Below are 72,089 nucleotides of genomic sequence, written 5' to 3' on the forward strand. Positions count from 1 at the left end.
TTTAGGGGCTGTCTCATGCTGGTTTCACCTGATTTTTCCCCCTGCAGAGTCCCATCCCCCAGCAGTGCCTCCTGTCGTCAAGGGCTGCACTGGACTGTGCTATCAGCAAACCTCCAACCCTTCCAAAGGAAAAAGAGAACATGAATTAGCTGAAATAAAAGACCTTGGCCAGATTGCTTTGTTGGATAAAGCACCTTTGTTGTAAGAATGTGGGAAAGGAGAGTCCAACCACAGCTCATCCAGATTCCTTAGGCACACACACCCAGTGATATGTAGTTGTGAATATTTTCCACATTTATGTCTGCTAACCAAACTAACCAGTTTTTACTTGTCTAATTACTGCCGAAGAAAGAGGAACTGTCAGTGCTTTAAGAGTTACGCCAAAGCACAGGGTGGGTTCTCTCTGATTCATATGCTGCATGTCTACAGAAACCAAGACCCAGCATCAGGAATGCCAAGCACTTAAAAAAGCAGCAGTCCAGCTCTATGGTGTATTTTTTAATCTAACTCCCTCATTAAATTAATGTTATTCCTAACTTTCCCAGCAATTTAGCAGCCTATCAGCCATTTTATCAAAACACAAGGAAACACAAAGACCTTTGGGGGGTAAAAGTATGGGACCTAACAGAGTGTGCGATGTTAATGAAGTTTTATTCCTCTTATTTGCCAAGTGAATGAACGTCATCCCATCTCTGACTCTCTCTTTAGCTTCATTGGTACACGACATTACTACAGGAAGTAGATGAAATAAACACTTTTTTTTTCTTTTACCAAAGTGGAAAAAATCTCTTGAGCTTTGCACACAGAAAGACATGGAGGTGATGCCTTTCTGAAAATCATCACCACCATTAAAAACCCAAAATCCTCATAGTCCAGAAAATTTTCAAGAAACTTGGCCAATTTTGGTCTTTCCACTCCCAGTGAAGATATAAGTTAGTGGAAGTGTAAGGTGAGGATGCCAGCTACCTCCTCTACATCCAAAAACTGGTCCTAAATCTCATAGGAAGAGAGGTACATGACACACAACAAGAAAGAAAATTTGGGGTAATCCAAGGACATTGGAGTGGATTAGAATCAGGATGGAAAATGTGCTCTAATAAAGCCCTGTAACATTATTACCATAATGCCATCTGCACATGGCTTTGTGAGGATTTATTTCAGGTTATAAGGAGATGCACAGGGAAGCAGATAATTCTGGATGCACAGGAATGCAGTGCTCAGCCTTGAGGTGAATTTGCAAGGTGAGCCCGAACCCTTCCAGAGGACTGAAATTTCTGCCCATCCATATTATTCCCAATGCTTCTTATCTCTGTCTGTTATTAAACTACAGGATTTGACCTCCCCGCTCAGTCTTTTCATCTGCAAACTGCAAAAATCAATATTCACCTTTCTTGTGGAAAAGGATTTTAGAATTAGAGAGATGAGTGTGCTGCCTCTCACCACGGAAAGACCCCAGACAAATGCACAAAAAACGCCAAGGTTTTGATCTAGGATGGCCACTATTCCATGCACTGTGGAATGAAGGAATGGTGGGCAGGAAAAGGTAGACATTCCTCCTGGGACCTACAAAAGTAGCTGTCTAAACCTGGAGATTTCACATCTAGAACCACACATGTGATGCCCCTTTATAAACCCTCCTGCAATTTACTCGTCACAGTGTCCTCGACAGGTAAATTAACTTAATTACAACCATCACACACTTGGGGAAACTGGGACACAGCAAAGAAGCAGCTCATTGTCACCACTGGCACTACAGCCCAGACCTTTCTGATGGGTAAATCACTTGTCAGAAAACACCAATTCAAGCTTTCATTTCCTAACATAGGATACAACCCAACACCCTGAGATTAGCCAAGTGTCCCTGAGGTTATTCAGAGGCAAACCAGGGTTTGTTTTATTTGTTTTGAGTGAAATTACACTGCTGAAACGGTGTTGAAGAGAGAAGGGTTTTGGTTCTACAAATCTTGCACCTTGCAAATTCAAGTAGCCTGCCCAGACAGTGCATTTTATGCTATGCTGACATGTATATAGAGGAACAGTTGAAGCAAGAAGCCTCATATCCATGATTTTAGCAGGAACAAGAAGGATACTGTTCAGGAATCTTTGTTATACCCTCAGATATGCTGCTGGTGGTGTCAATATGAGTTTCCCAGGGACAGGTTCTAAATGCCCAAATGAAAAGTGACTCCCCTGGAGTCAATTAGCCCAGGTCTTCCCTTTCAGTGTCCAATTGGAGACCAAAGGATCTTGTCACAGTTGTGTTCACAGCCAGCGAGTAGCTAAGTCCAGCACAATGTCATTCATTTCCATGGTAAATGCAGTTTTTGGGGAGAAATTTGGGGCTGTATCACCTGCTATTTAGGAGACAAGTGATAAATTCATGGTCAAGAAATATACAACAACAAGTGAAGGCACAGACAAATCAACCTAAGAGAAGTAAAACAAGTTTTCAAAGTGACTTTTGCTTAACAACAACTCCTACCCAATAGAAAAACTGCACTGTCAGTGGTAGAGAGAGATTAGGGAAAACTTGCATCACCAGAAAGTTGACCCAGAGAAAATTGCTGTCTAGAGAACTGCAAAGGAGAATCCAGTCCTTTTCCTGCCCTGAGCAGATCAGGTTTTGAGGATTTTGTGCAAGGCTTGAAACTATTTCCAATGCTAAATGTTAACAAGGCTTTCAGATAGTCCTGGGATGTTGGGATGTAAAGGCCAAATGAGATCCGTTTACACAAGCAAAATGGATATTTAAATAAAAAGCAGCCACCATGAAAAATGTTTTTAAAAATGCTGTTTTGGTTAATGCAACATGCTGTTCTTCTGCCAATAAAGGCAGTTTCTGATCAGGACATGCCGTGCTTTCCCCTGGAGATTTTGCAGGCAGGGTGGTCTTCCATGAGGGAGGGAAAGAGCTTAGTTAACATTACACATCCTTCATATATGCAGGCTGGTAAATGTAAGGCATTGCAGCTGTGCAGTTTGTCACCAAAAACCAAGCTGAAAGGAGCCCAAATGCAGGAGACTGATGGGAAAATGACCCAGTCACTCTCAACACCTTTGAGTCTCCCCCTTCAAAATAAAACAACTTCTCCTGCATTTGTGCAGTCTTGGTCTTTAGAGAGAATAGTCAGATGGGAAAGACGGGAAAAAAGGGACAGTTCAAAAATACCCAATAAGCGATTTATTATTTTCACATAGAAAGTCTGCAGTGCCTTTAATCTGCATTAAGTTTATTTTGATAGGAAAAGGCTTTGGCACTGGGAGAAGACTGCACTTTGTACCACAGAGATCTAAATCCATTCTGGAGGCATGAGCTGCTCTAAAGACCTCAGCTTCCCTTGCCTTTACAGATGCCTGTAGAAATCACCTCTGCGCAAAGGAGGGATGTAGCTGGCAAATCAAGTGCATTTCAGTGGGATAACATATTGCTTCCATTTAAGAAAGCATCCTCAACCAGTGCATGTTTAAACCCAGTGAGACCTGAGCACAGCTAAAGCTAAACATGTGCTGGAGTCTTTTTGTGAAACAGATACATGTGAGGAAACACTGATCAGTTGGAATATGGGACTCATTCTCTGGTTCATCCCCTCTTTTACCCCTAGAATTTCCAGAGTCTGAAATGTAAAGAATCCATCTAAGTTAACAGGGAGATGTTTATGTAATTATATGTGTACAGCAGGTACAAAGAAATCCTTTTAATATCATAAACATGGTGGTCACTTTCCAGGCTAAACAATTTACTAAGATCACTTGTTTTTATATTGGCAGATCTTTAAAAAAATCTGCAAGTTGGAAATTTTCTGTCTCTCTTAGAGAGGTGAAGCAAAGTAATCAAGCCATACTATCTGACAGGTACTAATTCCAAGAAAATAGATATTACACCAATTTTCCATATTATTATTATTATTATTATTATTATTATTATTATTATTATTATTATTATTATTATTGTTTTCCATCCTGTGCAAGGCAAGCATTTGAAACAGGGCTTGAATATAAGATTATTATACCATTAGAACCATTCTCCTTTACCTCTGTGATTAAAATTAGAAAGACTTGGGAAACCCGTTTATCAGATTTCTTAAATTCCAAAGGTTTTAGCTGTTAAACTTCAGCTCTGGCAAAAAAGAATAATTTAGGAAAAGATGCCATCACTTTTTCTAATCTCAGCCAAAACTTATTCTGAAAGAATTTCCACTGAAATAGATGGGATAGTTCACAAAGTCGAGCCTCTCAGCATACATATAGGAGAAGGAATGTTGCGCGCAATTTTGAGTCATTTTCCTACTCCCTTATTCCCAAGTTATAATATATTCAAGATGGCCACTTCAGCTTTCAGGCTCACAGCTTGGAGTGCTGCTCCAAACGTGTATTCCCAGCTGAGATGGGATCACCAGTGAGTGGGACCAGCATATGGCTCAGCACATGCAAGAGCCCAGTTGGACACGCAGCCCTGGCCATGGCTGATTCCAGCTGGGAGTTTGTGACCCACCACATTCCTGCAGAGATTGTGCCACCATCCCTCTTCCCTCCCACTTCCTCGGATTTGCCATCTCTTTTGGCAGAGCCTCCTGCCAGGTTTTAGGGCATGAGTGAAGTGGTTAGGGTGGATCAGCAGAACATCTGCCCATGTGCGGAACCTGGGCAGCAGTGCTGGAAATCTCCTGTGTGGGACCCAGCTGAGGGCACCTTCAAAGCTGCTTTTCCCACATGTTAGCAGCTATGAGGAGGAGGAAAACACAGCCCCATTCCAAGCTAGGATGATCCCATTTAAGGCTGATGCATCCCTGCGATGTAGTCTCAAAAATACAGCGAGAGTAAGGATTTATAGTTTTTACACAACAGCAGAATCATCAATAGGGTTATAAATCAAGTGCTCATCAGTAACACTATGATTTTGCTCATTTAATTCAACCTAATTCAGGTCCTTCATGGCAGCCTTTGAGACATGATGAAATCTTACTTTCTAGCTTCCATTCACCCAAATTCCATGAGATACCAGGCTCATGCTGCAATGACCTCCACAATCACACTTAGCTCTTTGCACCTCAGGCTGCAAATCTTTCAAATCTGTCAGGTGTATATTCTGCACACAGGACAGAAAAGCCCCAAATCTTGATACTGCACACGAGTAACCTGCTTTTAGACCTTTAACAGGCATATACTTAGACCAGATGGCCTACTTAATACCACAAACCATGAAAATCAATCTTGAATTTCTTTATAAAACACCTAAATTGCTGGGGCTTGTACCAAGATATCAATCCCATAATTCTGAAATTAAACAATTGCAAAATCAATGTTACAAAAATAACATATGGTAATACCAGTTTTGGAAGTTTAGAGAAATGGGGCACAGCTACAAGCTACTCACCTTGTGCAGTCTTGATGAAGCACTCATATAAACACAAGGACACTCGAAAGGAACATGTTAATTACAATGTCCTGGAGGAAAATTCTCAGACTGCTACAGAAAACACCAAGATTTTGGGATACTCATCCAAAACATGAGATAGAGGATATGAAGAGATGTTACAGTGCAGAAAAGTTGTGCTTAGAAATCCTTGGTATTTTACAAGTTCCAACCAGGTATCCCCAAAATCAGAGGAGGAACTTGAAGGAAGAAGAAAGTCATGCTTAACAACAGGTCCTTGGTACTTAACGAACCATTAGCTTTTGATATATATGCATCTCATGTACATATTCACACATTTCATGAGCCATAAATATTTACCATGTAGGGATTTCCTCTTTGCTTTTCCCCCCAAATAATACTATTTCAGAAAACTAAATTATAAAAATAAAAATAAAATTTTTCCCCTCTGAGTTGTATATTGAAAAGAACAAAAGAACTAAGAGGTCTGACTCTCCAACTTTCTGAGACTACTGTCATTACTAAATGAATAAAGTAACTTTGTGATGAAAATAATTCTTAGAAGAAAAATGTCCAAATATTAATATCTCCCTACCTTTTAGTAGGAATGGGTAATTTTAAATTTCTGCTGCACTAACTGTTCTGAAATACCAATGCAAATTGATAAAAGCAGCCCAAACTGATCTGATTTAGCTCCCTTTTTTTTTTTTCTAGAGAGTGGAAATTATTTTTTGCTTTTTTCCTGACTTGTGAAAGACACCAGGCAGTGATGTGAATGATGTGGTGAAAGCTCTGAAGAAAAAAATATCTACTTAAGTCAAGGAATAGCGGAAGTGGTCACTCTGCAAGGTCATTTTCCTGTGAGACTCTGTGACAGCTGGAGAAAATTAACCAAAATATCTGCATTCCAGAGAGGTATAAAAAGAAGAAAGAAAGGGAGGGGAGGGGTCAAATATCATGTGGAAACCTGTAGGAATGGCAATAGCATTTTCTATATGGGCTTGTTCAATCTGGTTTCCTGACAAAAATCTACAAAAATAGGAGGAGATTTTTAAAGTCTCAGAGGGTAGTCAGGCAGCCAGCTCCCTTAAAAGTCAGCAGGACATTCATTAAACTTGAACAGATTAGCTGCATTGGATCTTTTCTCTGATGCTGGCACAGGGGCCACACAGAAATCTTATTCCCAACACTTTATTATCACTTAAAGCCTCATAGATCAGTCACACTTCCAGAGTGGAAGAGCTTGGAAGACAGCAATAATACCAAGGTATCAGATGGGTTCTTTTGTTTCCATGTTTATATTTCAAGGAAATAGCCAGTAAATGCCAAATTTCTTCCTACACTATTTCTGAATCCCCAGCATTGCTTTTGTTTCGCGATAAAGTGAAACCAAAATTTTTTCAAACATTTTAAAAATTGATTTGTGTTCTTTTAAAAAATCCCACAGGTTTTCATGCCCTATTTCTCCCAGGCCAAAACCAAAATTGAACTTTAAAGCCCGAATCCTGTCAAAATTAGTGCATTTTTGTGAAACATTTTGACTCTGCCGAAGTTGAATATTAATCAAAACCATCCCTTCCTACCTTCAGAGCACTTCCATCCCTGGATGGATCCTCTGGTCATTTCAGATTACTCTGCAAAGAAAAAGAAAGAAAACAAAGTTTCTTTGAGATGAAGCAGCTCACTGTTGTAATTTCAAACAATGAAATCAATTCATGCAGGAGAGATTCTGAGGTAACAAAACTCTGCCCAAGTCCCTCTGCAGACCCAGGCTCAGGCACTCCCTCAATGGGAGCAAGACAGACAGAGGGACACAGGCAGGACTCAGGAGATGACATCCATGAGTAGAGGCAAATTAAAGGGACTCAAAAGCAGAATTAAGATTTTTTTTCAGACTCCCAGGCATGACTGTTGAGGTGAGGGTTTCAAAACAGCACAGCTCTCATTTGAGTAACTAAATTTTACAGACCACTGTATCTGTGACCTCCCACTGCAAGGTTTCCAAATTTCCCTCTGAAAATTCATCTACCTCTTGAGGTTTTTTCAGGAAGCTGAGCCTTTCCAAAAGCCCTGTGCTAAAATCATAAAACAACTGAAAGGAGGAAGAAAGGCAAACAAATACTACAGAGAACTTTGAGACATCTCAACCCACCCCAGATTATCTACAAGTGGAGAAGTAACCACTCCACATCTGCAGCAAGGCTGTGCTTTGTGGTGAGAACTGGACATTCCTGCTCACTGCTGGTTTCACATTCATTACACCCAGGGTATAATAGCAAGACTTTTAGTTAGCAAAAGCAGAATCTGTGGAGAAAGCTGCAGAAGGATTTCATGTGGTTTCCAAAACCTAACACAGCAACTCTGTACTCTCTCCATTGCAAAACACCACCAAGTGTCTTCTCCTCATAGCTTGACCACTTTGTTTGAAGTCCCTGTCCACAGTTATCATAATGTCACTGCTCTTCACTTAAACTGCCTGAGAAAATCAGGTTATCTATTTTGTGGAGCAAAAAGAAAACAGTGTCTGATTAGGGAAGACAGATTCGTTTGGTTTTGTTTTTTCAAAATTTATTTTGATTTGCCCATTCTCTCTTTTCCTTTATCCTTCAGATGATAAAGAGCTGTGAAGGAAATAAGAGAGCTCCAAAAGCAGAAAAAAAGAAAAGGATGTGGAAGTTTGCATTACTAACTCCACTTAATGCTAACCTCATGTTGTGTTTGGAATTTGATATAGGTATTGTCCAGGTAGATACAAAAATTTCCCCCACTATTTACAGGACAGATAATGGTTAAAATAAGCCTTAAATGGTCCAAAATCTGAACTTCACCAATTCAAAACTCAGGTAACTCTAAAACATGTTGAATTCACTTCTTCTTTAAGGAAGTATTTAATTTGTGCTCTTCTTGTTTAATTTTTAAATGGACCAGAAGCAGAAGTTCAAAATGTCACATTAAGCCTTGCTTTCATAAGATTGCTGCTTGAGCTTTACCTCAGTGAGATTCAGAAAACTCCAGATAAACTGTTCAGCTTGTTATCTGAACAAAAATGCTGATCATCTGAGGATTACTGAGCTCCCTATCTTTACCAGACACCTTTTTTTTACCCATTAGTGCCTCTAAGCCACCATAAAGCCTCTCTCCACTCACGGGTTTCCCTGACCTGGTCACGGCTGTGTTTATTCCTGCCATGGAAGCGGCAAGCTTGCCAGAGCAGCTTTCCTGGCTACTCTAACTACTTATTGCTGCTGTTCATAACGAAGGAGAAGGGAAGTAGTTCATGAGAACCTTACTGGTACCTGTCATATTTCTCTCTCAGTGCTTTTCTGTGGTTAATTTGATTAATTTTTAAGAGGTAAATATTGAAATACATTCATTGACATCCCGTTATCTGTGGTTGTTTACATATAGGGGACAAATCCTCTCCTCCACTCAAAGCCAAAATAAACAGATCTTGTACAGGCAAGTTCCAGACTGTCTGGGGGTGTTGGATTTATCACCACAGACTGCAGAGCTGTTTGATGCCTGTTCCTGCACCCCAGGTATGACTTTTTGCAAAGTTGCTCTGTTCCTAGAGGATCTTCAGGCACAGTTAGTAGCTTTCAGCCTTGAGTGAAGCAATGTCAACTAAGCAACCTTTTATTTTCACATTCTTAATTAATAAAGAGAAAAAAGACATGACAATGTTAAAAGAAGATATTTGGCCTATTTACCTACCTTGACTGTGAGCCTGAAAAGCACTGTAAAAGGCTGAGTGATCTGACTTCTTAACCTAATTTTCAAATTAGCTAATTTTAATGAGAGAATAAAGTATGCAAAAGCCCCTCACACCTTTCTACTAAGGTGTGCAGTATCTTCATACCAACAATTGCAAGGACAAAAGGATACTAAATTCTTCTTTAAAAAGTCACAGAATAATTCACTAACCAGTCTCCTAATTCTTCACTGAATTCACTGTTTGAAAATCTACCAAGCCTTCCTCAAACAAAAAGAATTTGTAGTAAATTAGCTATCGATATATATATATATACCAAATAATAGTGTCCCATTCAGGAAAAACCAACACTTTTATGCTTCAAATTATTATATTTATTACCAAATATATCAATCTGAAAACATGTATTTGATAGAAGCATGGAGAGTAATGTTGAACTCATATTGATCTGTGAATCTGTCTGCAGCAGAGCTGAAAACCAAAATAAATACACAAGTAAATGTTACCAGTACTTATCATACAGGGTGATGTTCTGGTATTTGCTTTCACGTAAGAACATTCCTCATCAAAAACTTATTTTCCCTGGATTATCATTTTTAAAAGAGATAAGAAGCTTTTGAATTATTTCCTGCTACTAGGAAGGTGAGTAGATTATAACTATTTTTGTTCCATGGATCAATCTCCATTGCTTTGCATACAGGGTAGACTTAAAATGTTGCCATTAACAATTTACACCCACTTGCTGGCCATAAATGACTTTCCAGGTCCAAGGCAGTGGATTGTAAAACTGCTGACTTCACTGCTGGAGCACTGCAGCAGAGAAGAAACTGGATGAGACAGAGCAAGTCCTAAATGCCTTCCATAATTAACAAACATGGCAAGACAAGTTATGAAAAACAAAAGCAGACTGGACAGATTTATGCTTGAAGTCTGGAACTTTTTGAAGGACTGTCCAACTACAAAAGCCTCTTTTGATCTATATTAATTGAAAGCAGTTAAAATTCAATACACATTTACAGCCACAGGTTTAAAACTGACTCCTAATCTTGCATCGATCTGTAACCCACTGGTCAGACAGGAATGCCTTCCTTCTGCAGAGGATACAAGTCTGATGGCAGCTGTCCTCAGTTCCAGCTGGAGAGTTTCACAGCTGTGGCCTCAGAATTCCCTGATCTCAATCCTGGGAACATCCACAATGAGGATCATCATCACTCGTGGAAGTGATGGGGCCTCTGCAGATGAAGCCACTTGTTCCTGGGTTGGTTTCATGAGGTAATAAGAGAAGAGGATTCAGCTGGGTCTGACAGACTGCTTCCTGAGCTGGTCTGAGATACAGAGAGCAGCATCTCCCTTTTTTTTGGGAGGCAGGAGATGGAGTTCACAGTTAGCAGTGGCACTGGTCAGCAGAGTGAAACCACCATGAGCGTGCCTGTAGGGGGATGCAGCCAGCCCCGCCTTTGACCAGGTAAAGTAAGGAATAAGGAATCCACAAACCACATTTATTCCCAAGGTTGCTTTTAGATTAAAGCCTGCAGGGCAAACCTGAACTGCCACCAGACAACAGGACTCCATCTCACACGACAGGGACAGATCAGAGAACTGCTTGCCCTGATCCAGCAATCTGCACCAACACTGACTGCAGGAGCAACACTCAAGCCCAGCTCTGAATCTTCTCACAAGCCAAGCCACTTTTGTACCGTATATTCAAGGTTCATGAACCCCTACCCTTTCAGATCCCCCTAAAACCACTGAGAGGTAAACAAATTCTGCTTGAATATTTCATTACATTATGTAGGAGGGAGGAGAGCTCTGCTAAAGAGCTTTCACTATTGTGCTGTCTTGACTAATAGTTTGTGTGACATGCATAAGGAAGACCAGATATTTGCAAATTTAAGGATTTTTTTTGCCCTAGGACAGCTTGTAAAACCCATTAACATGAATTGTGTCTGAGCTGATGAAGAAAAAAGAAAACACTGAATCCAGACCTTCAATATTTTATTGGTGTTTCTGAACTTTTATTAGCTGTACTTTCTTCCATAAAATCAATTTAATAAGGGGAGCAGTGTTTTGGTAATGTATCAAAAGCAGTTCTTCTCTTCAAAGGGCATCTTTTTCACTCAATCTCTCCTCTAAAGACAGTGACATTAGTTTTGTAAATTAATAAACAGGCCAGCATCTGAGGACTGCATGAAGCCTCCATCACCCCTTATTGTGCTTTCTCTTCTGACCCCACTTTCCAGTGCAGGGCCCTCATCTCGACAACAATACCCTGAAAGCCTGTGTGGCACTCTGGGATCACACTTGAAAAGGCCTTTGGCTGAAGCTGGCTTTCAAGGAGGGGGGACAATTGGCAAGAGGCCTGTGGCTATTCATGCAGAACAGGCAGTGAAAAATGCCTGAAGTCAGATTCAGGGGTGGGCAATGCCCAAAAAAGAAAGCCCACATAACATGAATGGCTGCTGCTAGGAGACTAAAACCAAAGGCATGCCACTAGCAGGCCTCCATGTGCCGACATCAATGGGTTCATCCTATCCCTATTAGGGGCCTAAAATGATGGAGAAACATGAGAAGTGACTACAAGCAGGAAAGGAAAATAATACCAAAGTACACAACGGTCAATGCTTATATTGTTATACTAAACACTCGGGAGAAGGAAATAATATTTTTGATATTCAGCACCTTTTCTGCTGGCAGGGGTTGCATGGGTTGCAAAATTTGATAAGCAAAGGAGCCATGGCATGTTTTCTTGGAAGAAGAAAGCCATGTGCTTCGGTAATTAGTTATTTCTCATGCCCATAATTAAGCATGATTATAAAAACATATTGGAAAATCCAGGCTGAATTAGAATGGCTCCAGACCAGGTGCTGGAGCAGCTCCAGTCCCCTGACTGTGCACACACAAGTCCAGTTTGGTTCCAGACCCAGCAGTGCTGGTCAGAGGGGAACAGAAGGTCTACATGTTTATTAAAGGAAACCACTTTAATGCACCACAAAAGCATTTCAGCAGCATACAAATGACCCAAACCTCAACTGTGCTCAGGGTTAGGGAGGCTGAGAGGTGCTGTCTGCAGTGGCAAAGGCTTCCAGTCCAAAAAAAGAAGAATTTACGTTGCTTAATTCACCTCGAATCTCTGCTTCTTTCTCTTATAAAATACTGCTAACCCCTCATATTTACATCCTTACATTTCACACTAAAAAGCACAGCCTGATGATCTCTTTTGAAAGAAAGGAGGCTGTGCACACCTTCATTAATTTCAGCATCATTCTGAAAATGACACAACAGTTTCTGTAGGAACAACCCAACCTCTCTAAAATCCTTCCCACTTCAGTACCGATGTTGGCTCTTGGCTAGCAAAAACCTTGAAAAAATGGATTACAATGTCTAGTCATGTTTGGACCAATTTCTAGGCATTATCTCAGCTCTTAAAAAATGATCATATTATTTAGTTTATGAGTAATAATGTCTGACTAAAAAAGATAGAAAATACAACGTGATACTATAATCAAGTGATTCAAGGGAGTGATGTTTATTATTTGGTTTGGAAGAAACCTCCCCATCTTGTTTTTTCAATTATCTATTCCTGCAATCTGAATTTCCAACCCTTTCTAAGTTTGTTAACAACCTTTTCTTTCCTGCACTTGTGGTACAGCTGCTGGAAAGAGAGCAAGACCCTCATTATTGCTGTACTCTGCCCTACACCAGGGGTAGGAAGGAAATAGCAGCTCTCAGCCAAAAGAGGGGAGAGCAGTGGGAGTCAGCCTGGGATTTCCCTCATCTGGTTGCTGGTTTGGGTGCATAACTGGGTGGGCAAGTGCTGAATGTGATGCTCTTCTGGAGGCAATGAAGTAATCTGCTGTCCTGCAGTGGGATTCATGCTGCAGCTGCAGAGCTGCTGTGATCTACTGGGACATCAGGGAAGGTTCTGAAGCAACAATTCAGTGTTATTTGTCTGTCCATCTGGATTAAAAATTTATACATCCATGATGGAATCAATCTTAGCCCTAAGTGTAATCTCTTGTGTGTGTTTCTCTTGTATCTAAAATTCCTTCTGTAAATTAGTACTTTTAATTCATGTAAATTTCTACTCCCAGCAGAAAATCTATGCCCATTTTGTATCTTATGTATTGATAAGCAACAACGTCTGACTGCTTTAATGTTTGAAAAAGCCTCAAGAACACCAAAAACCTTATACAGAGAGACTTTACAGATTAAATATATATATTTAGGTCTTATAGATTGAAAAAATGGATGTCAGTAAGTCTAAACGCAGCTACACTGCTACTCTGCCAGAGGAACTCCATCTCTGGGGTAGTTGTGATTCCTGTGGCCTCTCAAGGTTGAGTATTTGGGACTTGGTATTCAATCTATTCAGGGGAGGAAGTGTTTATGATATGTGGTCAAGCCCAATCCTGTAATCCAAGAAACTGAAAACTGTCATAGTTTTCCCATATTTTGAGGCCACTGCTTCTCTTCCTCTCTTCTTCATGGATGAGCAAATAATTTTCCCCCCAACAAAAAGATGAGTCATTACAAAAATTTGTAAAGCACAGAATTAAAAACATTTGTAAAGCATAGAACTGTAGAGAGATTTAAGTTTACTTTTGGATGTGAATCATCACGCAAAATAAAAGAAGAGTCAAGACCTGTAATATCCAGTCTTGCCTCCTTTAGTGAACAGTTTATCTTCATTTCTAAGCCTGGAAATTAAAAAAAACCCTGTTCATATCTCATGATGGGCAATTACAGGGGTTTTCTGTGAATTTAATGTAGACATATCTATATATACATATATATTCATATATCTATATATTATCTATATATCCATATATATATATCTAATCTATATCTTTATATCTATCTGTCTATCTATATATCTATATCTCTCCTCATCAATCCTATGGCAGGACAAACTAACTCTCTAGATATGTCTCTCTCTCTCCCGGAATTAAAGTTGTATTAGGTACCATAGGTGAGTTCCTAACATTCTCTAGACAAAAAAGTTAGACAGAACCTCTCCAAACAACAGGAATTTTACTATCTTGGATTTCAGTTTAACTTGCATAGCCCTTTGAATATCCTTACCAGTTGCAAAGGGCATTTTTATAGTTTCCTTTGTCTAGTTATATTGGCACACACAAAGTAATATATTCAGCACACATCAGATTTGACAAGAAAAAATACTTGAATGTTTCAGGTTTTTCAGGATTCTTCAATGGATTTTGGATATAATTTGTGTCAATTGAAGGAGGACTTTCCTAGCTTTGGGAGTTGAGAAAACAACCTTCCAAAGCCTGAAGAAATATATCTTAAAATTTGTGAGATCTGAAAGGAGAAGGGTGGGTGGTCTGAGCCCTTCAGAAGGTCTCTGATCCTTTGACCCATTAGACCATTAGTTCACCTAACCCAACCAATAGCTATTTGAGTCTAAGGGTTTAAAGAAAGGTGGCAATAAAAATAAATTACTAAAGAAAAGGAATAAAAATAAGCAGTTCAAGGGTTCTTTTTCTCCTCTGAAATCTGAAAAGTTTATAGGTTGTTCCATTCTATCTATTCAGTCAAGATAGCTGCTTGATCTTGCCAAGGAAAATTAAGATTAAACTACCATGGGTGCCCAACTACAGAAACAGGTTACTGACATTAAGTCTGTGCTGTGTGTTCTGCTCCTCAGTTTGATGTTTAGCCACTGCTTCCTGCCCAGACCAAGGGGTTTTGCATACAGAAGCAAAACCCTACTTAATAATCATTGAACTGCACACACTAAGACTGTTGGGACAGAGCAGAAGTCACACATGGATGCCCACACATGGATGCCCTGGGTGGAGCTGCCCATTACACATCTCCCAGCTCCAGCCCCTCACAGAACAAATTGTAGCTCTCAGACTTTTGGCCAAGAGGCTCTAAAAAGTCAGGATCTCACGTAACTTGTTGCTTCTTTATGACTGAAAGCATTGAGGAAAAGCCATACATCACTCTGGGTCTTACTTATCATCAGGTTTGGCCCCCTGTGATGTTTTTTCTTCATTTTTTTCATTTCAAAGAGCACTCCCTTAACATCTCATAACAGCAAGCAGGACCAGACAGCATGTGGAAAACAAGAATATCCTCCTAATACAAAAACCATTAGGCAGCACTTGCTCTCTATTTGAAAACCAGAAATCAGATGATTTTTCAGTGAAATAGCAAACATCCACAGTGGAGTCTTCCCTGGGGTTTGAGGCTGGGGGAAGACTCCCAAGTCTGATTATAAATAAAGCATAGACACTAAGAAAAAAATATAATGGCTGAAGCATTGGCCTGGAGATTCTGCCCATGATTTCAGATGTTCCTCATGCTTTGGGGTAGCTCTCTTAATCTCTCTGCTAAACCCTTAATTCCTCTGTGCAGAATGAATATCATAATTGTCTTTGTTTGTCTTCCAAGCACCCAGTGAGGGAATATGTCTTAATATGTGTTTGTAAAGCACTGTGCATAAGAAACTACTAAAAAACACAGCCTGAGTATTGCACATTCTCACCAACACTGATTTCCCCCACTTTCAATTCCTCATTTTCAGTCATTTGTGGCATTTTCCCGGTTGCTAGATAAGAGGCTGATCTCTGGGATGATTGGTGTGAGCAACTGAATTAATGCCAATGCTGGCCATGAACAGGGAGCCTTCTGCAGTGACTCCACAGGGATGGCACAAACACAGAGCCCTGTGCCTGCCACCAGCTCAGCCATAGAAAAGCTGCAGTAGAAACACCCAAGGATAATGTTGGCTCTGGTGATGCTAGCAATGGGCTGCATTTCACCTACCCTGGCACTAAGAACATTTCCAAATTGCCTTCATCTCTGATTTATAGCCACAGCCACACAGCAGCTTTGTTTAGAAGATGAAGACCTGAAATATGAACCTCCAGCTGTTCTCTGCTCCCCTTTGGATCCAGCATGGATGCAAGCACCACAGCACATTTCCCTGAGTGTAGCCATAGGACTCCCCACATTTCTTAGGTTGTCTGGTCATTTTTTGGAGAGTCTCATAGCTATAATTCTTTTTTACAGCTGGATACAGGCCTGGAAAAAAACCTCTGAGCTTCATGCCAAGATAAAATAATACAAAAAATAAACTAAGTGTTGTCTGCCCACTGAATCTATTCCAGTGGTCCTTAATAAAATGTGCTTAATTGGTGTCAGTGGGTGTTACCTCAGCAATGAAGGCAGGACTGGGCTTACATAGTCAATAATTGCTTAAAACCTCATTCTTGATGAATAATAATCAGTGCTATGAGGACTGAGACTCCAAAGGCATGGAAAAAAATGTTATCACCTGAGTAAGAGATTGCAATAAAAGTGTGAACAAAACTGGATTATAGGATTTACTTGGAGAAGATTTGATAAACAGCCATAATAGAAACATTCTGGATAGAGTGGAAGCACACTTAGATAGGGGTAAACCTTGAGATGCAGTATTGCTAATTATTGCTAAGCACAAGTACCACTGTTTCCCAAAGCAGACATTCTTAACAGTTGTCTTATCCAGTGATTCCTTTAGTGAAGTCTGAAGGTACCCAAGCACATCTAAGCATTTAATTCAACTGCACTGTCCACAAGCTTGAAAAAAATATTCTGAAGTAACATTGGGAACCCTGAGTGCAGGACAGGAGAAGTAGTGGATCCTAAGCCTGAAGATGAGGTAAGTCCTTCCTCTTTTCCTCTCCAGATACAGCAGGGGGTTCCCTGCCCATCCTTTCCCTGGATAAGTGGCAGTCTCTGCACTGACAAGGAGAGGAATGATCCATCCAATCCCTTCCCAGTTTGATTTCATGGCAAACTTGTGGAAAACATAAGGGATTCCATAACAACAGAAATACTGAAAAATAAAATCTTCTCACAACTAGTCTCATTGCAGTTGTTCATTTTTTCCTTTGTGTAATTTTGAGGGCTGGTAAAATTCTGCTTTTGTGTCTACAGTAAGTGGCTGTGATACTGCAGCAATGACAAGTTTTTATTAGCTGAGCTGACATCTGAAGTCAGGAGGAATTCACATTCCCTCTCTCTAAAGAGGAAGCTCTCATTCACCTACTTTTAAAAGATTCTTATTTCGTCTTACAATAAATCTACTGAATATCTACACTGGGTTTATCTGCTTCTCATAACATGAAAAACTTACCTAATGCATTCAAAACCTGAAATCTGACATTTTAAAATTGTCTGTATGGAACACAGTCCCCCTTATTTTTCCAGACTCAAGCCATCTAAAGCTGATCATGAGACCTTGCTGGAGATCAGTCCAGTGAAGGCTGCAGATTTCCACTGCTATTTTTAATTTTAGCATTTTAATATATTAAAATCTTCCAAACAATAGATAATGTATGTATTATAACCCCTTTCATTTATGAGCTTTTTTAAATTTTATTTTTATCCATGAAGATTAAACACATCAGAGGCCAAAATCAACTAAATCCAAATGTTAAAGTCACAACAAAATAATTTGCCTTCCCAGCATTGTTATTTTCTTCAAATAAAACTGATCACACCTATCTTCCTGTATTATAGACAAAAAAATAGTGTGTTGAGGCAGGCTTTGACTAATCCATCCCCTGGTCATTAGGAAGGACATTGTTTCTAAACACCCACAGAGATGGCACATTCTCTGTACCTGGAGGCTTGCTTGTCTTCAGCCTCAGTGATTACAAAAGTATTGCCCCTGGTTAACTCTGAAGCCTCTGTCAGTAACTCTGACTACACCATAATTCACTTTATTCAGTCTGACCCTCTCCCTAGTTTAAGTTGTTCTCTGGGTTATTTCTAGTTCTGCTGTTTCTGGGTAAATAGCTGCAGTGAAGGGGGGGAAAAAATGGGGTTTGCATATTTAATTTCATGGCTTTGCTTCAAACTTGTGTACATATTCCATTTATGATGGGGCAGGAGGAATAGCTCAAGTGTTCAGCACCAGCTCAACAGTTGTGACAGCGCAAGAGATGAAATGTGCAGGCAGAGACTGATGTTCTCCACATCACAGGAGGTGGAGAACATTCCCTTCAGACATGGAATTTGAATTCAATACATCTGAATATTTATTTGAACTATTTATTCAATTGATCAGAATATATTTGAATATTTAAATTCAATATTTGAGATATTCAAATTCAATATTTGAGATATTCATTGCTCAGTCATGGAAGACCAAAATGAGGGAGATGGGAGACTGAAGGGTGGTTCTGGTACTTTGCCCCCCAGGTATCTGCAGCCAAATTGGTACCCAACCTTTCCTTTTTAAAATGGTGTTGTGTTTAGTTTTTGGAAAAAGCAAATAACACACTAGAAATTATTGCTTTACATGAGCCCATACCTTGGGAAAATCATATAAGTTTATAACTAATAAACCAACAAAATGCTTGAAATGATTGTAGCAGAGTTCTTTGAGCTGCAAGAGATCAGTTCACACTGGGTAAAAAGCAAACAACACCTCTTTTTTCAGGGGGGAGTAAGAAATTGTCTTTAACTACCCAAAGGTGTTCCAGACAGCACTCTCAAAGGACACCTGTGTGTCAAATGCTCATCTCCAGATGTGGAAATGTGGTCACTGGAGAACAGACCAGTCAAGATTCAGAAAAATAGATTTAGGAAAAAAACCAAACCAAACAATAAAACTGGAAATCAAGAGAAGCATTTGCGTTTCTCGTTAACATCATTCTCAAAAAGTAAGCGTTACAGGATGCGGTTATTTAGTTCTCCTTTCTATTTTAATTAAAATTATCACAAGCTGAGCATGTCCGTGTTTGGCTGTTTGGGAATTTGGTGGCCCTCCTTCTCTGGCCCCACATAAAATTGAATTGCCTGTAGCAGATCTGGGACAAATTTTGCTCTGATGTAACACTCCATGCCAGGCAACTCAGTTTATGTCAGATCCTTCCTTACTGCAAACTGGGAGTCTCCATAAGCAAGGAGGCACAGGGCAAGGCAAGGTGGGTGGGGGCCAAGGTATCCCAGGACAGCTCTGAGGCCAAGCAGGGGACAGACAGACACACTCTGGGCAGTGGCAGGCTGCGCACAGCCACATTCCCAGGCTCTGGAAAGCAAAACAAACACAGCCCAAATGCTGTGGAACAATCCTGGGCCCGTAAGTCCAGGCTGAATGAAACAGAGCTCAGTGCAAACACAGTCCAAAAGCAGTGGAAAGCAAACTTAGGCAAATAAACTCCAGGCTCTGTGAAACAGAGCACAGATAGATACACTCCAAGCACAAGTAGGAAAGCAAACAGAGACAAATATAGTCTAAACTTAATGAAGCAGATACATGAAACAGTAGCTGTCTCACTCTCCAAGCAAAATGCAAGTAACTTAGTCCAAAATCACTAAGCTGAAACATTTGTGGCTCTCTTACAGACAAGTTAGTGTTAACCTTCCCTTCTCATATCCTTCGTGCCTTCCACTCACATTCAGCGTGGGAGGCTTATTCTCCATCCCTCAATGGCTCAAAGTAACTGCTGTGGATCAAAAACTTTCCAATTTTTGCATGTCTTCAGAAAAATGTGAAGACTTGCAGTGTTTCAATGCAACATTCAAATGGGGCAAGGACACCTTACTCAAATACATAAACACACACGCACACACACATATGTATATATATGTATATATATACATACATATGTGTATATATATACACATATATATGTGTATATGTATATATATATGCATATATATGTGTATGTATATATATATACATGTATATGTATATGTATATGTACATGTACATGTATATGTATATGTATGTGTGTGTACAGTTTCTTTTGGATATTTATAATGTAGCTTCCAAGGGAATGAAATAAAGAAATAAAGGAAACAGTGATTAGATAGCAATCAACACATATCTTTTAACAAATGAAAACCAGAGAAAAAGGGAAGGTAAGAGCATCAGAGACATTTCTTTACCTGAGAGAAATGGGACTAACATGAGAAAAAAATAAATTCTGAAGTATTTCAGAAACTGAGAAAGCTTCCAATGGTTAATATTTTTTTTAAGAAGATAACATGGTTAGTGATGGAGAGGAGGTAAACACTTAGTAAATACTGGAATAAAAAAGGCTAAAGTACTTTTCTCACTTGAGGACAGCAAAGTACTTCCCAGTCTGATAGTAACTGCAAAGGAGGATAAAATCATCAATTACTAATAAGGACTTTAAACCTGGCAGGCCATAGATTTTGTCCCAAACCGTCCAAAAGACCTGTCTGAAGAAAATCTCTTGCACATTTTTAATGTCTCTTGGAAGACTAGGGAGATTCCCATGAAACAGAAGAGCACTATGTTTAAAAAGGGCAGGCAAGATGACACAGGCAGCACCAGGTCAGTGAGGCTGACCTAGGTCTTGGAGGAAAGAATGATTCACTTGCTGCAGGAGTCAGCTAATAAAGAGAGGAAAGAGAATTCTTATCGTTCAGTGTGTTTAACAGGAAACAGGTTGTGTCAGACAAACCTGATTTCATTCTCAGTGTAGATTGCTATAATTCTGCAGATGTGATGTACAGTACAACACTGTGGTTAAAAATAGTGCAACATGATGACAATAAAGTATATGGTAAAAGCACGAAGAATGAGATGAGTCAGTTTTTAAAAAATCCATCAGTGGGGAATCACAAGTGGCTTCAGGACATTTTAGGGACTCCCCCAAATCAAAGTTTTTCAGTGTTTTTATCAATGGTTTTAAATAATTTTAACGTATGTTAAAATGAAAACGAAGCAAATGCAGTCACCTTATACCACCAATAAAGGCTAACAGAGTAAAATAAAGGTCATTTGCACTGAAAAACTCCAGGGAAAGAGTTAATTGTGTTCTTTTGACCCATTAAAATATTACATCTATATGATTCTATAGTAGGCAAAACAGTGACCTGTAATAAGGAAAGCAGGGAAGGAAAAGAGAATAAATGGCCGGGACATGAACCCCACTCATGTTCCTCTCCGGGCCAGCCCTCTCAGGAATCAGAGATGTTGGCAGAACCCCTAGAGAGGTCCTGCCTTAAGGCTCAGTAGCCCTTGCACGGTGGCACAAGTACTGTGCCACTAAAAACACCTATTGTTTTACATGCAAATCAGCTTCATCTGTTTTCAGGAGTCTCCTCCCATCCTCACTTTGCTAGTTTCCACTGGATTCAGAATGCTTTAGATGCTCTGAAGTAGCAGAGTAAATGCAATCTATCCTAAGGGACCTAGTCTGCCTTTCACCTATGAGAGCAAAAGAAATGCAAAGCCAAAGCAACTAAAAACCATCAATGTTCCCAAATAATGATGACAATGATGATAATAACAACAGCAACATTTCAGTGATTTCTAATATTTTCTAAGTTAGCTAGATACCATTTTCCTTATTCCAGAAGGTGTTTGTGCAGAAAGTTTGATGGAAATTTATTTTCTATTTCAACTTCTATTACCTGCAGTCTCTTTGCATGCAGTTCCTGGCCACTCTTTTTTTCTTTGTAAGTGCTCTGTTCATATTTTACATTCAAGTTATGTAGCAAACTGGAAATAAAAAGTTTTGTTCAGCTAAAGTTGTGATTATAATGCAAGTCATATGTTACTTGATAATGTGTGATAAGTCAGGTCCTCAGCTGATTGAAACTGGGACAGCTTCACTCTTGAGCTGTGTCATTTATATGCATTGAAAGATGGACTTATCAATGAAAATTAAAAGGCAGCGCTGCTTGTTTTATATGAATAATCAGCTTGCTTTGGTTTTCTCTTAAAATAATCATTAGCTAGCACACAATTTTGTTTCCTCTACATAAGAAAATACAATAGAAAAGAAATCTGGTAGCTGGTAGCAGAGCTACTAACACAGATATAAAACTCAAGGTTTGTTGACTAAGTATCTTTACATTCATTGATTAATCTTCCCTTTTCATCTCCCTGCATAAATACAGGATGGCTGAATGATCTAGATAATGGGAAATACATTTCATAATCTCTCATAAAAAGTGTAGAAAACATATTCCCTTTTGTATAATCCAAAAGCCTGGGTTTTATTGAAAACAGAGAAAAAGAATTGCTAACTTCCTCCTTATGGCAAAAGGCATCTTAGACATTAATCTTCAAGTTAGGGAAAAATCAGTGCAATGGATGCCCCAGTGGATTTTCCAGGTGAGTTCCTGCCTATGCAGTCAATTGTCACATACAAACAATAATAAACTGAGGCACCTATTGCTCCCAGCCTTGTATTCTCAAAAAACAACAATGAAGGAAAAAATTTCACAACTTCACCATGCTCACTTGTCTCACACATTTTGTATTTGATCTTTACTTCATATTTATGAACTATAATGATAAATAATCCTTTTATGGACACGTTGGAGTTTCATTAGAAAGGGGAGAACAACTGTAAGAATTACCTCTTATATGTTACAAACAGACCTCAGGGCTCAAACTTGTTAAGCACAAATGCAAAATTTCACAAAGGTAAGAGGTAAAAGATGGTAAGGATGAGGTAAAAGGTAAAAGATGAGATAAAAGGTAAAATATGAGCTCTTTCATGGCCTTTCTTGTCATGGGGGCCATCTACCAAGTTTCGTGTGTCAAAACTCTAGAGCTTTCTATTGAGATTATTGCATGAGGCCAAAATATTGAGACAGAGTCTCCTGTCCAGGATTAGGACACTGCCTAAGAGAAAAGTGGCCTATAATTCAATGAATTCCCATCCAACAAGTCTTCATTATGAGCTGTGGGAACCAGTGCAGGAGCAGGAACCCGTGTTGCCGTTGACCACTGACACTTTCACCATTGCTATGCCTTCTCTTGGCTTATCTAGCCCAGAAAATTCATCAGGCTTTTCTGCAAATGGCTTCAACAGAAGGGATAAAAACTGCTCCAAGTGTGGTTTAGTGGTTAGGGGATCCTCAGGGCTCTTTGGCCATATGGGCCCGAAATCCAGCAAAGAGAGCAGGGAATGGCCTGTTCATATTCTCGGGTTGTGAACATGGCCTGAAAGGGTTTGGCAGCACTTTCTTGGCTATACTTTAAAAGAAAGGAATGATCTTCGTGGTAGTTTCCAAGAAAATGACATAAGTACCTTATTCCCGGAAAGGTTTCAGGGAAATACCTCGCTGCAGCTCCCAGGCAAGCACTTAAATGCAGGAGAAGGAGCTGCAGAGTTGAAGTCATTTCCTGCTGACCAGCAAAGGAGTCTCTCTGCTCAGGAATCTCACCACCATGAGGCCCAGGCTGAGGCAGCTCGCTTTCCTCACTCGTTTTACAAGCAGCAGGGATGCCTAATTCAAAGGCCTGGATCACAGACTCAAAATTAAATGTGTAAAATCTGCCTAAAAATAGAATCAAATAAACCAGCAAGTTCCAAAATCTGAAAGACCTGGCTCTGAGGAGGAAGACACACAGATACAAATGAGGGAAATCTACCAGCAAAGGTGTGACTGAGTGCACAATTTGAGATGAACAAAGGGTGCTGGATTTTGGAGAGCTCAGACATGCAAAGAACACAGGCAGAAGTGTCAGAGCAAGTCTACACTCCATTCCCATGGGGCATATTATCACCATCTGGGGGATGATTGATATTTATTTGTCTAGCTTATGCACACACACAGGCACTGCATTTTAGATGGAGTCTCTCAAGTTAAATAGCAAAACGAACAATAAGACAACCTGCTGACAACTCCAGCTCAGACTAAAAGAATCAGTCAGGAGTCTCACAGCTTAGGAGTAACTCAAAACAGTTATTCCCCCATACATTTTCACTTCAGTGATAAAATGGTGTGTTTCTCTGTTTATAAACTACTTAACTTGGTAGGGATGTGGTGCACTTTCATTCTGAAGACTCCGAGTGCATCAGGCAAAGAGAAAGGCTCCATACATTATCTGGGAAAAGGAAGGGTCAGACTGAGCCCCTGTTTTGACCTTCATGTTTTTGGTCCCACTTAAACCAAAGGAGTTTGTCCCACAAAATTTTGCAGCAGCTGTGAGGTTCTGTAGTTAGTTTATATAAGCTTTGCTGAGTTTATGCTTGGAGAGTGCTGAGTGGTTAGGGGGATACTACATACTAAACCCTTGCCTCTTTAGGGAAAAAATGTATTAAGCTGTCATTTTTATGTGCATAAATAGGAAATGTTGAATCAATTTCTGGCTTTCTAGACATCTAATTTGTTTTTCAGCTGTCCATGCTTTTTTCCTTTTTTTTTCTTTTTTTTTTTTCTTTTTTTTTTTTCTTGAGGTTCAAGAATTTTCTTGGGAACTTTGGACATTTGCAGGAAGCCGCTGAAATGCCATTTTGCCCATTTACTTGGGAGCAAATACAGATGGCACCCACATGTAAAGAAACTGGGAGACACAAAGTTTTGTGGGAACCTACTCCTCTTCTGCTTGCCAAAAGCAAGTAAAATGTTACTCATCAGTACTTGAACTGGAATTATTATACAAAATTATGTCTCTTGCCTGGTAACTTCTGTTTCCAAAAGTCACAAAACAAGAAAATATATTATCATGTTTTCTAATGCCTTGTTCATGTTTATTTCCACAGCTGCCTTTAGACCCGTCTCAATCCTGAATTCCAGATGCTGACCAGGAGAGACATATTGGAAAATACCTGGACTTCTCTGAGAAATCCTAGTCCGTCTCCATCAGCAAATACCACTTTTAGGCAACAGATTATCCTCCAGCAGCTCCAGTATCTGACAGAGATGGTGGGATGAGTTTTCTGCTGCCAACCACACTGAGGAGCCTTTTAAAGTACCACAAACCTCTACCCAAATCCCACAATCCAAACCAGACACAGAGCTCTGTGCAGCTCCCTGGTGTGCTGCAAATGATGAGCAGGGCACGAGGCAATGCAGAGCTGTCTCAGTGGGCAAAATATTCCATTTTATGCGGGTGTAACTGCAGCTTTTTTCATCTGAGTTGCACTTGAATAAAGTCAGGCTAATGCAGTGGTGAGGCAGATCTGATACTTCTACTGTGCTTCGTATCTATGATTACAGCCTAAAAGGTCTGCTTCAAGTAAAAAAGATGTTTTGATTACATATGCCAGCACAGGAAACCACCTTTTTTTTTCACATGGGTGGCAATTATTTCATTCTTGGAGGTTGCTGCTATGCACCTATCCAAATGAACATATAGCATTTAAATATCAGCAGTGACTCACAGACCACTAACAACTACAGAACCCCAGATGATGAAAAGTTGGAAACATGTATTTTTACAGATCCTTTTTGTGGTTGGTATCTTTAATAATGCCAAATGATTTACCACTGTCTCTTAAGAGTAAAACAGTAAAGACTCCCATCTGTTAGAGGGTTGATCCAGCTTGTTCTCAACTTTTTTCAGTCAGTTTATTATCATCTAGGAGTAGTTCTGCACCTAGTTGTTCTTCTTGTCTTCTTTCTTTCTTGTTTTGGGAAGATAGCACAAAAAAAATTGTCTTGAATAGAATGGGGCCTAAGTGCTTGTTGATTTTTTTTTTTTCATGTAGGAATAGTTCTTTCAAGAATGGTTAGGTCATAAGCAAAGGCTTCAGACACTTCCTTCTTTTTCTATCTTAATTTTTTTTCTCTAAAATTTTAACAGCTTGGGAAAACTGGGAAAATTGGAAACCTGTATGTAGAAGATTTAAACTAAATCAGAATCTAGCCTTCCTTGCCCAATCATTCACCTTCCACTTTTGTTTTCACGAGGCCATACAATTTTGGCTTTCCAAATGTACAAAACAAGCAACTTTGTCAAATTGCACCAGGTAGCATGACTGATCCCCAAGAGGGCTTCATTTTAGCCTTGGAAAATGGGAATCCACTTTCTCCACCACCAGCAGCCTCTGCCAGGCAGGATTTTGGCCTGGACATGCTTCCCACCACCATCAGCAGGTTGTTTTTTCCTGAGACAAACTGCTCCAGCATCTTAACCCAATGTCACCAATGTCTGCAGAGTTGGGATTATTTTCACAGGAGCAGATCTGGGATAGAAAGTAGGTAAAGGAGAATGAAGAGATGAAAGAGTTGGGTAGGGAAGACAAATAGGAGGATGTGAAAGAATTTTATGAGGTTGATAGAGGGCTCCCAGCAATGCGAAGAAATGGGAGATGAGTCTGCTCAGATTTTTGCACAAAAACAAAGTAATTTGCATAGAATTTTTTGAATTCTTCAATAATAGTTTGGAACAGCACTTGTGAGGAATTTCTGAATAAACATGTGTTTCTTTAAAAATATCAACCTGTTCATTCCTCTATTCTTTATCTCTGAATTCTCATCAGCTGCATCCTTCCTTCACATTTGTCATTGCAAAGTTACAATGGGTTCAAATGAATGTCCTGCCCTGTTAGACTGCTAAATATCCAACTGTAGAGAGCAAAGCCTTCTCTGCCTGAGCCTGAGAGCCAAGGCAGGTACATGGATGTCTCAGCCACAGCTCTGGGTGAGGGCCAGCCAGCTGCTTCAACTGACAGAGAATCAAGCTATCATTTCCCAAACCACAAACATACCACTTCTTATTCAGAGTGAAATAAGAGACGTGTTTCCTTTTGACAGTTCGGGCAACAGGTGGAGAAAATTACAGTGTCACACTAAGCATTTTCCTTTGGGCTGTTACACACTGTCTGTGCTCTTGCAGATTTTGTGAACACTATCAGCATGGAATTTCTCTTATTAACCATGAAGAACACAAGCTTTACATGCAAAACCAGAAGTCTTGACTCTCCTTGTGCGGAGCAATTGCACGTGCTATCTTAGTACCAATTCCAGATTTTACCTATTTTCCATTTTCCAGTTCCTGGGTGCTTTAGAGATGAAAGACTGAAAAACACTTCAGAGTTTAGATGATGGAGAATATCATAGCCTGGCCTTAAAACAGGTAGGCAGCAAACAAAATAAAAATATCATAGCTTGGCCTTAAAGGTAGGCAGTAAACTGCATCCTGCTGAGAGAAGAATATCCGTGTGCAACTGGCAAGAATCTCTGTCTAGCTCCAAAGTTTACTTGCTTTCTGAAAAAAAAAATAAAAATCTACAGCTTGAAGAAAACACCAGAAACCACAAAACTTCATTGATATGGGCCAGGCAATAATACAGGGTAAGAATCTAGCCAACAAAATTATTAACTTAATCAAGTATTTGCTCATTATTAAAATGATGCTGTCTCACTGCTACTGCTCCAGTTCCTTCTGTTCTCATCAAAATCTCACAACGTATTTCCACAAGAAAATGTAAAGCATGAAAGTACAGTGTAAAACATCACAGCTGCACCCAGAACAACCCTTAATTTCAAGATTTGAATCTTTCTTCTTACGGCATGGATTTTGCTCATCTTCCCAGTGCTCAGCCTGTGCCCTTTTTCCCCTGTCTGCTCCAAGCCTCAATCCTCACCCCTAATTGCTTGGTGCTAAAAAGCCCACTTGGTGCCTTGCAGAAGGTGTGTTTGGTAGGCTGCCAGGTCAGCTCTTTACACTGCAAAGACCTTGGGGTTGGGGCCATATCTCCATTTATGTTTGTGAATAATCCAACACATGTACAGCACTGCGGGTCTGATCCCTTATATCATAACATCACTGATGTGGGACCAGATGCTGTATGAACAAATGGGAATCTGTTGCATTCATGTAGTGCCTTTTTTTATTTTTTCTTTCCAAGGAACTCAAAGCACTTTACAATCTTTAAGCCTCACCACATGCCCGTGGGGTACAGCGGGGTAAGTAGGCCCTGTAGCATTCTTTACAGAGCCAAGTACATTTATTCAAATGTAGCTGAATAATAATAATGCAACCATGACCTCCCATGACACTTACGTTCCTCGGGAACAATGAAACTGTCAGGCACAAGGGTGAGACTCATGAGTCTGGGTGACAAAACTTTTTCGGCAGCTGGCCCACGGCTGCAGGTCTCACTTCCGTAATAGATTAGGATGACCACCAGCTCCCCCATGCAAAATGCAAAACTCTGCTTCTTCACACTCCTTTTCCCACCCCATCAACAAATACCAAAACAACCTCGCTGGAAAAAAGAAGCAGTCTGTGGGGTTTTGTGAGCCGTGCTACAGATTCTAATGGACAATTGCTGCTCTGCTAATAGGTCTGTGTGCTTTGGGAATGACCCTCTTCTCAATAATTTAATCCTTTAATAGCTTCTGGAGATCATCGATGGATTTAAATGAAGCATGGTTATATCCTTAGATTTGCTTTTTACAGAATTACTTTTGCAGGGGTGAAGAGGTGACGAAGAAAGAAATTAACCTTAATTTCATCAAAATAGGGTTTCTACACTGTTATGAACCTGTGTATACTGAAAAGTATTGCACTTTTTTTCCAATTCCATTCCAATCCAATAAGGACAGTAGAAGGGATATTTAACAAAGGCCATTCTCTTCAGAAAAATGAAAACAAATTAAAACCAATCTGCAGGAAATCTTTGGAAGTTAAGACCCCAGATTCCTCCTCTGAGAGTAGAATGAACTTTGGAAATCTGTGAGTCAGAGGCACAATTATCTATGTAAAAAAAAAAGATCTATGCACTATTGATTAACCTTGGCACTTCAGACCACAGTGTCACCTCATGCATTGGAATGACATGCCACCACAGGACAAACTTCATACTGGTGATTTCTCAGAGATGGATGCTAAAATAAAAACTGCATTTAATGTAACAATGCCTGTGTCATGTGCAGCACTTTGCTTTCTAACTGGTTTGCTGTCTTCCAGAAACACCCCAGAGTGTTAAACCGGGCAGAAAGAGTTACTTTTAATCACACAAACCTCTTTGTCACCCACTCTGGTTTTGCTGAGATGCCATTTCCCCCCCTTGTTTCTCAGCCTCCTTCCTCTTTAGCGGGAGCTCCTCCATCCCCTTATGTTCCCCCTGTGCTCCGAGTGAGGCTGGAGTTGCCACAGTCTCCTTAATGTCTAATCCTTTAACACTGGGAGAGCATTGTATTGCAGCCCTAATGCAAGGATGAATTCTGGAATGTGCAGCCTGGAGAGAGGCTTATAGAATAAGAAAGAAAGAAAAAGGGAAGAGGAAAAAGGAATTGAAAAGAGAAAGAAGTCAAAACCACACATGGGACAGAAGGAAAAAAAGGGGATTAGGTGACAATATCCGACTGCACTGAAGGGTCAGGAGAATTAAGCTTCAGAGCAGCTTGCTCAATGTGTGCTGGGATAAAAAGACTCTGATATGAATGGAGGTGGTTCAAGTGCAGGCACATTGTGGAATGCAATAGGAGTCTGCTAGGGAACATTTAAGAGAGTTGTGCACCACTTTCGTGTAGCAAATAATATATATTGTTTGCTGGGCAAAGATCTGAGCTTCCCTGTCACATTTACAAGGTTGTTACAGAGGAATGAGAAACAGAAGAATGGAATGAAATGGAATGAAATGAAATAGCTTTACACTAAATGAAATTATAAATCAAATAATCTGAGCATGTGCTCCTAAGATTTATTATTGCATATGATGTTTATATTGAATATAAACTTAAAGCAATAGATCGTTGTCCAAAGAAAATCAGTGCATTTGACATCAATGGGGTTAGATCTGCTTTTAACAAATATTTCAGAGTCTGATTTTTAATACCTAGTTGTACTGCATGTGCAACTGAGTGCATAACCTTTTCATCAGGCCAGCTTTGTGATCTTTCTAATCAATGTAGGTGCTGCATCTTGAAGGACACTGACCCATTATGATTTTCATATATGCTGGGAGTACTTCTACACAGCTCAACAGTTTAACTGAAAATATTACAGATACTTTAAATTCTCATGCAGTTTATTTTCAATTTCCTATTCACTTCTTGCAGACAAAAAAAAAAAATCACTTCTCACAGACAGCCTCAAAGCGACAGTATCGTTACTTTATGAAAACCAGCTCTCTACATTTTCTTACAAGACAGGCACTGGGAGTTAAACATAGCTGGAATCTGAGAAAATGCCCTATGTCATTCTGACACGCTTTTTTGCCCAACATGGGGCAAAAAATATAAGATGAATTAACAGCCTGATCTCAATTTGGCATGACTGCCCATCTATGAAGCAGAGAGAAAACTGAGAAACATGAGAGATGGAAGAAACAAGTCATGAATAATAAAAGAAAGTGATTTTTAACGACGTAAAGAGAATTCATTCAAGTCAACCATCTGGCACAGGGCACATCCTGCAGAGAGAGCAGCCATGGAAAAATTACAAAGTCAGTTCAGTTAATATTCCCCAAGATGACACCACAGGAGACAAAGCTGGAGTAGAGTGCAACATCCAAGTGACTGATACTAAAACTATTTTGATATTGGTTATGAAACACACCAATCCCTAGAGTCTGGTTCAGGAAGATCCAAAGAACTCAGGTATTTATAAAATATCCCAAAATACCATTTGCTCATTTGTAATATTGTTGCCTTTCCTCTGCTGCAGAGAGCTTCAGTAAAGCTGAAGGTGGCTGTGTATGTGACTCACATGCACTTTGCTTTGCTTTTAAAATAGAACAGAAAACACAACTCATTGCGAAAAACCCCACCAAATGAAGAAAGAAAAGAAAAGAAAAGAAAAGAAAAGAAAAGAAAAGAAAAGAAAAGAAAAGAAAAGAAAAGAAAAGAAAAGAAAAGAAAAGAAAAGAAAAGAAAAGAAGCCCAAAACACTTCACTCCTACACAAAAATTGCTTGGATTGGAGTGAGAAGGACACGTTTCCTTCCTCCTCCCCAGTGGTAACACCTATGACCTGACCCAGAACTTGACCTGGAAGCTGAAAAAAGACAGGGCTTTCAGGGTTCACAACAGCATCTTTAGAAAGCTGTGTGCCTGCACATGGGCATTTTGGAAGTACAGTGCCATTTATTCCCTGGGAACACAGATGTGAAAGCACAGCTGATGTAAATTTTGTATATTTTCAACTAATACTTTCCTGGGACAGAGGACAGAAGAATTGTTTCCAGTGAATTCAGCAGCAATATCTTTACTGATTTCAGTGAACTGGAGCTTTACTCCAAGGTTCTAAATATATCACAAGAGTTCACAGCCATATCAGCAACTCCTCCCCCATCATCCATATCCTTAAAAATACATATATGTCCTCTATTTCCTGCATCTTCTGAGTTATCTGGGTTTGTTGTTTGTCCTGTTCAGTCCAAGGCAGCTGAGAGCCAGGCCCCAAAGCCTTGAAACCAAAACAACAGCAACACATGAGGCAGTCTGCTGTCTGCAGAGTATGTCTGACTAAGCTGGGAGTGATGTAGGAGCTGAAGAATCCACTCTCTCGTGCAAGCAGGCACCATGGCTGGGCAAGGTCTCTGTGCTGCTACGTAATGTGCTCCCCTGATCTGTGTGCGCACACAGACACAGACTATCCTGCCCAAACAGAGCCAAAACATTCATCTCAAATCCTACAAAAAGCCCCAAGAGAAACAAAGGCAGTGTTTTGCATGTTTTTTTTTTTAAAGTTTTTTCTCACAAGCCCCTCCAAAAAAGATAGCTATCTTAGAGTTGGATTTTTGCATTACACATTCTTCTATCCACATCCTTTCTCCTGCATCTTTTTCCTTAATAGCAAGAAGTGAGAAGAGAGGGAAGGAAAGAAAAAGCCTCTTTTTAAAGAAAAAAAAAACCAAAACAAAACAATAGAAATCAAGGGCAGTATTACTCACACTCATTCAGAATCATGCCATAGGTAGAGGTTGGGAGGAAAGAACAGAAATCACTTTCTTTTCTACCTTTGGGCTTCCTAGACTGGCCTAGCACAAAATGTTAGGCTTTACAGCTGGGGTGGAAGAGGAACTGTTCCTCCAAACATTCCAGAAGCTTATTCCTCAGAGAGGCTGGGCTGGTCTGCATAGCTGCACCAAGGACTGTGAAGGGATGCAAGAGGTGTAAATCAGTCTCTACAAGGGCAGGACCTCAGAAAGGAAATGTCTCTCCTCAGCAGCCATGTGCTAGCAGGGTGCAGCTCCTTTCCACCCCGTGTTTCTGGTCCATGTCTGGAACAAACAATTGAGCCTTAAATAGCTTGACTTGCCATTGAACTTGACCCAAATGAAACCTGGAAGAGTCCAAATAAAGTTCATCTAGGATTTTGCTCTTGTTTTTGGTATATCACAATGCCAGATGGAGCCAAAGGTTGTGGCTTCATGAGAAGACTAATCTTAATCTCTCTCTTATCAGGAGGAAGACACTATTGGAATCTCAAGACACAGCTCATCAATAGCTACCTGAGGCCATTCCACTGGTGACAGGCTGCTTGGGCAGTGCAAATCAGTTCTGACAATATTCCGACTGTTGTGTTCAAGTCTGAGCCAGAGAAAAATCACATATAGATCTTGTAAAATCATTTTCACCACAAACGCTTTTCCCTCACCAATGTAAATTGCAATCACTTCAAATTATTTTGAGATGTTACAAAACAAAACCTGGTTTTGCATGATCGTTCCCCAAGTGAATCACAACCCACCTCTCAGAACCAAGCTTGTTTATCTGAGAAATGAAAGCATTGGTAAATGGAAGAGAAGAGCTGATCAAAACCTTGCCTGCTGTCAGGCAGAAGTGGGCAGAGATGATTTTTGGGGCAGAACCATTGGGTGCTGTTACCTGCAGTGCTGAGCAGATGCTTGCCCCTGTGTTTTTCCGAAGCAGTTATCTGCAATTCAGGCCTCTTAATCACAGCTGAAAGCAGGCAGCCTGGTGCTCAGGTGGTTTGTGGTGCAACTACCAGCAGGCTGATTACATGTGTTTCCTCTGCAGTGGAACCTGTCTCTTCCTGTGACAATACTCAGGGTTTGGGGCTTTTTTTGAGTGCATGAAAGTGAGTGAAATGTGCACTTCCAGTACTTCAAATGAAATAAAGGCTGTCATTTGAGAAGAGAACATGTCATCCTGACAGCTGAATGTTGAGCCTTATCTTGAAAATTATTCAGAGGTAGAAAAATCTATTTCCCTGCAAACTCGGAGGATGAAATTTAGGACAGAGCTCTGTCTGCATATCACTTTCCTATTGGTTCCCAATTCCAATTTCCTATCGGTTCCCAATTCACAGGTATTCCAGCCAGTGGCAGCAGTACCTGTGAGAATCACAGGTCTGCATTCACTCCCCAGGCAGCCCCTGCCCAGGGGAATGCCTGGATTCAGACCAACTATTGTTTCCCTCACATTCAGCACCACTGCTGAAGCATGAAGGAAACTCCCACCCTTGTCCTGCTCTCCTCACCCTCCTTGCCCTCCCCCTTGCCCCACACACGGAGATGTGAGAAAGGAAGCAGATCAAATGAAAGCAGCGAGAAATGGGGTTTCTTCCTCCCACTTTGCACTGCCATCCATCTCCCAGCACAGAGAGCCAGGCCAGGGCTTCTCTCCTGAGAGCTGCCACAGCCTCTTATCTCTGCATGTGTTTCCATCTTTGAGCATCCAAGAGTCAGAGAAACGAAAGAAGAAAGCGGTGGTTGATAAATAATCTTGTATCAGCACCTCCTTCAGAGAACAGCACATTTTCCAAAGGTGTTATAGGACTCAGCCCCTGACCACAAATGAATCTGAAGATCAAGAGCTACTATCACAGGGCAGGAAAAAAGGAGTAAAAGGAGTAATATTTGCTATCAATATTTGCTATCAATTTGACCTGACCTATATGTTGAAGCCTTAACAAAAGATGTCCCATACAGGTAAAAGTCCAAGTAGAAATACAGACAGAAAAAGCCTGAAATTCCCAAAGATACTTCCTGGTATCTTAAGGATATCAAGTATCCTTAGGAAAAAAAAATACAGTTCCTGGTATTTTAAGGATCTTAAAAACATCACTGGTTTTTGGAAAGAGCTGGCCCAATCAGTAGTTTGATAGAATAACATTGTTTGTGAGGCATCCATCACTTAACTGGAGTCCATCACCATATGACAACTGCACTCACATTAGAACAATTCAAATAAAAGTGATTTAGAGGGAGAATCCTCATCTATGTGCTACAGACCATCATGCAGACAGCCTTGAAAGGTGGCACATATCAGTCATTTCCAGAGCCTGGCTTTCCTATAGGCTTCATAATTCCTTCACCAAGTGCTCTGTGGGAGAGCTATAAAGAAGCGAAGGTAGAAAGTTGTGTTAGACTGGCAAAAACTGGAAAAGTCAGTGTCTTTTAAACAAAAAAAACCCAATCAATGGGACATTTAGACATGATAAAAGCACTTTGTACCATAGGGGTGGTCATATATCAGAGACCAGAAAGGCTGGCAGCTCTCCATCCTTGGGGAGGTTAAAAACTGCACAAGTCCTTGGGTACCTTGCTGTGACTGGACCTGCTCTGAGAAGGAGGTGGGATGAGACAACAAGAGGGGTTTTCTCACAGCATCCTCTGTCCCTCTCAGACTCTGTCCCTGAAGGTTTTCATTGGCTCTGGTGCACTGACTGCACTGAAATGTTGTTCTAGCCTCAAATGAATTAGTAATAAATGAATTAATGAATAATAATATGGGCAATTAATAACTAATCTAGTTTATCATACAAAATAAATAATAATTAATGTGCAATAAACTATTGGAGAGTTTGCAAATTACTAGTTTGCTTTCAACTCTTGCACATAATCATACTACTCATGTGCTTGGAACCCTGCTACTCAGGTTTTGCATGTTCCTAGAATCTACTGAGCTGCCTGTTCATAAATTCAATGTGAATGCTTTAGTCATATCTTTGTAACAGAACAAGGTTTGTTTGGGGCTTGCTGGGGTTTTTTTTCCACAGCATAACCCAAAATGAACCTCAGATCAAAGCCATTCTATTCCACTCTGAATGCTGTGCCCTTTGCTGCAGTGTCTCAGAGCCTCCCAGTGATATATTACAGAATGTGATTAGCAATTGTCACGTGTTGTTTGTTTCTCACCATCTCCCCAGGGATAAGCTCAGCCTAAGTGTTTCACTGGCAGGAGTTTATGCTCGGTTTTGTTTTGAAATACGTAAGAATGATCTGGCAAAGGAGCATTGCCAGGTCATTTTCATGAAGCACAAGGTTGATCCTGAACACTCTTCCACCTTTCTGTTTCACAGGGAGATAAGGAGATGAGATACACACTATTTAATATAAAATTTGAGGAAAAAATGCCATGGTGAGGTTTCACTGGCAGCTCACAAAGGAATCAAACCTGTGATCCAATATGCCCAGAGGCATTGATACTGCAGTGTGCTGAGGATCTTTTGACTGGTGTTGCTTATCCTCACCTCTTGCTGGCCCAAGAGGTGTCAGGGCCACTGCAGAGCAAATCAGGATCTCCTAGGATCTGACTGACTGGGAGAGAACAGGTCAGAGTCAACAGGTGGGCTTGGCTAGAAGATTTCCCCATGAATAAAAGACTCTCCCCAAAAAGGTAACCCCCCACCAGAAAATATAACGAGCAAAACCTGCTAAATGCCCTCACTTTGTTTATCAGCACCATGCCAAAACAACAAGCAGCTCTCTCAGGACAAGAGATGTGGTGAAAATAACTCCATGGCTTCAGCTCACAGACAGTCCAAGTAAGCACGGGTTATGTGAGCTCATCGAATCCCAGAGGAATCTTGGCAGAACAAATGAAAACATCAATTCAGACATTTTCAGCACAACTTTAATGTATATTTTTCTTAGTCTTGGCATATACCCCCTGTCACCTCCCCACCATCCTCTCTATGTAGCCCCAAGGGCCATTAATCCAGTTTTGAAGACAGCAATTTCTTTCACAACCCAAACAACTGCCTCAACATGTCTAAATAAATAGAGCTTTTATTTTTTTTTTAAGAGGAATATTATATTCCACACTAGTTTAAATCTTTCATTCACATTATTTACATGAAATTTATCACTTATAAACCCCCCAAATCCAGAATTACAAAAGACTGGGAGCTCTCCTTGTTTCACATATGGGAAAAACAGGAGCTGATGTTAAAGGATAGTCCTTCGATGTTAATGCAACAAGTCCTGACAGAAAATAACCAGGGCATGCATACCTGAATGCCTCAGGTGTTTCTGTACAGTGTGACTGAAAGGAAAACTCTCCCGGCTCAGTTAGCTCCTTTAAAATGTAGGACAAAATCTAGGCACAATAATCTGGAAGTTGCTCTGCTCTACTGAGGTAAATCTGACCCATAAAATCCATGGAGTTTTTATCAGCTTGTCCAGAGCAACTGGGCTTTGAGACTCCAGCCTGGCACTGCAAGGCAAAAAAGATAATTCAGGGCAAGCTCAGTGTCAGGCCCAAGGTCTCCTGAACTATTTGAGTCATTGCCTAATGCAAATCTGTGAAATAAGATCAACAGGACTGGGTGAAGCTTTACATGAAACCCAGTTTCAAATGTAGAAATTCCGTTTTCAAGCTCATATTTAATCAAACTGTGTAGTCACCTTCCCTGCAGCTTTTACAGCAGATATCACTGATGAGAAAATCTGGGTTATGCTCTGGGAGAGCAAATGTACATAATTTTTTGCCTGATATTCTCATCTCAGATATACATCCTCCTCACTTCACCTCATCCAACTCCCAGACTGCTTGGAAATTATGGGAAAAGATCCTGATGTAGAAAAACTGACTCTCTGATGTGCAGCTTGGGATGAGAACCAAATTATTCAAACTACTAATAGTAGGATGAAAAGCCTGCTGTCACAACACAAATATTAAAGCCTTCATCCTGTCATGACACAAAGATAAATTTAGGAGTCCATGAGGGACCCATTTGTCATGAGGTGGCAACAATTTGAAACAAACTCAGGTTTTCTTTTTTCAATTGTATCAGAATTGTTTTTTACCAGATGAGTGAGAAACCAGTGTAACAATTTCATTCAATATTTTGTGCTCCAAACTACAAACTTACCTTCAACTTGAGTAGATCTGGCTCCAAGCAATTTTTCTGACTTTTTTAACAAATGCTTTTTATATAATTTAATTTTTAATTTTTCTACAGTTCTCTGCATGGCTAACAAACTGTGTTTATACCCTAACAGGAATATTTGATGCTCTGTCAAAGCAAATCAATCTTCCCTCTCTCTTTCGATTCTAATGATGCCATCAATAAAAGCCCTCATCAGAAATGAATGTTCTGCACAAAATGCTATGCATAATGGCATGACCCCTCAGGATGCAGGGCATGTCATTTTGAATTTATTCAATCTCTGGGAGCCCTGCACAGAGCTAACTTTTGAGTCTTTGGAGTCTCCAGCAAAACAAGATCATAGTGCCCCACACAGAGTCAGGAACAGAAGAGCTTGCACCTGCAGGAGCCTCTTCTTCACCCTGCTGTTGGAGGGGCTGCTTGTTTCAGTGTTTGCTCCCCACAGCCCTGCAGATCTCAGTTTGGGAGGAGAGCTGGGGATCGGCTCCATCCCTCTCTCCTTGCACTGCCAAAACACGCAGAGCTGTGCTCCTCATGCTCCCAAGACTAAGACAACGTGTTCCATACACACCACAGGGCTTGTATTTCATAAATCACTCAAATCCCACTAGGCTCCTTGCATTTTCCAATGCTGACCACCAGGGAACAGGAAAGGTTGGATTTCCATGGATGCTTTTACACTTGGGGGAACCCAAAGTGCTTTGGCATGGATTAATTCACATCCTGGCACACACAGTGACCAAGAAGTTAAACAGAATTATCTGCAGAAATGCAGATTATTCAGTGACCCTCTTTTGACCTGAACTACATGTTGAAAAAGTCTACTTAGACTTTTACCTGTCCCATACAGATAAAAGTCTAAGCAGAAATACAGACAGAAAAAACATTTCCATGAAAGCAAAGAAATGTCAGTTTGGAGAAGAAACAAACCCTCCAAACCTCAAGGATTTGTTTGTTGGTTTGTTTAGGTTTTTTTCTCCTTCTGGCCCAGAAGAATTTCATTCTTTGGTTTCTTAGTTTTTCCTGTAAAAGATGAAGCCATGCAGATTTCACATTTTCTACAGAAAATGTCAGTAGCCAAAAACTTCATTATCCACTGAAAACCAATGTGAGATACTGGGGAATTCAAAGGAAGGTTTGGGCTCCTGGTACATATTTGCATTCCAGATGAAGGAGCAAGAAAATACAAGAGAATGAGTGGGAAGAATCACTTTTATGATAAGCCAAGAGGGAAGAGTATCTCCAAGTCATGCAGGGTCTCCAAAGTAAAAGACTAGGTTGAAGGTAGAGCCTCTGAAGGGCTCAAAGGCAGTAACTGTGGGCAGACTGGGGAGTTAGGCTTGTGCATACTATTGAGGGAACCAAGAAATTCAGCACTCAAAGATTAAAGAGAGAGCACAGGCAGAAAATAGTTTTCGTTTCAAGAGACCTCTGTCTTGAAACAGAGAGCAGGGGGGAAAATCAGTGTTTTAGGTGCATTGTTTAATATCATCCTTCAATTCATTTTTTCCACAGTCAGAAGCAGGAAAAAAGGAAGCACAGGAACCACTTGAAAATGCCAGAGCTGAATGGTACTGAATGTACCCATGAGAGTATAACAGAGCATTTTTCCTGCAATTAATTTCTGATGAGAGACCAGTGTATGAAAAATATATGTGGTAGGTACCCCCCAAAGAGAAGAACAGAATGACTCCTCAATGCCTTTTCAGTTCCAAAGAGACCTGTCACAGACATCTTTTCATGAAAATCCTTTCCTTAGGATTTTTTCCTCCTGAGAAGCTGAGAGGCCTCAGGAGCAAAATGTAAACAATCGTTATCTGCTGCTGTGGAATGCAACAGGTGGGTCTGTGATTGGCCCATCTTGGATGTTTGTAATTAATGACCAATCACAGCCCAGCTGGCTCGGACAGAGAGTCTGAGACAGCTGCCTTTGTTATCATTCTTTTTCTTTCTGTTCTTAGCTTAGCTAGCCTTCTGAGATGAAACCTTTTCTTCTATTCTTTTAGTAGAGTTTTAATGTGATATATATCATAACATAATAAATCTAGCCTTCTGAAACATGGAGTCAACATTCTCATCTCTTCCTTCAACATAAGACTCCGGTGACCACCGTCACAGAGACACAGTGTAATATTATGAGAAATGTGCATTTAAGAGAGATTTCCCACCATTTCAGAATCCTGGTGGTAAACTGAGGTCCACAAGTGCAGTGAGTCCCTCTAACTCCCAGCCAGCCCAGCAGCAGGATCAGACCACAGGCATTCTGACTCCCAGCCATTGCAGTGGGTATCAGCAATTAACAGACCAAAACTTTTCAGGCTGATGAGGCCTTTCTGCATCATGGGCTCTGTTTTCCAGGACCTGGCTCCCAGAGCACAGCTGGTGAGGGTTTAATTGCACAGGCATTTGCAAACACTGCTATTACACAGTGAAACATGGGGACAGTTATAAATAGCACAGAGGGAAATTCAGCTCACAGAAAACTGGTGTCCCACAGGCTTCCACAGACCTTCTCCTGGATGCAGAATTTGGCAACTGAACTAGTTCAGGGTCAAATGTTTCAGGTTGACCCCTGTAGCAATGCCCCTTTTGAACACTTTTCCTCCTGCCTGCTACAAAGGTTACAGAGTAGGAAATGCCCATTATTGTTTGACCTTGTGTCACGGAGACATTTTAAGGCCCAAATGTGAGGTTATTTTTAGTTGTGCTGTTATTTCAAATCCAGGCTGGGGAGAGCAAAATCAGCAAAACTTCACAAAGAGAAACAATACAAAATGGCAACCAGCATTATCTTCCCTTTCAGCTTGACAGGGATATTTGTCTTGATACTGAGCTGTGCTGGTGCTGTGCTTCCTCCAGGAATGTTGAATAACTTCCACTCACGTTACACAAGCGCCTGCCCCTGGATCACTTTCCTGTGTTGCCACTTGGCTGCAATGCCTGCAAAGGCTTTGTAATCCCCAGTTCTATTATTGTTTCCTAAGGATGCATCCTGCCTGGAAAACAGCAAAGGAAGGGAAACTGTATTTAACATTACTTCCTAATTAAACTGTTTGCATCATTCAAAGCCTATGATGAATTCCTTCCTTTTCTCTCCTTCCCCTCTTGTTTACTAAAATCAGGAGATACAAAAAGACAGCAGGAGAGAGACACAGTAAACCAGATCCTAATCTCCAGCACAAAAGGTATTGGAGCTTTTCCAGGTTTCTACCAGCATCCTGAGGATCAAATTCTCTGACAACTTGCCATTGTAACCTTGCAGAGGACAATGTTCTGGGCTGATGTGTAAGCTTTGCCAGAAAAGTTTAATTTCTGGAGTTATGAAACTAGAGATACTGGAAAGCTATTTGTAGTGGGTTTGGAATGTGGTTCAGCTCTGGATTCAATCTTTACATATACACACACACATATATATATATATATATATATATATATTCATGATTTTCCCTAAAATCATTTGTTTGTGTTCCTGTCTCTGGTGTTTACAGAGATGGGAATGAGCTCACACCCAGATCTGAATTCAGAACTGAGCTTCCCCAGGGTTCAGGTATGTTTGATCCAGTGTCTAGATTTGGGCTCATCTCCAATTAAATGGGTCACAGTCCTGATGAGCAACCATCCCTCTTGGCTTTATAATCCGTGCCTCTCAGAATATGGGATTTCATATATTCCAAACACTCAAACAACATTAACTGCTGAACACTGACATGAACTCTGAATGATCAGCCCAGAATGTAAAGATTACCACTCCCCAAATCAACAACAGCAATACTGAGAGGAAGAGGCATGAGACAAAATTCTGAGGTTGCAGAGCAGGGAAAAGCCTGGGACTCCTGACCTTCACAACAGCATGGAAAAAATATATCTGTTTTTCCATATTCCAAGGATTTCCTGACAGCTTGGGAGTCTATAGCTGTTGTTTGCATTTTAAAAGAAGGTCAAGTTTCTCTGCTGCAATACATGCAAGCATAGGCATTGTCCCTGCATTCACCCATGTGGGCATTTCAAAAGATCACCTATAAACCATTCCTTCTGCTCCAGTGAAGGTTGTTGAAAAAACACACACAGAGGTTTTGTCCATAAAAGATGGAATGAATATAGAATGAATGCTAAAATGAATGTAAGAAGAAAGAAATCAGAAATAGAAAGAAGCCATTTAGCGCCCTAAAGGAAAGGCAGAGTTGAACTAATAGAAATTATTAACTACAAACTGTCTTCCATAATGAAAAATACATTATTATTGTCATTCTCTTTACTATACTTAGTAGCAGTAACTTTCCACAGGCTTGACCAAAAGGTAGTGGCATGGGAGATCTGTGTCATCCAGGTGCAATGTACCAACAAGATGCAAAACAAAGATCCTTATAGTAGGAGTCTTAGTAAAATATCTGTATTGTATATTGAATATCTGTATATAGGCCTTGCCCTGATAAGCCCTGGTTGTTCTTGATGGGCTGCAGCTGCGATGTCCTTAATTGGGCTGCAGCTGTAGCTAGTGAAGATAACTGTGATAAAAGGCGGGGGGGCTTGGCCAGTCAAGGAGAGCCTGGAAGGAGCCCTGACTAAGAAGCAGCAACAAGAAGATGTTGTCTGTGCTGTGAAGAACTGCCCCCAAGAAATATCACCGAGAAGGTACGGCACTTTAGAAATATGATTGCGACAGTACAGGACTTTAGAAATATGATACTAACAATAAGATAACAACAGATCCTGATGATCACCAGAGGTCCAGAGATATTTTTGGTAAAGAAACCCTCACTGAGAGTTAAATAATATTTACCTGATTACAGTCTACGTTTCCTTGTGCATACATTGAGCATCACACACCAAGCAAGGCTGCTGCATCTCTACAGAAATAAATGTATTTTCTTAATAGATCACTTCTGTGTCAGATCATGTTGAAAAATATTGTCTTTGAAATATCTGAGTTCCCAAAGGTTAGGACCATGTGGCCTCTTTCTCTGCTGAAAGAATAGCATCACTGTAATAATCAATTATCACCAAATCAGGGCAAGATCAGAAAATGGATACAATTGAAACAATGGAGGAAAATAGTCTGTGCAATGCTACTCAATAATCTGCAAAGGGATGTCCAGAGAGCTGCCCTAAAGTATTCTCTTCTCACAGACCCTCAGCAGACAGCTCCTCACAGCTTGGGTGGGCACCTCCACACTGCCAGTCAGTGGCTGTAGGCAGGAACTGAGTCTGCACAAAGTCACGGGATCTCTTCCAGTATCTGTGTGGAAACACTCACCCCGGAGCTTTACAAGCAGCTCCACACAGGAGTGGAGGAGCTGCCTTCCTTCCTCTGCCATCTGGAAGTGGTTTGTGTCCCACTAGTGGTATGCACATCACAGCTTGGAGAGCCCTGCTTTGGACCAGGAGCCTTGCTCAGGGTTCCTCTGGCTGCTGTGGAAGCTCCTCAGCCTGCTCTGCACCCAGAGAGGATGAAGACCCTCCAGAGCAGCTGCATCACTGTCTGTGAAGCCTCATATCTCATGAGCAGCACTTTAAACCTGCCTTAAACTCCGCTGGCTCGAAGGCTGATCTGGCTGATTTATATCTTGGTAAGAGAAAAGACAAACAGATTTTCCCAGCCTTTATAGTCTCTTCTCAGGAAGGAAAATAATTTCCTCTGAGGCATGCTGAAGAAGAAATCCATTAGCAGTTACAAAGCAGGGCTGAATGTTATTGTTACCTCCAAACAGTTCTAACAGCCTTTGATTCCATTCCTATTACTTTGAGAGAGAAACATGGGATTTTATGTGCATGCAACCAGAGTGTCTCCTAATTGCCACCTCCTTACCACAATTCCATTGCATTAGATTTAAAAACTAATAAAACAAGCATTTTGTTCCTTTTGTAATAACAATCACAAAGCAGTCCACTTATATCAGTTTCTCTGAAGTGCATCCATTTGCTGCCCACTCACAAGCATAACATTAAGTGACTGTCAGGCCTGTAATTTGGAGCAAATTCATTCCTTTAGGGATCACCTTGAGTGTAACCAGGGTGGGTAAAGAAGTACTTGAAGTATTTAAGCTGAAGGGAGAGCTACAGGAAACAGGTGATTCATGCAGAAAACTGCACATCAAGGACTGCTGCCATGACTGCATGGCTTAGGCACACTGTGACACACCTAGCTCAAGCAGTGGTCCACGGGACACATATTTGTCCATCTGGGCATTTTTGAAGGAAAAATACATTAAAAGCAAGTGCTTCTTCTTGCATTGAATTTTTATTGAATATTTGCTCTCATTTGGGATTCCCCCCCCCCCCCATTTCACATGTAAGTTTCTCTTCTCATTTTAGAGGAGTGCAAATAAATGGATTAAGGGAGAGCTTTAGGGCTTTCCAAGGTAGGCAAAGTTATAAAATAAAGGCAATTAACGAATTTGCATTTGAAGACTGAGCCATTAAAGAATTACATGCAAAGGTGAGAAGGAAGAGAAAAGAATTCTTGTCAATCAGACAAAAAGTCATTTACTACCGTTTCTCTTGCTGGCAAGGAAAAACACACGCATATATGAAGCAAAAGGAAAAAAGGAAGGAGAACTAAATGAATTAAAGTTCATTAATCATGGACCTGCAGCTATAAAGATCTTACAGAATGAGGAGGGATAGAGCTTGGGTTATATTAAAATGAGCTGGAGCTCTGCAGGAGTCACAGAATCTTTAGAAAGATTTTATTTTATATATATATATATATATATATATATAGCAAAGCATCAAGAAAGAAAGCATGTGGCTTGTGAACAGAAATCTGTGGCTCATGACTGTAAATATAAACACTGGCTTTGAACATCTGCAACTATTATTAGACAAGGTCTGTTTGTTTACATGGCCTGTTCTAGCAGGTGAAGAAATGAAGAGGGTATTTTTAGTGTCAGCAGGTTTTAAACTTGAGGACTTTGGGTCTTGGGTGATTTTGATTAACCTGTTCAGTTACTGGGCTTTTTTGATGACATGCATATAGGGGGTGGCACATTCAACTTTTAAACAAATTCAGATTAGCTACAATAAGCATATTTTTTTCATATTATTTTGCAACTATTTATGATGCATATCATCCCAGCTTCCTGCTCCAGTGTAAAAATCTTTGCTGCCTGTATTCAAAATCATGAAAGTTATGTTGCATGGGAGAAAAGTCATGCATGAAGATTAATGATAATAACGATAATGAAAATAATAATAATAAAGAAACCTCTTCTTTTAAATAGATTTTTCAACTTGAAAGAAGATTTTGGGAATCCTTGATTTTCTGCTCCCTTTTCTCCCCCTTTTGCAGTCTTGGGCAGGTTACTTCAATGTTCATTGCCCTTCATTCTGTCTTGGAGAGATGTACAGAGACTGCCTGTTTTAGGGGTTTCAACTCAATGGTAAGAAGAGTGACAGTGCAAATGAAACAGTAAAGAAAGCAAAATAATTGCTGAGATTAAGAGTTTGAAGTGCCAAAACATCACCTTCTCAAGTCAACTTGAATTATATTTAATCCACAGAGTCATAACTTCATATATTCGCTGCATACACTTCCCTAAAATAATATTATCACAAGAAAAGTCCACCAAACCGAACAAAAAGCAAAGTCATTTGGTTTTGGGGGGTTTTTTTTTTGGTCTATGGAAGTTTGTTATTTCGCATTGTGTCCTGCTCTGGGTTCTCTCTAGAAGGAGCAGTGCCAAGGCACTCTGAGAAAGGCTATTCTTGTTCCACTCACAGCCCAGCAAGAAGCAGGAAGCTCCATAAATCTCACAAGAAAGTCTGTTTTGCCAGCAGGGCTGATTCTGAAGTTAACCCAAGTTGTGTCATACCCTTCAACAAGGATCCAGCTAAGCTGAATTATCGCATTTACAGGAATCAAAGAGAGCTTCAGAAGGGTTTGGACAGAGATCAGGAAAGTATCATAGCACCAAGCATCTAAGTAGGTCCCAAAATCAGATTCACCAAGCAGTTGCTCAACAGGGGCAAGAGAAGCACCAGCAACACTGAAATCCAGCTCCTGATCAGGCTCAAGGAAGGTGTCAGAGGCAAAGCACCAGGGATTAAAGAGAGAAATGACACAAGCTGAACATAAATTTGAGCCTCATTTTCTGGTAGGTTTGTTTAGAGTTTTGGCTAGTTTTTTTCTTTGCTGGATTCAAGAAAAATAAAAAATCTCCCCTCCTGTAGAGATCAATTATGCCACGTGCAAGATTGCCTAGCTGCATTTGCAGAGTTACACACGTTGCTCCCCACCCCATAGTTTATTTCCCATGTGTTGGCCTACCAAGGATTGAATTAAAGAGCAATCAGGCCCTCAGTGGTGAAAGACAGTTTAGTTTCCAGAAGTGTATGCTCCTTTTGGCCAAGGCAGCCCTCTCCTTGTGGCTCTGTTCTTATTACACATATTAACTGTGGTCCATTTGAGGTGCTATGTGAGTGCATGGGCTTGGAAGGATATTCCCAGTCAATGTGATGAAAATTTCCACTATGTTAACACAAAAGGAATAATTGAGGTATCATTTACATGCTTCTGAGTTCAGGATAAATGTAAATGAAAGAAAATCAATGCAGCTTTTGGCTGGAAATGAACATGAGGTCCCACTGGCAGGGCCTTGGGGTAGAAATAAGCAGCAAATTGTTCCTCTGCCCTTGAAAACATCATCAAAACCCCATTAAGGAAAACTCCAGTAATCTCTTGATGCATTTTTTCCCAGAAAGAGAAAATTACCACCTCTGTCACATGTACCTCCAAACATCATAAAACAAGAAAAATAACCATAAGCAAGTGGTTCCAAGGTTGGGTGTTATCCTAAACTGTAAGAGATTCAGGTTCAAGTAGCTACTTCCTGACCCTCCCTCTCTAAAATATAAAGCCCAGCAGTATTCCAGAAAGACAATTATTTACCTATAGAAATCTAATGTTGTAAAATTTCTCCTGGACAAAACATCAGAATTGGAACATTCCCACAGCTCCACCAAAGACTGCTGGGTTAGCTGCCATTACATCACAGGATGTACACTACCCAGACCCTCCTAAACCACCCAGAGGTAGGAAAATTAAACACAGCAGATCCCAAAGATTCCACCACATTCCCTGTGACGAGTTCTCAGGGAAAGCCAAACACCCTGCACTGGCCCTGTCTGCATTGATAAATGATAAGGAGCAGAACACAAGCCTGGTCAGCACTGCCCACACCATTGTTAGCCTGCTCACAAATGTGGGTTTGGCTCTTGCCAGCTTCTCCTCTCTCAGATCTGCTTCAGCATGATCTGAGAGATAGCAAAGGTCAGTTGTTTCCACCAGGCAGCATGGCCAAAGTGTCCTGGCTCTTTGGGAGGGGAGGAGGGTGAGCTCAGCCCCATGGCTGAGTCATGCCCTGCTCTTTGATCTCCAGGCCAAAGAACCATCCCTGGCTCATTGTGTTCTGCTACAGACACAATCCTGACAGTCTGAGTTGAGAAGAAAACTGCCTGCTTCACTATCTCTCCATAAATCACTCAGGACTTCTCCAGAACATGATGGTGGGATTTCTGGGGTGATTTGGAAGATCCCAGTTTGAAGAACACTGGAAGCAGCCTGTGGTTTTTTTGTGTTAGAAAATGGTCCACCAAGAGTTCTTCTGTAAATCTAATTCAGGCAGTGAGACAAGGGGATGTTTCCACAACTCTGACCTTCAGTTTTGGATGAAGAAGAAATACATTGTCTTTCCAATAACTAAGACTCCAAAGGACTTGTAAACACTGGAGCCAGAGAACACCTCTGTGAGACAGTTTGGTCCATGACATTATTCCCTTTCTATGGGGAGGAAAATTGGGCTACAACTTTGCTGAAATACTTTTCAAGGGCTTTTTCAGCATGCAAGTGGCACTGCTGAAAACAGGATGCATGAGTCACAAACCCTGGGCTCCCAATTAACTCTGCAGAGAAGGGAGATGGTGATTTGGATTTTGGGTGGCAGCAGCAGGTTGCAGCCGCAGAAAAGGATGTGCTTCCTGGAGCCTTCTGAGCTGCATATCATTTATCACCTGAGCCAAGGATGATAAATGGCACCAAGGAGCCAGGCTGGAGAGTTGGCCCCTCTCTGCCACAGCTGCAGCAGCACACTTGGGCAATAAACTCTACCTCTCAACACCAGGCAGCAGGGGGCTGAAAAGTCAGATCCTTCAGCACACAAGGTCACCAGGCCAAAGCCTTTTTCTGGATTTAGCCCTTAAAACAGGATTTAATAGCACACGGTAAATAAGGCCTTGGGCCACACATGAAACAATGAAGATGAAACGAACTGCTGAATAGCTGCTCATTAAGAGGCCTCTGAACATCCTGTGCACAGAGGTAAGAGGCGTCGGCGGAAAAAATAGTATGGGGATCAGATAATTAAAAAATGAATCATAATGAATTACACAGGCAGCTTTAATTAGGGCATTTCCTAACTTTTCCGTGCTTTTCTCTGTGACATCAAAATGCCCTTCCAACGCCATTTTTTTGTGTGCACAGCTTAGAGCTCTGTTCAGTTGTGTTCTGAAGGCCACAGGAATATTTATGTTGCAAAGGCAGCTTAGGTTTTTCCTCACAGGTATGTTATCTCCAAGTCACTTGGATCTCCATGGAGGAGACCCTGACACCTTTACAAAGAACTGCCCCAATAACTCAAGAGCAAGAACAGACTCAAGCCCTGTGTCTTTAAAAGGCGTCAGAAGGAAAAGACAGAGCAGTAGAACTACTTGTTGTACAACTCAGCTCTTCCAGATACATCAGCTTAAAACCATACCGGATTCCAGGGCATCCGTGGGAAAGTATTTATTTTACCTGTAGGTATAATTGTAAGCAATAAAAACAGCTCAGACCTTGCCAGAAAGGGTGTGAATTTCTAAAAAGAAGGAAAAACTCTGAATTCCAATACCTGAGCAAACAAGTTAGTATAACAGAAAAAAAAGTAAATGAAACAGCATTGCCAAAACAATGAGCTTATGGTTTGCCAACAGCTGGATTGCACTTTCACTTGCAAATGCTACAAAAAAAGGCTCTGAGTTCTTAGCACATTTTCTTTTGAATCCAGTCATTTTGTTTCTGAGTACAAAATATGCACAGAGAAGGAAAAAAGTAATATTAGCAGAAGCTCTGAAAACCAAAATAATCTCCCCATATCTTTTCCTTTGGGAGAAATTTCACCAGTTTGTCAATAAAGAAAAAGCATGTCTTGCCAGCTTAAAAAATATTAGCAACACAAATACTGCTGTGGCCTTCAGGAGGTAGGAAGAGAGAATGGAGCTCCCCAAAATGCACATGCACAGAGTTAAAAATATGATCTGCAATGTTTTGATGCACCTTGCCAACCAAAAGCTCCACAGTTTGCTGTCAAACCAGGGATGCAAAGGCTGGAAGGGCTGCGTGTCTCCCAGCCAGCTGGTGACAATGCAGCCTGATTGCAATCTCCCCCAGGTTGATGCCCAGGTTGTCCTGTCACAGCCTCACCATCACAAAATGAATGAGGAGTTGGACTTCCCCAGCCCAGCATTTGAATTTGCATGGACACACTTTTCTGAGCAAAATCTCATCAGACAAAGGTTTCCACGGGCAAGCTCTTGTGCTTCCTCGTACGCCACAAAATTCCCATTGCCTTCCTGACAAGTCTCATTTCCAGCCCTGAGCGAAACCAGAACAGTCATGAAAAGCAAACTAGGTGGGAGAACAAAGTTAATCAACTTCAAAAGCCCTTCCAGAAGCCTGTTTTATAGGATGGCTTAAGACAGGAGTTATTTCAAGTAAGCTTGTTCGACTAAGCTCCAGCATCGTGTCTTGATAGGGAATTAGAACACCTAAAAATGTTACTAATCTCTGCCCTTCAAGCTGACAGTGACACCTTTGATCAGGTCTTTACACCTCTGTACTCACCTCCACCTTCCTTTGGCTGCTCAGCCTGGCTGAGTTTTTCACACAGAACTGACTTCTCCTTTTTGGTCTCTGATAATCTACTAAATCTCTTCTACTCCTTATCACAAATCTATTTTGCAGCCATTTTGCAGCTCTGCTTGGAGGGCTTTTTAGACAATATTGAAAACCCTAGAGAAGCTGCACCTCTCCTGCACAGTCTCTGCATTATTGTACGTGCACCTGCTCCTTTCTGCTGTGAACCTAGACAAATGCAAGGTTTCTCTTTTGTGCCAGTCAGCTCCTTAAATATGAAGGCAGAAAATTGTGCTGTTCTAGCCCAGAAGGTCTTGCAATGGTGGAACTCACAATGGCAGCAACAACAACATCTGACCAAAATGCTCCTTTTGCTAGATTTGGCAGAGTTGGCCATCTTTGAAAGGTATCATGCAGCAGTCTCTGTGTAAAATTCACATAAGGCAAAAAAAACCCCAGCTGAACCTTAAAAATGAGATGCATTTTTACTTGGCAACACTGGTTTTCTGATTGTTTTCTAATGGCAAAGACTAAACAAGATGGCTGTGGCAAAGCAAAGGAGACAACTGAAAATGAAGGCAAAAACAAAAAACCTATAGACAACTCCACAATAAAGACAATTTCCATGCAAACTGCAACTGTTAAATTTCAGGCCTTTCAGCTGTCTGTCTGCCTAAAAGCTTTTTATTCAGCAAACCATTTACTTTGAAACAAACCTAGGTCTGGAAAATTTCTGCCCAAAACATGCTTCTTTCACAGAATCAGAAATTAGCTGATGACTTAATAGCAACACTTACTACTAAGCATTATAATAAGGAAGTATTTTATGTACTTGCCTTGCATTCTACCAAAGACAAAGATGAGAGACTTGCTCTGTTCTTGTACCACACATATTGTAGATCAAAAGTTTGCCAGTAAGGGTCCCAATGGTGGTGTTCTCTGGCTTTTGTGGAAGGCTGAAACATCCCAGAAAAACCAACAACCAAAACTGGTGGTTAGCACTTGTGATAAAATAACTAAATGAAATTTGGCTAGGAAGCTGAGGCTTGTACATACAGAGAAAGATAGTTGAAGAGATATGTTTGGGGGTGAGTAGCAGAGCAATGTGTGGTTAATAGCCAATACAGCAAGCCCACAGTTCTTTACAGCATATTTGGGAACTTACTGCCCAAGAAATAACAGATGGAAACAAAGGAAGATGCAGTCATTTCCATAATAATACTTGGAGGGTGGAAAACAGAGAGAAGCCCTCTGAATTTCTGTTTCAAAAGTATTGTTCTAATCATACTAAAATCCACAGCATTAATTCTCCAGATACCATGAGGAAGATGATTTGAATGATGTCTGGACCAAATCTGGGACCTGAAAGTCTGATCAAGTAAGAAAAACCACCCAAACCATCAATGTTTTGTTAAGCAAGTGTTAAAACATCTTGGCAAGACCTATCTATAGCAGATACAGGAGCTGCAGAATGGCCATCTGGTCCAGCATCCTGTTTTCAACAATGGCCATAAGCAAACCTCATGTCTAAGTTAAGAACAGGGGCAAATGTATATGACACTTTCTTTGAGCACATTCTCAGTCCTGGAATTATTTTATGTTCGAATGTTTCCTGAGCCTGGTGTGGCCTCTTGGGAGCACCCAACAGAGCTGTCCCTTCCAGGTGTTTGCCTTGTCTCCCCTCAGAGCCATGCAGGCACTTTTAGCACCCAAAGCATCTGTTGGCAGGAAGTGTACTTCTAGAAGTTTGTTTTCAACATGATTCCTGCCAAGACCATTTGACAGCCCTTATTTCTTGCACCCTAAGAGATGGCAACAGGTATCCACCCACCCATGCCACTAGAGGTTTGTATACTTCTATCAGATCCCTCCTTACTCCCTTATTTTCTGAACTGAAGCAACCCAGGAGGTGCAGTCACTCCTTGCTCAGACCTTTGGTCATTCTTTCTGCCCTTTCCAGGGCCTTTTGCAGTTTTGGGGTTTGTTTCTTTTGCAGCAGAGGGGCCAGCACTACACATGGGTGGAGTACGGGCTTACAGAATGACACTGTGGCAGCTCTCCAATACTCCAGGGCCACAGGCCACACAGTTTGGGACAACAAGTGAGGAGAAACCTCTTCAAGCTGCAGGAGAAAGGGAACAGTGCAATTCTTATGATGATTGTGGCTGCAGAAGTATCTGCCTATTCATACTGCAAGGATTTGAACCTCAGATGGGCAACAGCCTGAATATTTACCAGTTACTAATCTTATTTACCAATAATATTACAAAACACCTTTTGAAACTTGGTGAGCAAATCCAGATCTGTTCAAAGGTATCATCTACTCACAGGCAGCACATTATTCAGCCCACAGAAAGTGACCATTTCTATATAAATATTTTGCATTACTTACACTTTTTTGTTACTTAAAAACATTCAGAATCTGACTGGATTGCCAATATGTGCACAGTTCTACCTATCATGGTCATCCTTAGAAGGTTCTCTGGATTTCAGGTCAGGTTTTGTGCTTGTGCTGTCTTATAGACAAAACTACCTAAAATTTGAAATTTCCCTTGACCTCTCTCATCCCCTGACTACAATTTAGTTTTCTGCTTGGTACTTTTTTGATTGAGGTGTTGTGGTCTGATGGACTGACCAACAACAAGCGCAAAGAAGAACTCAGGAACAAGAATTAAATTTGTGAATGGCTTTTTATGCACTTGAAAGCATCCCCCTAAAAAGCCCATATTCCTGTGAGCTTTCTGCAGAATGGTTGCCTGCAATTATTTTTCTCATCTTTAAGTGCATTTATGTAAAGGCTGCAGCAACAATTGGCACATATGAACAGCAGATTGTCTGTGTTTTTCATTAGTGTGGCAGTAACATATCCTTTGTTTTTCAGTCCTAGGCTGAACGAAACATCTTCCACAGAGACAAATCTCCACGATGATTAATCATGAAGCATTCCATATGGATACTGATATCCCACATGCTTTAAATGAGGCTGGGTGGGAAATCTGCTTCACTTACCTCTCAACCCAGAAAAAAGCTGAAAGGTACCCACAGGTCCATTCCACTGTGATTTTTAACATCACCAAAGATTTGATTGAGACCAGGTTAACCGTGGGAGCCTTTGCTGTTACAGCACTGATCATTTAGTGGTGCCATTTTTTTGGTTTAGTTTTTCCATAAGGACAAATATAGGGTTATGCTCACACAAAACTATATTTTGCTGAAGTGACTTATTTCACTGACAGACCTGATGTAAAGCCACACCATGCAAAAGTGTTTTCCAATAGCATTAAATTCACTTTCAGTGAGAGCTGAGCATGGGACAGAAGGCTTTGGCTGCGCTGCCTGCAGACCCATTTGGTGTTCCTGCAGCGTGGAACCTTCCTGGGATGCAACTAACTACATGTGGGTTTATACTTCTGATGTATTAATATATTTATACATTAATAGCTTCCCCACATACTGCAGAGAAGTAACCTAAAGCACAGTCAAATTGTTCCATAATGCAATATATTCAGCACAATACTCTAGCCAAAATCAGCTTTAAAATAAATAGCCACAACTTAATTGACGTAATAGAGGTCTATTTGCTAGCTTGGCACTTTTCACTTATTTGACTTCAACTCAGAAAGTGCATTAAGAGTCTAATGTCCATTTTCCAAGTGGAAACAGAAGCAACTTCTTCCTATCTACACACATAAATTAAAACACCAGAAGTACAGCATAGTATTCTTTGCTTTATGAGTGTACCTCAGTCTGAAGTACAGGTCCAGTCCTGAGTTAATTTTTCCTCTCCCAGACATATTTACTGTCCCACTTCCTCAGAATCCATTATTGATGACAGACTGCCTAATCAGTCAGTGGCTCTCACAACATTTCTTTCATCTCTTGACCTGCAGTGGTTTCAGTGTTGTTCTATAAACAGGTCTCTGCCATCACAGCAGATGATAAAATCCCCAGGATTCTGAGCTTCAGCAGCCAGAGAATACAAGCCACATCTTTAAAACACTTGGTACCCCTCCTGGAGCCCCCTGGAATAAAGCTGGCTCCAGGGATGGCTTCTTTTGCTGCTGTGTTCTGCCATTCAGATAGAGGTTCAACAAACAAAGGTCTAACAATTGGATATTCAGACACAAATTTTGGTAAAAATGAATACACACCTTAATGTCCCTACAGAATCAGGGATAATTCACTCATAGTATCACAATGTTGACCTTTGCTGGGACATTTGAGTCGTAACCCTCTTACTCCAATCAGCTTCTGATATACCCATGCTTTCCAGGTGCCAGAATCACTGACAAACAAGAAAACCCTGAACCATAATCTTTTTCTTTCTCTGTAAGTTCTCATTGCAGCATGCTCTCCATCTGAAAAGCCCAAAGGGCTTGGTAGGAAGACAGGTAAGATTGTTTCAATAAAAAACTTTGAAGGACCAGCTCTTGCAGTGATTCATCTGTAAAGAAAAAGGCTCCTACCAATTCAAAGCAGCTTGAATGGAAGTGTATGTAAAATGAAACATATTTATGCTGATATTCAATTTTCATTTACAAATAAATATGTAGAAGATATAAAACTCCCAGCTTCAGTCTTTGAAATTGATGAAGATATTTGAACCAGCACTCAGAAATGTTAATTTTTTCTAGTTATTCTTTAAAAAGATAACTGGCTTCCTACCTAGCTTGTGGACTAGGATTTAAGCTGCATAAGTATAATTCAAGAAACACCCAACTGAACTGGAATATGGGTTTAAATGAGACGATGAGAAAAGCAGCAATGTGCATTAATACGTTATTCAGAGGCTTCACAGAGGCTTCTGACGTAAAGAATCAGTCAAATGCTCACCCAGCCAGGCCTCTGGAGAGCCAAGTGGCCTGCATTTCTTTATGCAGTGTTCTCCACGCCATCCCAATTATTAGTCTTGAGCTAATGGTGCTTTGCTATGAATAAATATGCAAAGTGGAGCCGATTGAATGAAATCCAAAAAGCCAAGGCACAAAGCTCCTCTGCTGTGTGCCAGTACCTCGCAGCTGCAGAGGCATGAGCTAGAAGACAGCTCTATTTCCCTGCTTCACTACAAGGCTCTGGTGTGGGCTCCATTATAAGCCAATATAAGATTAAAGAAAAGGGAAATCAAATCTTTCCATAAATCCATCCGAAAGCAAATGTGGCAATGCTGCAGAGACAGTGATTTACACTAGCATTCAATTTTAGGGACTAAAACATCCCATCTGAGCAACAAACAAAAAATTAACCTATTGTTAACAATTTTCTCGTTCATGATTTAAAACAGAAGCATTCACATAACTCAAAAGCGTATAAAACGTGCTATTTTTCTAATCACTGAGAACAGCAAAAATAGGACTTTTAACCATGCTGAAACCACAGCAGGGGCTTTACCACTGCTCATTCAAAACAACAGTCCAGCCCACACAGTAAAATTTTAACATATCTGTGATTTGTTTTGCATTTAACTGGAGCTCTGAAAAATTATACCAGTAAACAGCATTAAATCTTCTGTCTTACGTGGAAGTCTGCCTGGATCAATGACTTTATTTTAGATTTATCACTCTCCTTTGGTCCACATTTGAACTCTCCTCTCTTCCTGGCCCCACCGTGTATTCCAGCAATTTTTCTGGAGCTGTGCAAAGGTAGCAGCTTCTAGCAGACAAAGGTCCATCTAAGACATGAATCAAAGTCACCACCAAGCATTTCGAAGTGAATGCTACTTTCATCTGAAGAGGAAACTGTGCCTTTTAATCTTAAGTATTTTGCCATGGCTCTTCCCACTGTTTAAAGGCTAACAGGAAACTTATGAATTATTAAGCAAACAGAATTTCTGAATCACTGCATTCCTTCAGACACCACAAGAGTCCCAAGAAAGGTGACCTTCCCACTTCTGGACTTTCTGGAGTATAGCTGGAAGACATCAGGCAATTTTGCCAGGGGAGTTAAAATCTAGAAATTTGATGAGCATTGGAGGAAATTCCTAGCACAGTGGATCAGTTAGATCCTCATCTGCAGTTGCTATCCTGGCACTCAAATTTTTGCCAGGACATTGACAAAAAGTTGTCAGCCATGGTGTTCCTGAGATCCATTTGCCACACACATCCTGACCCTCACATACTCTCAAAGCATGAGCCACATAACCAGGCAGGTCCATGAAGGGTAAAGTGATGAAAGACAAGAGCATACCAGAAGGGTGATCTTTCATCCTGATGTCCTATATAAGAAAAATTGTAGACCTTATTCCACTTAATTTTGAAGTGTAAAGAATTGCTTTTTCCTAGGAAAGTATAATCAGGCCTTGTTTAAGTAGTAATCTTATTAAATATTTACTGATGAGCCAGCTGAAGGCAGCTTATAATATAATGTCTGTCCCAACCAAAAATTCAGTTGATTTTATTTTCTTTCAAAACAACAACTTCACCTTTGTGTCAGTATAGCACAGGGGCCTTAGGACAGAACTGCAATTGCTGGTAGCACCACACCAGCAGAGATCAGGGCAGTGGATTTGGCAGCCTTTTGGGAGCTATCAGTTTCCATGCCTCCAGCACAGACCAGACCACCAAGGAAGTGTAGATAAACATGGCAGGAGGCTGAGGACTGTGCTGGAAACTTTGCATCCAAGTGTTCCAAATGAGATGTTGTTTAGGTACAACAAGACACAGTTGTGCACAGAAAATACTCTTTGCAATGGCTGCAAATGGGACCTGAAAGCTTTCTGCTGCTGCAGGACAGAAAAATCCATTAAACACAAAGAGAGATCCTGTAGATCCTACCAAATAAACCATGGTACAAATTCAGATGTAAGGCTAACTTCTGATCTCACTGTGAGCTCAAAAGGCTTCATGTAACCTTGCACTTACAGTGGCACTTTAGGTTTGCTCCTTTGTTAAAACCACCACTGGCTGCAAAATGCGCTATAAAATTTGCTCCAGCCAAATCATGGTAGAAGAATTCTTTCCCATTCCCTATTCTTCTTTCTCAGTTTCTTTCTGCCACCCCTCTTTACCCTGATATCCCTTAGGTACTTTCCTGACGTTGCTAGTCTGAATGTTCAGCCTCCCTGTTATGGACATCATGAAAACCATTTGCATTTAATAGAATCAGAGATGGATTTAGGCAATTTTTGTAGCAGCATTAAATATACTCAATATGTCAATATATTCACACATGTCTCAACAGCACAAATTGAAAAGGAGGGACAGATAGAGCAGGAAGCAACTGAGAAAACCACATGTCAAACAAGCTCTGTCCATTTGCTTAGATGACACTGACCTGCTCACAATTACCCTAAATACCCATCTTGACCTGCTGTGAGTTTGTGACAGGAAAAAAACAAACAAACAAAAAAACCAACAAAAACCCCTGACCTCTGAGCTTTGTAGCAGCCACAAACAACAAGGATGAGACACACCAGATAATTATATACGTTCTTCTTCACATCAAATCCTACCTTATTCTAGAAAGGAAAAATGAGGTCTGGTGGCTTGCAATTTCAAGAGAAATGAAGCACCATTGCCTGGGAGTTCCAGAGATCACTTTGCTGGAAATACAGAAACACTATCAATCACACCATTCAAATGCCACTGACCCTTCCCTCCAGTGTACAGCTAAAAGCAGAAGAAAGAGACAGAGACCAAAGAAAGCAAGGGTGTCGATATGCTGAATAAAATTTCTTGAGAGTTTACAGGTCTTTCATTATCTGAATCAAAGGTTCTGTCTTGTCAAGAGGTGATTCCAAGGAGAGAGGGTTTTATTACAGAAGTATGCCCACACATGGGATTTTCTTCCTATTCTTCAAACTTACTCTCCTAAAAGTAATTTGCAAGACTGGCCAAGTCCCTTAACACATACAGAGTCCCCATAAACACTGGGTTTGCTCCTGAATTCCTGGAGGATATTTTCATGTTGCCCCCACCTTTTAATCCCGACAAAAGGTAAAGCTGGGGGGAGGATCTGCAGAATCTTCCCCCCTCTGGACTTCAGAGCCTGTAGATTACCAACTGGCTCAGGTGGGCAGCACAAATGAACACCAGGTATGGTATGGCAGAAGAAGAAATCAGAGACCACTATCCCAGGGAGGATCCGGATGAAAGAAGACAAAGGGCCATGCTAAGAACTAGAACCACTAAATTAATGTGAGAATTCAGTCATAGCTAAAAAATATGAATATGTCTCCCTGGGAAAGGTATAATGCACAAAGAGGGGCCATCAGCCTCAGGGAACCCGACAATTCCCAGCACTCAAATGTTTGCTTTTAGCAAATCCTGCAGAAGGAGCTGGGTACTGAGTGCTACCCACCTCTTGGCAAGGAGCTAGCCCACCACTGCCTCTCTCTCACTGGTGTGTTAAAAGGCAAATCTGTGTTCTCACACATCATAAGTCTATTTTTCCATTGGAGCTGTCTTTAAAAATAATAGTGGGAAGAGTGGGAACAAACACCAACAAAAGACAGGGAAAGGATTTACTCCTTGTGGCATTAATTCCTTCACTAATAAACCACAACTGCAAATTCAGTTACTCTTAATAGCAAAATTAGGTTCTTACCTGTTACTTTTTGCCATTCACATGACCTTTAGTCATTGGAACTGGAATTGACTTGTGTGGGTGTAGTTTGGTATGAGAATTGAAGGCTCTCATAATTCTCAAACACACCTACATTGATGTAAGAGCTGCTTAGTGTTTCAATGGAAAAAAATAAAAGATAAGTAAATCTTGATAATGTAAATAGTGTTCAAGCTCTAGAGATCATTTCCTGAATAAGCAGAGTAGGCTGGGTCAGGGGGTGGGAGGGAAGACTCAGAACAGATTTGCTATCAGGATTTCACAAAGCAGTTGAAAAATATGAGCAGATTGACAAAAACTGTTGTTTAATATAAACTGAGGATGAAAATGGAAATCAACTGATCCATCCTGTCATGAGCTGAGACAGTGCTTGGAGCTGATCATGGAAACAGTCCAACTCATGCTTTCTGTTTCAACACAATATAAACTGGATTATAATATGATATTCTTTCCCTGAACATTCTCAAAAGTCTCACCGCCTCTGCTTACTCCCAAACCAACAAGATTTTGCATTTCTCATCAGAGACTGATTTTTTTTAAGCTTTCCTCTGTGAGGCTTGTTTGTTATCACAGGCTGAGAGAGCACACTTAGATTGCTCCAAGGCCTCCCCAGCAGACCTGAGTTAGTACAGGAGCTCTGGAGCACTTCTCCATCCACATAATTTCCCCATTATGAGGGACAGTTTAATATGTGCCTTTAAATCAGGCTCAGAACAGCTTCTTGTTGCTGTTGTTGGTTTAGGTTGGGTTTTTTTGTTAAAACTAACCTCATTAAAGATAATGCTACATCAGTAGGCTCCACTGATGATAACTGCAATGAAGTGAACCTTACTTTTCACATGTAACTTTTCTTAACATGTTTTGGGCTTTTCTGGCACTGAAATCTGAAGGGAAAAAGAAAGTCAACAATCAACTTGATCTAAATCTCATTTTCTTCCCGTTCCTGCTATTGAAATGAAAAAGGATCTCCCCACCCTACCCATATACAAACTTAAAACTGAAAATAAAAGGAACACATTTTTACTCTTCCCTCAAGTGCCCATGTATGATAAAAGGTTTTGGAGGTGACCTGGATGACCCTCAGAGAAGATGTCATTCATTCAGCAGGTGGCCAGCACATATTCAGGTCCCTCATCTGTGTGAGGGTTTGACTCCACACTTCCCACCTGAACATCCAAAGTTACATGAGCCATTTTTTTTCTTAGGAGAGTAAACCTGAAGGGTTCAAACTCCTGATCTGAATTTGAGTCTGTGGTCTACTCATTGCTTCATTCAGCCTAAGCTCTGGCTATGAGCAAGACTCACAGGGAGGGATCAGAAAACCACAGCTAATTTCTTAATGAGATTTCATCTCCCTGATGTCATGGCTTGTTCTAATCCCACCAGCTCCCTAACCTTCCAAAGAGTCTCCAGAAAAGAACAAGCTATGACAAGGTAAAGAGGACAAATAATAACTTAGACATGTGAATAACTTGGGCATCTACATTTCATTTTCAAAAGCCAGTTGGACTATAAGTGAAGTGAGCAGTACAAAAAAGGAACTTCTCAGGCTGAAAAAAGAACTGTAGATGCTAGCAGGGAGGAAGATACCATGTGTCTAATGCTACCCCATGTTGATTCCTCTTTCCATATTTCCTTTCCAGTCAATGGAGAGAGAATAAATTTTCCTAAGTTTCCCACTTTTCCCAATGCAGAGGACCTTGGTGAGGTGGTCAAAAGACCACTTCTCTTCTGTATTTTTGAAAATTACTTATTTTTTACTTTAAAACCTAAACCTCTTAAAAATGCTCACCAAATCACCCCAAATGTCCTCATTCATTAGCAAAATACATGTTTTTATTTAAGCTTTGCTTATCCTCTTTAATGTTTAAGCATCCCCTTTAAGACTTTTACATCCAGTAACAAAAGTGTGAAGCAAAACACTGAAGGCTTTGAGTTTGGCCTGTGTAGACTTCAACTGTCCTCAGCTTTAAGGAGGAATCTGTCATAATAACACACACAAGTGGCAAATAAAATCCATCAGCAGTGATGAGATATTTCTGGAATGCTGTAATACTTTTCCATGTTAGTCTTCCTTCTAAGGTGCAGTACATTACCTACAGAGAGTCTACACAATCTCTTGGAGATGAGAAATGTGCTCACAAATCAGCATGTTGGCTGCACTTCCTGAATTTGAAAAAGATTTTGAAAAAGAGATCTTGGTAACAGGGTAAATACACAGCAGTTTTCTCCCAGAGCCTCGGGTTCAAGCTCTTACTTAACAACAAGGAAAACCAAATGTGATAGCCTCCATCCCAGTCAGCACGAGTTATTAATCATCACCCACCCATCACAGCCTCAGTGCAGCAGCCAGCACTGGTCTGGCAGGAAAAGCTTTAGCCTGGAGTGACTGAAGACTTGCCTGTCAGCAAGAGAATCACAAACCCTGCCTGTTGCACCAGCATGGGCTCTTTTTCAGAGCATCAGTGCCATTGAGGATATTAATAAAAGGATATGGAACTGGTAGAAGTTGAAATTATCAAAATAGAGCTGCCTGGAAAAGAGGAAGGGTTGTTGATATTTTTTTTTCTTCTCTTTTTTTCCATTACAGAAAACAATGCATTTTTACTCACAAAGAAAAACTGACATTTCAGACACTGTGGAAATGTGGAAATAGTCCTTGGAACAGAGGTCTGGGACAGGTCTCCTGGAAGATGATGCAGGGATTCAAGGAGAACTGTGTGTCTTTAGAAATGACACCTCCTGGGCAATCTCAGCCCTAAGGGGTAATGAGGTGAGACCCAGCAGAATCTTTAACTCCTTTATAGCACCTACAGTGCTTGAATGCAGGGCTCTCAACACTTCCGTTTTCAGAATTCTGTCCTTCAGCAGAATTGAAAATGCATTTCTCTTTGAAAAAATTCCTTTCTCCAAAGCCTAACAAAAGAAATGGTTCCAATAATAAAGAAGTTCACTTTGATTTAATTGCTTCACCAACTCGGGAGAGTTTCAAGTTCCATTTCAACCCTGTCACTGGTGCTGCAAAAGCAGATCCCAAGGAGAAACACCTTTATAAATCAATATATATGATTTATATATGATTTCTCCTTGGAATCTGCTTTCATTTCTGGTGAAATGCTGCCATGAGATTTATCCCCCAGCCTTATCTTAAATGGGTAACGCGTGACTGGCAACGCTACGAAAATAATTCTAGCTATTGTCCTCAGACAGGCACTCTTCTGGCAGCCACAAAATAAATTTAGCTTAATCATAAACTCCAGTAACTATCAGAAATATGCATTATCTCTGCTGAAGATGTACTGTTGCTCTGCAAGTCTGTTAATGAGCAGACATTTTCAATCCTAACTGTCCAGGCTTCAGAGAAGTGAAAGGGAGTTTATAGGCATAAAAAACAGGAAAAAAACCAATCTGACTTCATCTGCTGGGCTTTTATCAAATCTATATAGCCAAAGAGCTTAAGAAAAGCTGGAAATTACTGTTTTCACCTTCTTTGCTTGGATAGCTATCAAACATTTTTTATTTTTAGCATCAAAGTAGCTGAAAGGGCATTGTTAGAAAGAACAGTCTCCCTCTCTTGGCTCATGCAATAAACTTCAGGGAGGGGGCTTAACTTCAGAGACTGCTTGAAAAAAATGGGGTTTTTAAATTCTCAGTCTAGCTGAGCAAATGAAGTGTCAGTTTAGCTCCTCAAAGCTCATGGACTTATTTACTTGTAGGGTAGGTTTCCATATCTATGATTTTGTTCCTGTGGGTGAAATCAGGGGAGGATAGTGACAGTGTCTTCTAAGAACATAAACACCACTCTGTGTCAGACCAAAGCCATAAGCAGCCCCAAATCCAGTTGTTACTGGAGGAAGCTTGACCAAGTAGCATGCTATGGGTTGGTGTAGTATTAGTGTACTCAGGAAAATATATTTTTCTCAAATGACTGTTGGGAGATGTGACTAAAAACAGAGCAGAGTAGGCTTAAACTTGGAAAAAAAGGAAAAAACTTTATCCAGCTACACTATAATAAAAGGAACACACAAAAATTTGAATGAAAACTTTCTAAAACACTCCTCCTCCCTCTACTTAATTTCTACTAAAGTACAGCAAGACAAAACTTTGGATTCTCAGGCAAGTTACTACTTCTTAGATAGTCAATTTTTAGTTTATTAAGGGAGAGAGAAGTTTCTTTTGTATTATAGTTTACTACAGGAAACACAGTTGAAACTTTTTATGTTTTCATGCTACACATGGAGAAAATCTGCCATTGTGACATCTTTTTTTTTTTAATTTATAGTGTTCTTACTACTGTTTATGGAGTAAAATTGTTTATTAGTTCTTTTAAAGGATGCTCTAATAAGTGCTGAAAACCAACAATTGCTCATTTTGGGACAACAGCCTCCCCCATTTTCACCTCCCCTGGGGCCGAGGGTCTTGAGAACAGAGATTTTCTTCTTCTTTGAAGACAGAAGGTACCACTACACCCTCATCATCTTCTGTTCAGTGAAACAGTCTCATTACTGTGAGTTCTGCAGCTTTCCATTAGAAGGCACAAAATGGCCAACAATCTCTCGTTACAAGGTCTTCTAAGACTAAACTATCCAATTAAGAACTGACACCTGGATTATTTTGCCTTTTAACCCAATAACTGATCCCAAAAAGCTGCAATGGGACTTTTCTGCCCAATTACCAAATGCCACCCAAACACATGGAGAAGGAAGAAGAAGCATGAAGGAGAACCCCAGGATGACACAGGACCCCTGTGCCCTCCATCTTGCTTCCATCTACAACATACTAAAAATCCCAAAACCTCAATTTCTCACTAGGTGATACACCTACACTGCTCTCTATAATCTATTGCACACTTTTGTGGATTCTAGTCTATGTTGAAGTCTAGGAAACTTTCTTCATGAATGAGGGTCACAGTCAGTGCTCCCCGGGGGTCAGGGCACCCCAGAGCAGACAGAGAAATATTCCCAGTGCCCTGGCTTTCCACAGGCACAGGCTCTCTTTCTCTCTGAAGGGGGCTGCCCAAGACATCTCAGTGTTTCTCTACCCTTGTGTCCTGCAGAGGCTGGCCCAGTTCCATTCCCTTCACCCCCTTTCTCTCTTCTGTGGCAGAAACAAAAAAATAAAGACTTCCTTTGAGAGTTTTCTGCTTTTAACCCCCTGTGTTCTCAGCAGTGTATCCATGTCTCCAGTAGTTCCATCAAGTGTCAATATTTAAATCTGACCACTAATTAGTTTACCTATAACTTCCAAAAAAACTCACTTCCTTGCCAACCTATGACCAAGCGCCAAAACCAGGGCATGAAGAAAGTGGTATTTTTTATTTGCCCCCTAGTTTCCTCTCAGTTTCTGGAAATTAAAGATGCAGAGACTTCCTGACTCAGATGTTGCTCTGGATTATTGTGCTCAATAGCTCATTCACGGCGTTGTGGTGCTGATAAGGAGGCTGTGATGGATGATCATTTGGTGCTCTGTGAGGCCTCTTTGGTCCTGCCCTTCTTGCCACCTCCACCTCCTTCCTTGAATCCTGGATTGGCATCTGAGGCAATAAAGCAGCATTTTCCAGAGATATTGATCTGTGAAGAGCAGATCAACAGCCTGATTGTTACAAAGCTGCTTGAAAAGATCCATTACAAGTGATTTATTCTTTTACAGCCCTGACTAGAAATCACAAATGCATAAACTTCTTAAGGCATGAGTGATCTCGACTGAGACCTCAAAACTAGGGGCAAAACTCAGGCTCTGCACTCTCTACATGGACTAGACAGATCCTACAGAATTTTCTGCCCAAATTCTTGCATCTGCCCGTACTGAAATATAATGACTCAGGCCCCTGTGTGCTGAAGTTATCTATTTGTATCCCAGCACAGCAGTGACTCTGGCATAGCCTTGTTTGCAACTGGTTTTGGGAATTCCTCTGCCTTGGTTTGCCACAGGATTTCCTGAAGTTATCCCCTGTGATCAGCTGAAAGCAGGAAGGTGATGGTGCCTAGTGTCAGATGCACTTCTGTGTGTTGCCCTTCTCTGCCTTCCCACAACCAACTCGAAATAAAAAGGAATAATCCAGCTTTGAGCAAGTTTCGCAAACTTCAAACAAAAGGCAATATTGGAAGCAGAAGCCTCAACAGTACTTAACAATTACATTGTTAATCTTCATATAACACAAACATTAAAAAATTAATCTCAGTGGCTGAAACTCAGCCCAAATAAAACTCTGATGACTTCTGTGGATGCTTGCCAGGGAGAAATTTAGCCTGCAATTTTTCTTGTCTCTCCTTCTGGCAATCCTGGGAGCATTCTGTAGTTCCCACCCTGTGTCAGTGGCACACCTTTTGGCAGGAGCAAACCCCGTGGTGTTCGAGATGCTGCACTGCCTTTCATAGCAGTTGTGCAGCCCCAGTAATTTCCTGGGGACAACCAGTGGCACCTATCTGACCCTCTGTGTACCTGAGGGAAAAATGAACCTACTTACTGGGCAAACAAGAATAAACCTCTTCCAGCTTTCTCAGTTCTGCCTCACAGTTTAGAAACTTCTGCAATTCCTAATTCACATTTCTCCAGGAGTGAAATACAAAGAACTATTTTGCCTCATTTCTTCCATTTCAGCAGCTCCCTCTTTTTAAATGTCACAGAATTAATGTCACTCATATACGAAATTTTAAAGCAGAACTTAGAAAATGCTTTCTTTTAATGCCCAAACCTGCAGCAAATATAAACCTTTGTAAATGCAGCCTAATTTGCTAACATGCAGTGCTAATTTGATTACTCCAGATAAAGGTTTTAGTGGGACCAATTGGTGCTTGCTGCAGTGTGAAACTAGAAGGATAATTTGCTAAGAGAAAAGTGCAAGCTCTCTTTGGCACCCTGAAATGTGTTCGGTTGGTTTTGTGCTTTTGCATTTGAGTGAGTACTCCAGCACAAATTGGGCACAATTAGCAGCACATTTAAAAAAATACAGCTCAGTTCTGGTGCTAATTTGTCCCTGCAATAACACCAATTTCCCCTGTATTTACACTCAGTAAGCGTACAGAGGCTAACACAGAGGAAAGCTTTGGACAATTCCCATTTGTATAGCACAGAGCAAATAATTCTTTGTGCCCTATGTGAAATGAGTCGAATATCTCAGCCCACTTTCCAGAGAACATGTGTCTACATCACAAAATCTGCCACCACAAGTTGGCACTAATTGGCAGTCTCAGGAAAGTGGCAAAGGAATGAATGGCCCCTGGATACCGAACTAACATTTTTCCCCTACAGGTGGTCTTTTCAAGTCTTCAAGTCGGAATTGAGATGTACATTGTTTAGGCAAGGTGAAGTTTGTACTGCTGGTACATGTTTTGTTGATTCATAGAAGATTTCAGTGTATAGCGAGCGTTTTCATAAGCATTACATTCACGCTATTAAAAAAAATAAACAAAAACCTTAAATTGTATTAAAAAAAAAACCAACAAAACAAATTCCAGCTGTCTCTATTTTCCCCCACTTTGTCCTCTCAAAATCCTCAGTATGTTCAAAGGCACAACCAAATCTTTTCAGCTCTCGTCAGCGCGTATTGATGAAACAGCTCCGTTAGATCTGATACCAAACCAGGAGATTAGGATGCCAGATGCTTTCATCAGGGCCCTGACTCTGCAGACTTCATTCACATACAGCCCTGTTTGGGCCATTTTCTAGTCCAAACCTCACTGATATCAGTGGGAAGTCCCTAAAACTCCAGCGAGCTATAGAAAAAGTCCTTTGGTGAGAGGAGTGTTAAGAAGTTCAGTCTGCATGGTCCTGTGTCACAGAAAGAAATGCCACAGAGGCTTTGATTATGGAGCATAATTATATTTACATGGAAATAAATCAGCTATTACAGAGGCTCTTCAGAGTGCCTGAAAATTACATCCAGATAGAGCAAAAGCAGAAATAAGTTATGTTTCTCCTTTTTCAACTAAGGAAAAGGTTTCCAAAGTAAATTTAGAAGTCACTGTATGTTGTCATCATCAGGTCAAGAAAAAATATTTGTTCAGAAGATGTGCTTCAATTATCCTTGAGGACTCAGTGATATTTCCCATATATTTTTAATATAAGCTCAAATCAGATTAACTACTTTCATTATCAATACTATAATTATTTTACACACCTTTAGATATGCTTTCAAAAATCACCCCATTGTGCTCAATATCATTAATTTTTTTTTTTTTTTGGAAGAACTTCCTACTTAAGTGAGAGGAGGGTTCCTTCTCCCATTCTGACTCCTCATAACAGGACAGGTAACAAGCACAAATCTGTTGCTGTGGGTTTCAGTCAGTGAACTGCTTGTCAGGAACTGGACTGAAACTCTCTGCCCCATCTCAGAGGCTGGCACACAGCACATGAACACAGCCCTTCAGTACTAACAAGTCAGCTACAGGTAGGAATAAGCCAGTTCTTATCTTGCACTGGTGGCAGAGGAAAATGGAGTGTTACTCATGTGGGAAGGGGTCTTTTCCTGCCACTATTCATAAGCGCATGGAGTCCCCTGGGCTCTGCCAGTCCTACCCCATTCATACATTCAAAGTGAGTCAGGATTCACAACCTGTAAATCAGAGCAGACAAAATCCTGCAGGCTGCTGGCTCTGAAGCTTCTGAACTGTGAGGCTCAAGTGCTGCATCTTGGTCTCTGCTTGCAGCTTGTCCACTCAAATTGCTGAATACACCTGTCCTTTTGCTAATATAACCACCAGGCTAGTTTAAAAAGTTGCCAAAGAGAAGTTATCATAACTTTAGGAATTATCATCCAACAAACAAAAGGGTATTTCTATGCTTCTCTTGAGAACAGCTTTTCAGATTATCCAGACAGTATTTTTAAGCTGTGTGGGCTTTTATAGGATGCAAAATTCTTTATAGAGATCTTGTATTTTGTATTTTTCTTACAGGGGTACAAGTTGACATTATCAAAAATTGTCCCAGAAAAACTTTAACTTTCACACAGCTTGACTCAAGTTTTTTTCTTATCCAAGTTAGGTAGAGAGATTGGAAGAAACCAATACTTGGTTGTTTCCATTCCACTTTATCCTGTAGGTACAGAAATGGAAGAACCCCCTCTGGAAAGGCAGCAGTGATCCTGGTGAAACAACACATTTGGCACACTCACCTTTTGCACCACGCTTTGGAGAAGGACAGCATTACCTGCTGCATGTGCTAAACTTTCTGTTATTATTGCTTTTGGGCCCAAGTCCCAGAGAGCCCTGCTTGGCAATTAATTGGACTGTTTAGAGTCTAAACCTTGGTTATCCTCAGGCTGGTATGAAAGGAGCAACAAAAGGAGGAACCAAAACAAATACCACCTTGGACAGAGAACAGAGCCCAACAAAGGTTAGGAAATTCAGGGACATGAAGCCAGAGGTCCAGCTTAGCAGGGCTGCTGCAGCTGCCACCTTGCACTGATTTCTCCAGCCTGCCAAACAAACTTCCCTCCTTTTTAACATATAATTCCAAAGATCTGCACAGAACAGAAAGAATGTTATGTTTTGTCATGAGTCAGTCCAGCCCCTGTTTTTCCCCTAGGCCCTACCTGTCTTCTAAACAAGCCAGATATTAGACAAGGTAACAGGTTCTGCTGACTGATGTGAGTGTTGAAATTAGAGCTTTGCCTGCTGCTATGGCTTGTATTTGTTTTACAAAATTTGGAAGAAAATTCACTGAGTACTTTTGGACAGCAGGTCAGGCTGGTTAGCCGCATTTCTTTATTTCTGTCCTGTGAGAGGATCTGGCTGAAAAAGAAACTAAGAGTGGGGATCAGTTGGCTGATCTGGGCAACCAAGTTGCATTTGCTGCTTTCCCTTAATTTGTCCCAAGCTATTTAGAAACTAATTCAGCCCCAGGAGTTTTATATTTTACAGCATGCCAGGAAAGTTGCCTACAGTTTGTTGATGATCAAGGAAATTTCTTAGTTCAAATAAAAAATATTTAGAAAACAATACTAAAATAGATGCAGATTTTAGAAAGCCAGATTTTTAGATGACAGGTGGTACCTGCTCTCGAAGGTGTGACAGAATTCCATTAGAAAGAAAGAAAACTACAGTAAGAACTGAAAAGCAAGCTTGAGGAAGCCTCCCTTATTTCACATTTAAATCCTAGGTGTTGGGCATGGTAAAGATATATTACCATAAATCAAAGCTAAAGCCATGAGCCAGATGGTTCAAATTTGTGTACTAAGTGTTAGGCACTAACAGAGCACAACAGTCTGTTGTCTTTCCACGGGAGGGTTCTCAGTTTTGAGCAGCTAATTAGCCTAAAATTAATTAGGGCCAATCTGAACATTTTTACACACACACACACAAAAAAATTAAACATATGCAAAAAAAGGCCAGAACCCCTGTCTGACAAGAGCAGCATTGGCACTGAGAACAGGCAGGAGGGAATTGTATGAGGGAACAGAACAGAAAAGAGCCTACACAGACAACTGCCACAGGCAGGTTAAAGGAAAGAAAGAAGAAAGAAAACAAATCTTTGGAGAAGAGAAACAGTCCATCTCCAAAGTTTACTTGGGAAGCTGCTGCACCGGGGGTCAGCTTGTCACAAACCTGGTCCAGATGGTTGGGATAAATATTTTACAGGTGCCACACTTTACATGGTGCTTGTGCTTAACCTGGTCTGAGAGACTTCGAGGCAGTGACAGCCAATTTCTGAATCCCAAAGAGATGGCAAAGCTCACAGCCCTGCTGGGAAGCTGCAGTTCTGCTCCAGAGCAGCATTCCCCTGGGAACTTTGCTGTAAAAATGCTGACACCTACCCTGTCAGCCAGCAGACTTTCTGGATGACACAGATACCAAATCCCACCCCATTTCCATTTCCTTCAGGCACACAAGATTTTTTTTTTCTTCCCCAGATTGGAGCTTCAGCTCTTAAATAATACACAGGCCAAAAAAGTCCTGTAAATGCAGAGCTATATTTTGGTTCTTTTTTCTCTCAGTGAGCAAGCTTCATCCACTCAGAGGTGCTAGGCACTTTGGCAGGGCTGAGAACCGGAGCACTGCAATAATGTTTAATCCCATTACTAATGCTTATTTTAGAATCTGCTTGTCCTTAAAGACATGATAGAGATCTTAATTATTGTCTCCAACATGTATTTGCCTGAAATAATTATTATTCTTCATTCCTATAGAGACAATGAGATAAAACTCTTATTTCATTTTATTGGCCCTTCTATCCATGAAGAAATTAGTTTCTTGTGAGAGCTTTGAAGTAGTCCCCTTCACGGATTAAACTCCTTGAAAGTACAAGAACAGAAGGGTGGGGTGTGGGGGAATTGAAATAATTTACATACCAGCAGACATGTAATGGGAATCAAGAATGCAACCAGACCTACATGATGGTTGAGAGGAAAACGTTGAGACATGCTATTCAACATGAAAAAAAAAAAAAAGGGGGTCTGGTTAGCTGCAGATTTTAGCTCAGGAGGCAGCCAAGGGCTGCACTCAGGCAGAGGAAGCAAGCAGCAAAGAGGAACTTCCCTGATCATATTTAAAAAAAAAAATAAAACAACAAAAACCCAAACCCAACAACCCCTCCAAAACACCCATTACTGGATGAAAGAACATCAGATGCTCAACTGTCACTTGGCTGTCTGCCTGGCAGGCTCCCAGCACCACTGTCAATATTATACAATGTAGGAATAAATAGCACAAGCTTTGTCAGAGCAGCACCTAAGATTTGGTGTTAGATCTATGCAAGATGTTGGCTCACCAAAAAATGAAATTTTTTGTGCTCTGAATTTTGTAACAAACCAAATTTTAGCCATGTTTTTTTTTCAAAAGACAAGGCTGCAAACCTGACTGCTGAGACTGTCCCTGTATTTACTTTTAAACAAATACAGGCCAACATTTATTTCTGGTAAATTTCGAACAAGATAAAAAGAAAACCTATACATTAGAGGGAACACTTTGAGCATAAGAGTTATTATTGTGTAGGGATTATTTCCACGCAATCCTGTGAGCTGTCTCCTGAGACTGAAGGAACGGTTTGGGCTGGTCCTGTAGCATCTTCTTGAGAGCCAGTGCTTGCCCACAGAAAGCAATGGCATCCTAAGTTTTTAGAAACTTAAGTGCAATGGGTGCTCAGCATTCTGGCCTGGCCAGAGCAATTACACATGCTCTGAAATTCAACTTTATGAGTTATTCAATTGATCTAAATTTAATCATGCCTTTAACTCTTGGGTCTGACTGGAACCAGGAGTGCTGAGGGCTCTGCTGATCAGAAGCTATATGGTCAGGATGCTTTTAAATGTAGATTAGCACACCTTCAAGGAAAGAAATGTGAGCATGTAAAGAACCTGCCACAAACCTTAGCATGTTCAGGATAAAAGTTTCGCAGTACTGGGATGTATGTAGCACATGTGATACACAAAGCAACCCTTCCTAGCCACCTGCCCAGCTTGGATGTAGCTACAAAACACTTATTCTCTTTTCCATATGCTGCACGTTTAAATTTCTGTCTAATATCCACAGATATTAGACAGATATCTGTCTAATATCTAATGTTTTGCTGCATATTTAAATTTCTGTCTAATAGCCACACAAGCAGCTGTCATTTGTTTCAAGGCACCAAGGTGGAGAGACAAGAACCGTGCCAATTCCTCTTCTCCAATGCGCACTTTTGCTCTTTCTGCCTTCTGGCCTTAATGATTCCAAAATAAAAATCTCTCTGGCTGCTCTTTTTAGTGAGCCTTCCCACTGTAGTGCAGCCCTGATACCACTGTGCTGCAAGAAAAATATATTCACTTCCCAACACAACCTTGAAAGGCAAAACAATGGGAAACCTCCTGCTTGGTATCATGCCAAAGAAGGATTTTGAAGAGAAAAATGGTGGGGTACAGACAATGGCATAGACAATGTTGGTCAGAAAAGTCCTATATATGATTAGATTATCTCAAGAAATGCAATGCAAATGGTAATCACATGTATGCCACGAGGGCTAAATATAAATGTGTCAGAGGCCTCCTGCATAGAGAAAGTTCAGCTGATATTGATAAGATTTTATGCTTCAGTTGATGATTGAAAGGTTTCAGTCCAGCTTAAAGGTACGTGCTGACACGTCCACTGTAGATTTTGTAAGGAAAGGTTCATCTCCCTTCATGAAAAGAATCTTAACCATGCAGACATCAGAAGCTCAGGGTTCCATGCCCCGCAGGTTTTACAGCCCTGGGAATGTTGTGCAGCAACTTTCCAAGCTGCCATTTTGCAGATCCTGTAGCTGCACACACAAGAGGAACATACAGTCCTCTGAAACCATCCAGCTCTTCAAAGTAGAGCATATGATAGTAGAACTTCCTCTTTGCTGATTAATGTTCTTTAAAGCTCTCAGCACTGTTTAATCATGTGATTCAAAGTCACCCTTTCTGTTGCTATGTGAAGAGCAAAAGGGCAGCTTGTCTGTCAGCTCAGTGCCATTGATGGCTTTTATAACATCAACACAAAAAAAAAAAAATCACATTGTTGCATTTAGGAAAACCCCAGCAATGCTGCTCAGGTGACACGGGGGCCACGCTGGCTGCCAGCCAGGATCCACCACGGGCTGTGACTTCCCAGAGAAGCAGCTGTGTCATCTTGTTAGGAAGTAAAAAGCCAGGCAGAATCCCAATCTCTATAATGTGGTTTCAGAAGAAGTGCCAAAATTGTTAAATTGATCGAACAATGGACAGAAAGAGGCAGAATTGCATCAGGCACATTTTAAATCCCTCTGCAATTGCTGTTGGCAGCAGGCTTGCAGCTACAAGAGACTTTTGCCCTTAACATTTAGGGTCTTCACATTTTCCAAAAAAAAAGGGCAGAACCAGGGAATAAAACTCAGCCATGGGACCAGAGCTGGTTTCTTCCCTCCCTCAAATGATTGTCCTCACCTCTAATTTATGAAGCAAGGGCTCTGGGAGATGTCAGCCACAAAAAGAAGCCTGGTCCATAGTTTGAGGACACTATTCTACTCATGCTGTTGGCTCTCCACCTGTGCCATGCTCCCAGGAGAACTGAACCTCCTCCAGCATTTCAGCCACTGCCCATCACTGGTGGAGGACACCTGTGCCCAAATTGTTGCTTGTGTGTGCAGGTGCACCCCTGATCTGCTGTCCTGGGTAGGGATGATGAACCTCTGCCATGGTTTTTAGGAATAATAGAAGGGAGGAAAAAACTGACACCTTAAACATCTCGCTAAAATTAACGCTTGACTTTCCTGGTACAAGACATCTCTCGTTTTTTTTCTTTTTGGAGCAAATATCTCAAGGGGCTGAATGAACTTTCTTACTCACAGACAGACATATAGATAGCAAATGCAAAAGCCAGGAAAATACCTGTGCTGGTATGAACAACATCTGGTGTTGCAGTACTGCCTTTACAGCAGTTCAGCCCCAGCCAAGCAAGTACGATGAGAAAAACTGTTGCAAACTGGTAATTTTGAAACTTAGGAAACCCCCAGCTAAGCCAAAGCACTGCCAATGATTTCCCTCTATAGCCCATCTGGTGCAGCCTGGGGAAATCCTATACAGTACCCACGGAAATATTTAAGGAGTAAACAGGAACGTTTGAGTGATTTCTTCCCTCCCCCATCCCACAGGAGCAGAGAAGGGAGTGGAAGTTCAGCAGAGCCTTTTTTATTCCTGTGCTGTTACATAACTGCGCCTCTGCAGAACTCCTCCTGCTTCCAGCAGCATTAAGCCCACAGGAGGCTGGGAAAAGGTATGTGACTTGCTCAGGGCTACAAACCCATGGCAGAGGTGGGAGGGGAACTTGCAGGTCCCGGCAGAGGCTCCACATTCCTGACATTCCTTGCAC

This window comes from Zonotrichia leucophrys, chromosome 5, assembly GCF_028769735.1.
Source record: "Zonotrichia leucophrys gambelii isolate GWCS_2022_RI chromosome 5, RI_Zleu_2.0, whole genome shotgun sequence".
NCBI classification, from domain to species: domain Eukaryota; kingdom Metazoa; phylum Chordata; class Aves; order Passeriformes; family Passerellidae; genus Zonotrichia; species Zonotrichia leucophrys.